The sequence below is a fragment of the Cupressus sempervirens genome, chromosome 7 (genome assembly GCF_028749045.1).
Source record: "Cupressus sempervirens isolate cs-2001-9-10 chromosome 7, ASM2874904v1, whole genome shotgun sequence".
In the NCBI taxonomy this organism is placed as follows: Eukaryota; Viridiplantae; Streptophyta; class Pinopsida; order Cupressales; family Cupressaceae; genus Cupressus; species Cupressus sempervirens.
The window spans coordinates 708,166,925-708,239,013 of record NC_143124.1 but is presented as its reverse complement, the minus strand read 5'-3'; the positions used below and the strand labels follow the sequence as shown (position 1 = coordinate 708,239,013).

The following is a 72,089-nucleotide window of genomic DNA, read 5'->3' as shown; positions in this document are numbered from 1 at the left end:
CTCCTTGTCTTCCTTAGGTTCTTGCACATGACAACCTTTTCTTTTGACCATATCTCTCTATAAATAGAGATTTTAAGATCTTTTGTCATTCAACCTCAATCATCCATTTTAGGGTTAGGTAGGATTAGATAGGATTCAATGAATCTACCCACTTTTCCATTTGGTTCCTCTAGGATCTTTTCCCTCAATCCTCTTTGAATTTGCTTCAAAATAGTTTACCTTGAATTCTATGCCACCAGCTCATCATAGTTATCTATCACACACTTCACATAATTCAAGAAAACAAAATAGTCATCTTAGGTTTTTCAATTCTTCAATTTAACATGAATACTGGCACTCAACATCAATATGTTGTCACTTGGCTTCCATACTATTCTTCCACTGGCCATCCACTAGTTAACTTGGCAAACACTAAAGTTTATTGGTGCTCGGCATCAACTAAAATTTACTCAGCTTATCAACTAAATTTACTTGGCTTAAACTAAGTTCACTCGGCATACATTGAAACTTCACTTTTCTCGGCTCCAAATGATTTTCTTCTTGTCTTGCACTAACTTTTTTTGGCACCTGTTGTCCTCTCGGTCAAGCTTGGAAAACTCAATTATTCTTACTTGTTCTCTAGATTTAATCAGTGTATCCATCCTTTGCAACCTCAAGTAGATAATCAATGCACTATGTCATCACTATCTTAATTGATCTTTTTACTCCATTTACATATCATAACTCAACCTTTCCTCTAGGTGTTCTTGTTATCATATTTGATCAAAACTTCCTCCTTAATCAAACAAATGATAGTACTCAAATAAACTAGGTATTTGTCTTACCAGCAAGTAGCAAGTTTGACATTAGTGACAAAACAATGATTGAAACACTATAATCTCATATCGACAAGTACATCAAGAAATTCATTGTTCTTGATATGAATAAACATACATAGTATATGGAGGAATAGTAGGAGTAATATTCTTTTTAGGAGTAAGCTTATCCTTGGTAGGTCATGGAGAAGAGGTTTTATCTAGGAAATGTCCAACATATAGATCATGAAAAATATTTTGGAGATGATGAAAATGTGAGGATTATGAGGGGTTTGATCTTTAGTATTAGGCATACAATTAGGATGATAGTATTAGGTTAATTAATAATATCCCTTATGTGATCTGGAACATAAAGACCACATGAAATGCTAATAATATACTTGAAATATGCCTTATTGGGAAAGCATGTACTAGTTAAACTCATTATACCAAATACAAGAAATCCATTTAGGGACATTAGCATTAATAAATGAATTAAACTTTCATATAGCTTATAAGTGTGGTAAAGAAAAGTAAGAATAAATATGACCATAGAAATATTGACATACCAAGTCATTTTAGAGAGTTTTGTGTTGATAAAAAAATTAATTTAATATCTAATATTGGATGGAGTAACATATAACTTGATGGTTGGTGGTCTTTTGGATAGGGTTTTTTTTGGTTTTGTGATGGTTGCTAGGGTTTTGGTTATCATATGGAAACTGTTGATGTTGGGTTATTTGTTGAGGTTAGTGGTGTTGTGCCTAGGGTTTATATTCTTGTTGGTACTGGGATAGAGGATGGGGCTATTTTTTTTGCTGATGTTGGGCCATCTTTTGAGACTGTATCATCTACTATTGAGGCTTTAATTTATACTAGCCCCATGTTGTCTTTTTTGTTTGATGGTAATCATAGATTTTTGTTGGTTATTAGTGCTACAATGGGCACAATGGCTAGGGTTTTATTGATTGTTGAAGCTTTGAAGTCCATTGAGGCTTTGTATTCTTCTTAGTCTGGATATCTAGCTAGGGCTTCATTATCTATTATATATATATATTTTTTGGCATTGAGTTTCTTGTTGGGCAAATTTTCTTGGGTTCATAGCTTCTATTGGTACTATAAGGAGCTTTTCATATGCCAGTATAGTCTCATTTGGTGTTATGGCTAGTCTTTTTTGTTGGGGTTGTAATTGGCAGTGGATCGGGTTTGGATACTAAGATATATTTTCCTATTACTATCCTTACTCAAATATATTTGGATAAGGAAGTGATGACAACAATTGAGGAGGCTTCCTCTGAGCTCTCTTCTTGTGGGGTTATATTTTACTTCATGGATCTATGGCCTAGCCTTCCTAACTTGAAAAATAGATCTCATCACATTTGGAACCTCTTATTTTGAGTATTGTTCACATTTTTCCTATGGCTAGGGGTTTTTTTATTGCTAAATTTGAAAATGTGGAAGATAGAAATTTGATTTTGTGTAATTACTCTTTCACTTGAGAAAATTATTTTATGCTAGTTGTGAAACCATGGTCCCCTAATTTTTGATCCTCTTCAGAAATCTTAAACAAGATTTCAATTTGGGTTAGGCTTCCATATCTTCCTCTTCGTCTTTGGGTTGACACCCTTTTGGAAATTGTGGAAAAATATCTTGGAGATATTTTTATGGTGGATGATTTTCCTAATGATATGATGCACTCTACTTATGTGTGTGTTTTGGTAGATGTGGATATTTCAAAGGGGTTACAAGAAATTATTATGTTCGAACACTCTAGGGGGTCTTGGATTCGGTCTCTAGAATATGAAGGGACTACCTTCAAGTGTAGGAATTTCTTTAAAATAGGTCACATAATAGCTCAATATGGGTTAGAGAGGGCTAATAATAAGAATTTTGTCTCTTGGTGGAAGGTTGGTTTTGTTGAATACTATATTGTTTATAAGAAAAATCAAGATTCTGTTGAGGTTAATGGTATTGATCCTAAACATGATTATGTTTTTCCTATATTTGAACCTTTTAAGGTTATGAGTTCTATTCTTATTACTAGTAATTTTAATGTTATACAACCTAGTATGATAACATATGTTAGTAAGTCTACCAATATTTCTATTATTGATGGTATTTATGGACTTGGGATTTTGAAAGCTAGTTATGTCATGTATTCTCTTTCTGATCATTTCCATAATACTCTTGTCAGCTCTATTATTAGTTCTATTGTTGTGGATTTGATTATCACTTCTACTTTTGCAATTATGGATCCTATCAATTCTATAGAAATTGGTTTTGTTACTATTGGTTTTATCACTAGATCAGTTGTTGTCGATGTTGGCTTTGTTTTGGGTTTTGTTGTTGCCTCTACTAGTTTTGTTGCAATAGTTGGTTCTTCTATAATTGCTTCTTCTATTATCTTGGGGTCTCAAGACTTTTCTTCTAAGATTGGCAAAAGAAGGCCTCTATGGTGGAGGAGGGGTGAACCCCTATTATTGGGAAACATCATAAAATGATCCCTCTTCAATTTGATATGATGCTGCACTCCTAGAAGAAAAGATGTAAAGGAAAAGTATAATATTTTCCATGTTTATCTTAGGTTGTGGAAAGAATGGGCTTCATATGATGTACATTCCTTGTTAACATCTTCTTTTTGTTTGATCCATGGGATTTTAGGATCCTTCCAAAACCTATTGATTGTCAAGGATGTGTATTGGTTAGATCCCCATCCCTTATTTTTGACCCATCTTTTCTTGTTCTGGTTTCTTTGGGTAGAGCATATTTAATATCTTTTGACATGGGTTTCAAGTCCCTTTTTTTTAAACCTTCTTTGTTTGGGTTTCAGGGTCCCTTCAAAACCTATTTTATCTTAATAAATTTTTTTAAAAAAATCTTTAAAATGTGTATGTATTAGGATCAATGCACAAAAAGGGTCTAATAATATAATCAAGATTATGAAAAGATATACCATGAATAATATTGAACTACCAATTAGAAGGTATGAAATGTGAGAGACACAAGCTCACCCAAATGTAATATTATTAAAGGTAAACCCAACATATAGAATAATCTAGAAAGAAAGGAAAACTAACACAAAAATTAGAACAGAAATGAAACATATCATGTTCACCAAAATATAATTGTGTAAATGGAGATATACCACTAAAAATGTAGAATGAATACCAACTTTCCAACACAAAGGAAATTTTATCAGTACAAAGAGAAATACCAAAGCATAATCTCCTTAATGTGAAGGTCTCTTAGGTTTTGTTCCTCCTTTCCCTAAGAAAATAAATCTTAATGAAATGATGATGATGTTTAAAGTGATTTGTGAAAGTAAGAGATATGAAATAATAAAGAGGGAAAGAATCTCGCCAATATTCAAATCTAAAAATATATTGTTAGACTATAGAGGAAAATGAAACTAAGTGAGATTTGCAACCTACAGCCATGAATATGAAAATCATGATAATAAGGATCTAGGTAAGGGATGACATGGAGGGTAAGGGATGACTTGGAAGGTGTCGAGGCCAACCTTGATCCAATATGCACAAAATGTTCTAAGATTTGAAGCTTTGACAAAAAAAATAACACTAAAACTCTAAATGTGTTCTAAAAAACTTTTAAATCTACACCTGGACACAAGCAAGGGGAAATGTTATTAGTGGGGGGAGCTTTCCTCGGTCAAGACCCATTTGAGGAATAAATCTTGAATAGAAATAGAAATAAATAAAGGAATGCTAATAGTATAAGTAATTCTAACAATGAAGAATATTATATGAATATTGGTGCGATTATGTTTAATATATGATCAAATATATTAATGCAATAGCCTTGACTCAACACAAAAATCAAAAGAAAATCATATAAGACAAAACCTTTTATATGTTAATTCTTAATTTTTCCTTAATGATGGATTTGAGAACTTGAATACATAAATTTCTTGTTTGCCTTGATGGCAAACTCCACTATCTCCAATGAAGAAAAAAGTTATATATAGGAGAGGAAATACATGATGAATTCTTGGATGGAATAGGTAACATTGACTGCTTGCTTGAAAACTCCTTGAATGCACTTTCTTAATTTATTGAGGGTAGACTTCCTTGAAAATTCTTGGATGAAGGATGGCCTACTGAAAAAACTTGTAAATGATCAAACGAAGTAAGAAGCCCTCCTCTTATAATGATTCTAGGCATCAAAATTGGAAAGGTTGACTGCACAAGGTGGGAAAAGGGTAATATATTGCATCAATTTTTAGAACCAATGTAAATTAACCTCTTGGGTAAGGGGATGCCTTTTACTTTACCCTTGGTAAGGGTCGACCATATCCCCTACCTAAAAGTGCAAAATCCTAGCTAGAAGCCTTGGATCCAATAAATATTAGGGGATCAAGTGAAGCATAATGAAACTTGTGGAAAAATTATTCAAGAATGCATTTAAATAATAACATTAATTCTTAGAGGAATAAATGGGAATCCATTTATAGAAGGAAATTTCAGCTTATGGTTCTGAGAAAGATTGGAAGAAGATAAATGACCTTGATTTAAATAATTAAATAAAACTAGAGATCCTAGCATAAAAAGCATGCTAAGGAGGGATAAAAATGTATTACAAAAGAAAATTTACACTTTTGAAGAAGGTACACATACACATATACATACATCATAAATCCATACATAATTTATATCATATCATATCATGGTATCATTTGTATAGTCATCTTTCTCCATGCAAACTTGCATCAAATGAGTTGGTAAACCCATTACCATAAGCATCATTATAATTATCATATATACATAATATAGTTCCATCTGATAACTCCATATGCACATAAAAATCAAGCATCACAAAGTGTCATTCTCGTAAATACATCGCATAAGAATCATATAGGAATCATAAGCAAGAATCCATGCACATCCTATAGACAACATATTTAGGAAATCAATTGTATCATAAATTATCACATAAATCATCATAAATGTCTATCTACATATTTCATGTCATAATATAAAGTCCATAAAATTTTCTAAACATCTAAATCATGTAGTAATCATAGATTTAATGAAATCAATCATACATATAAGCCACTATATAGGTGTCATCTCAAAAAATTAAAAATGTGTATCTAAGGGTTATTGGTATGTGTTTCTATGGTTATCCAAGGTGGCGATGTCCCTATTCCTCTCTGCATCCCTCCTTGGTGGCCCCATCACCCTCATCTTGGTTGACCCTCCTGATGCAACTAAATCCCCAGTCCTCTGTGACCACCTCCTCTTAGAGAATGAAGTTCTCATAGTCCCTCACGTACTACCCTAGTAATAAAGGGTTTTTCATTAATATACCTCTTCCCCTATCTTGCTACTAACCTATGAGTTGAAAATACATTAGTATCCACCTTTTTCATCCCCCATACTACCAATGCATGTTGGGATATCTTGTATTCAACTTTTTCCTGTGTTGCATGTCTAAATGCCTTGGTAAAATCTATTATCAATTGATCTATTTGATATTGAGCCCTATATGTTCATATCTCTTACTACTCCTCACCGATATTCATATGAACTCTCCCTATATCTTGATTGGTAGCCCCTAAGGATATTTGTAAACCTTTTGCATCTCTCTCATTTTCATAACAATTAATACTACTTACAAAATGGAAACCTTAGTTCTATCTATCTCTTCCAATCCATACAAACTAGCTACGTGTCTATATGTAATCTCTCTCTCTCTCTCTCTCTCTCTCTCTCTCTCTCTCTCTCTCTCTCTCTCTCTCTCTCTCTCTCTCTCTCTCTCTCTCTCTCTCTCTCTCTCTCTCTCTCTCCAATAATATATCTATCCAACTTAGTATAGACACATATTTCATTTTTTCATCTATCTCCTGGATGATCAATTTCAATCCATCCTACAAGAGGCTATATTGTCTCATAAGGTTTATGTTTGTATATATCTAAAATTTTATTCTTGATACTTGTGGCCCATGTGATCCTTATCCTTGTGGTGCCTTTACATATCCCATTAATCTTATGCATGCTTCCTATGGAGCCTATCCATGTGCTCTCCCACTTGAAACAAGTACTTTTTCCTATGTAGGTATCATCCTAACTAGTTCTTGTGGCACTCTGTGGGTCCATGCTTTAATCTCTCTTATTTCCTATAACCATCTCCATAATCTCATCCTCCTCCATCCATGCCATCACATGGTTCCTCATCATTAGCCACATGAGCTAGATCATTTAATTTGGTTGGTAGATGCACTACCCACTAAGTTGCATACATCATTATATTACTTGCATCCTACACATCCATTCTCTTGATCCAACTAGAGTTCACTGATGCAAGATATGTACATCTTCCCTAGACTCTTATTGTGTACATTACATGATGGTGTACTAATCCCTCTCCCAAAATATCCTAAATGGTTTAAATAATGCATTACTCATGTTAATTGATACCTCTTGATATGAAGGGTGGTGGATCTCACTAACCAAAAATTTTATGATACAAATGATAAGTTGTATTTATCCTCTCTCACATTCAATCTGTCCACTACCCATGCCTCACAATCTCTAAAAAGTGTCCATGTGAATACTTCAAGGTTATACAATATCCTTCTCCAAAACTTAGTTGCCCCCATCAATGAGTAGTAGAGTAGTGGTCTGTATAAACATGTATAAGGCTATCCACTCTCTCAATCCTAAATCCTTCCTTCTAAAATCCATTATGGTAATATTTTCATAAGCCCAAACTAATACCAATTTCATCCTTGTTCCTAGTTTTATGGACCCTTGATGTACAAACATATGCATATCATGGTACAACTAATCAAGTATGGTATGCCCCTAGTATAAAATAGTACTCGACTCCATCATATGAACCAAAAATATAGATCATTAAACCAAGAACACATGTCTTGATATATCTAGAAGCATTTTACCCTCAATCACCCCTTCTAGATATAGTGCTAACTATGGTAGTGTCCTATTTATCACTACTTGTCATGAAATATGTGTGAACCTTCATAATCCTCCCCATCAGAAGCTCAAAGGAAAGATGTATGTAGTATTTTGAATCCTCCAACCTATACTCAAGAATCACCCCTATGATAGGTACTTGTTATACCCTCCATACATCTAATAGAGTAATAGTAGCATGCACTAAGGGTAGGTGAAATATTGATGTGTCATTGGGCCACTTCTCTACAAGTTTCATTAGCATCCCATTATTTTCATGCAACCTAGTCCATTGGTGCACATGGTATTACCCTACTACTATAAGCAGCCCCCACTCCCTCACCATCAACTACTACCATAGCGCCATGGTCATCGGGGAGTTCTTGTGTGACTCAAGTGGCATAAAATAAGCATAAATACACCCAACATTTGTTAGTTAACATTTTAGCCTTAATCTTTTCTCCCCATACCAATCTCAATTGGTGCATCATGTACCCAAATTATCCAACCAATCCTTCCAAAATAGTTTTCAACAACCCTATCCTTTTGCCCTTATCCCTTGGCCCTCCATTGGTGAAGATTTTGATTTACATGGGCATAAATCTAGAAATCCTTGTGTGTGTCCACAAAAATGTCCATTTAGGTTTTGAAGTTTATGTGGCCCTTCTCTCACCAATGTATCACAAGTAGAGGTATCAATCATGCAATTAACATCTACGTGAGCTTTGAACCCATGACCAATATTTCTATCCTAAAAATTTTTGGCCTCCATTAATTTTGTGCAACTCCTAATAAATACAATTTCAAAAACATGATCAGAAAGTGTGAAGTATCATTTAAACACTTATTAGAGGGTCATACTTCATTTTTCATTGGTAAAGTTGTACATACTCCTCGTTGGTCCTTCTCTCATCTCTTAACCTTGTTTTTCACCTATAGAGCTTATTTTTGACTTGTAAATGTTAAATATTACCTCTTGCAAGGCCCTTCACATTTACTTATAGCCCCTCTTGGCCCCAAATTTCTTTTTGGACCTTTTTTTCTTGCCATTTTCTTCCACTACCCTGTCGATCATTCAAAATTCATTTTTCTTTTCTTTTTTCATTTTTTCTGCCTCTTTTCCTTTCTTTCAAGGAAAAAAACCCAAAACTAATTTTTTGTGTTATTTCATTGAGAGTATTTACCCTTCCATGCTCATATCTCTAACGTGAGTTTTGTACCTCTATTTCCCTTTAGACATATTCTTTTCTTTTCTTTCATGCAATACTATTTCAAACATCCTATCAAAGAGGGGAAAAATATTGATGTCTTAAGATATCACTTCTAGTTCTATGTTATTTCCATATTTAATTAATTAAATATTAATTAATTGACACTCATTGTATAATTAATTACATTACTCCTTTTCTTATATATAGTTAATCAATATTATTTTATTAATTATATTTTCTTTCTTTTATAGTTCCTATTGTATTTAATTTTAATTAAATACATGTAAACCCCATTCTATACATTCCTATAACTTATATGTCCTCTCAAACCTAAATCCTTGATTTAATCAATTCTTGCTATAACTAAATATAAACCTTTCCTAAATCCATAATCTACATCCATCGCCATCTTCCTTAAACTTATTTCCATATATTAATTAAATTCCTACAATTATTAGTTACTTAATGATGCTTATGCATGTTTGAGAAACCCTTCTTAAGTTGGGTAACCACCCTCATTTAATAACCCACCATACTTTTACATGAATGTCCCCTATTTTTTTTTTTGGATTTTCTCACAAGCATGACACATCTTGAGCCACCTCCTCTCTGTCACTTTCTCTCTCATCTTCAATGATCCATCACTTTCAAATGTTGCTCACATATTTATGAGAAAATCATCCCCTTTGCATGACAAACCATCTCTATTGCATGGAATCCATGTGGCTTCTACTTGGGATCCACCTCATTGATCCTCTTGCACCTTATCCCTTCATCCCATTTTTAATTTCAACTATCCGTTCCCCGAATAATACTATAAATACGAACCTCTCCTCAAGCATATGCTTCATCTTTCAAATGGAGAATCATCATGTTAATTTTTTGAATCACTTGTGTTTTTGTATTTTTTTTATTAGGAAAATAGGTTTTGAAGGGCCCCTAAAACCTTGTACATAGACCCTTAAAGGTATGACATTAAGCCCAAGAGACAAAATAGAGCCAACAACTAAACAAAACCTAGGTAGAAAGGACAACACGCCAACCACTAACCACTTACCAAAAATAGAAAAAACATGCATAAAAAACAAGAGACAGAAGGACAACATATGAGAACTAACCCATTTTCTTTATCATATCTGCATCCTATGCCTCCACCTAGTCCATCTTCTTTACAACTTCCTTAATTTGACTAATATCTAAAGAGGCCCACACTACCATTTTCCCCATACTAGCTCTATTCCTCCTCCCAATCCCTTCCTTTTTGCATATGGTATCACCTTGATCCTTAGAGACAGTGACAATGGTTTTCTCCCTAGGGCTTCCTTCCAACTTACTAACCAGGATTTTGACATGTTCATTGGAGACTTTTAGGATTCTATAGCTTTGATCAACAATACTTTTGAGGGTTCTCTCAATGCTATTAATCTTTTTGTCCATCTCCAACACCTTGGCCTCTAACACGTAGAAATACATCATATCAACCAAGGAACCCACAGTAGGATCCTCCCTTTCAATGTTAGCATGAGTGTTATGTCCATCAATCCTCACCTCCAATGATCCTATTCTATCTTTTAAATCCATGACTTGGGGAAATTTCCATTTAGTGAACCTAAATTTATCCAAAAGACTATTTCCTCACTACTTTAATCACTAAGAATTATCATGGAAGGATCAATTAACTCTTGGAGTTCAACTTTACCTTGTTCCACCTCACCAATGTTGAGGTCAATATTTTCCCTAGCTATCCCCATCCTCATTATATTTATGATCATATTATTCCATGTCAAATTCATCCCCTTGAAAGGGGATGGGGTATCACTAGTAGCTTGTTTTTGAGTAGTTTGGGAGGGAGCTACTTCTAGGTCAGGTTCTGCAATAGGAGAGTCATCCACATATTGGTCCTTGATAATATCCAATGGGAAGTTTGAGTCCTTGATTCCTTTTCCATCACTTTTCTCCACTTTATGGTTTCTCCTAGAAGACATGGTGGCCTTATAGGTACCCTCCTCATCTATGTCAATTTCCATTTCATCTTTGTCATCTTCATAGTCATCAAAAGAGATAATAACTTTGGCCTATTTGTTGGCCACATAAGATTTTCTAAGCTTCAAGGCTAGCATTTTCCTCTTCCTCTTATCTACCCCCTTCACTTGTTTCCTCTTTTTGTAGCCTACATCCTTAGTGTCAGTGACCATTAAATCATCCTCCTCAAATAAGACCTTGTATGAATCCATCATTTTCTTATTCTACTTCCTACTAGGAGGAGCACTAACCTTTTTATTTGGGGTTTTCAAAGAAGCATTCACAAGGGTTTTAGAAACATATCCCTTACCCTTTCCTTTATTTAGGTACATCCACCTTATCCTCTAAGTGCATCCCTTCACTGTCCTCAATTTGAGAGAGACAGTGAGAGTCATCTAAACGTGCTCCTCAACATCCTCCATACCTTACACCTCACAAAATTCCTCCACAAAATGAGCTTTTATATACTCATAGATGAGTAACATTAAACCATCATGGAGAGGAGGGTTAGTAAGAATTTTCTCCCTCACCCCATTGATACTTGCATTCATGGAAGCATAGAGGTAAAAAGAGATGGAGGTATTAATTCATGCCTTAAATGATTCCATAAAACAAAATGATGTGAACAAACCCTAGAAAATTTTCAATCTAGAGTTATATAGTACACAATCACAAGTAGTACAAAGTGCCAAAGCATTTTAATGCAATTAGATTGACAGTAAGTCTTACCTTCTTACTTGACAAGAGCCTCACTCTCACCAAGCTCCTTAGGAAACTCCTTAATGGTGGCATCCAAAAAGTTGTGGTCTATGTAGAATTTCCTTCCAATAATTGGAATTCCTATCACCCTAGAAATAAGCTCCTTTATAATAGTAATGCTCCTTCCTCCAACCTATAGAGTGCCCTCATTCCATCTTAGAAAAAGTGGAGTGGCATTCAAATTTCTACCATGGAGCCTCTCTATGAAAGTGGTAAGACCACCACTCTCCAAAATTTCCCAAACTTTCATGTGTCATTTCCATTTATCACACCTAAAAGATTCATAACATCTACACTAGCCTCCCATGGCTTTTTTAATAGTGCTTAGTGAATAGAGATAAATTGCAGGAAGACTTTATAAGAATTTTCAAATCCAAAATACAAACAAAAGATCTCAAAAAACCCTAGAAAGCATGCAAAAGAACAGACTCATCGATACATATGTCCTACTTTCTCTCTTTATTGTGTCTCAAAATCACTAAACTATCGCCTCTAAGTGTATCCATTCTTGTTAATACTTACTCGCTATTTTCTAGTAATGATATCATAATCAATGCATGATTTCACAACCATTGGTAAGATATTTTTACCCTGCCATGCCATCCTCTCATCACACCTCAATTTCGCATTAGCAATATAATCAACAACCATGTTTGATTCATGATATAAATGAGAAATTAAATAGTTCTCCATTAAATTAAGTATGAACTAATTATCTCCTTAATAATATTTTCATATTCTAAGAGGAGCTAGTGACACTATTTAGGTAATTAACAATATGCATTGAGTGTCCCTCCAACCAGAGATTAGAAACCCCCTGATCCTTAGCAAACTTTTTAATTTGGAGAATGGTCATGGCCTCAATGAAGTGATTGGTCTAGATTCCCAAGGGGAATGCCATCACTGCCAGACAATGACCACAATGATTCATTATTGCTCCCCCACACCCAAGAAACCTAGGGTTACCCTTAGCTTCCCCATCAAAGTTATCTTTGAACCAATTTTTTAGAGGGAAAGTCCATTTTCTTTCTACTCTCCTCTTATTAGTGGAATTCCGAAGAGACATTCTCAATAATCTTCTTCATACTACTTCATGGGCCTTTGATATTGAGATTATCCATAATGATACTCTCAATCTTAGAAAAGACCACCTTAAGAGGAGTCACCTTATCCCTAGAAATTATGTTATTTCTCTCTTTCCAAATTCCCTAAAAGATACAAGGTAAAGAAAGAGACCAAAGCATTTTAAACTCCTTATAAGAATGGGAAGGATATGACCATTGGGAGAAGAAATTAGAGATAACATCAAGGAAGACCCAAGAGATGTTGAGTTTATACATAAATAGGGACCAAAAATCTCTAGAAAAAAGGAAATGGATAAAAAGGTGGTTCACATACTCAGCCTTCAAGTAGTAAATGATACACATGTTAGGAATTTGGAAACTTCTTTTACACAAATTATCAATAGTTAGAATTGTGTTTTGAAGAAGAATCTAAAGGATTATGTTCACTTTAGGAATGAGGGTTGAGTTATGTGCCTTTTTCCAATAGGAAGGATCACCTTGGACTCTTGAAAAGACCTAATATGATGAAGCAACAAATAAATCACCAAAAGTTGTGGCTTCCCAAACCAAACCATCCTCGTTATTATTTAAAAGGATAAAAGACAACAGAGTAATGGGAGGTTGAAGAGCCAAGAAGGCATCCCCTACATTAACCCATCCTCTATCCCCCTAATAGTTAGCTACTCTAGTTTCAAATCTAGCAACACACTAATCCTTCCAAATACTATACACATCTATTTCTCTAGTATCCCAGATTGTAGCCAATTGTCTTCTCAAAAATGAATAAACATATTCTCAATAATATTCTTCATACTACTTCTTGGGCCTTCGTTATTAAAATTTTCTACAATGGAACTCTCAATATTAGAAAAGACCACCTTAGGAGGATCCTCATTATCCCTAAAAAAATTATTTCTCTCTTTCCAAATTCCCCAAAAGATATGAGGTAAAGAAAGAGACCAAAATAGTTTAAAACCCTTAAAAGAATGAGAAGGGTATGACCATTGGGAGAAGAAATCAAAGGTAAAAGTGGGAAATACCCAAGATATATTGAGTTTTTACAAAAATAGGGATCAAATATCAATAGAAAAGGGGCAATGGATAAAGAGGTGGCTCACATACTCAGCCTCTAAGTAGCAAAGGATACATATGTTAGGAAATTGAAAACCTATTTTACATAAATTATCAATAGTTAGAATCCTATTTTGAAGAAGAAACCAAATAAATATGTTCACTTGGGAATGAGGGTCAAGTTCCATGCCTTCGTCCAACATGGAGGATCACCTTGGACTCCTGAAAATACTTGATATGTAGAAGCAATAGAGAAATCACTAGAAGCCATGGATTCCCAAACCAAACCATCTTGATTATTATTTAAAAGGACAGAAGAAAATAGAATCATGAGAGGTTGAAGAGTCGTGAAGGTATCCCCTAAATTAACCCATCCTTTTTCCCTCCAATAATTAGTTACTTTGGTTCCAAATATAGAAAAAAACTATTCCTTCCAAACACTTTATACATCTATGTTCTCTAGGATCTTAGATTAGAGCCATTATCTTCCCAAAAATGAATAGATTCCCCATTTTTGGGCTTCCATCTAATTCTCATTTTAGCAACTTGACTAGCCTTTAAAATACCATTCCATAAGATTCAACCTTTAGGGATATCCTCAGATACCAAAAAATCTTGAAAGCTTGGGTGATTATACAAATAATTGGAGAGAAAAACTTTGCTCCAGTCACCTATACTTTGGAACACTCTCCAGACATGTTTTTCCAGCAAAGCTTGGTTGAACACTCTGATAATTTTTGGTCCTAGACCTCCCATTCTCTTAGGAAGTTACACCTTATTCTAGGAAATCATAGGAATCCTTTTGTGATCTTTTGTTCCTAGCCATAAGAATCTTTTTTGAATCCTTTCAATAGCCTGAGCAAATTTAGCAAGGATCTAAAAAAGACTAAGGGCATACTTGGGAAGATTTTGAAGTGTAGATTTAAGAAGTTGAACCTTACCCACTTGACTGAGAATGACCCCTTTCCAACCCACCATCTTTCTATTAAAATTTATCTACATGTCCATTCTAGAAAGAGTCGGGTGGTTTAAGTCCAAGAGGAAGGCCCAAATAGATAGAAGGAAAGTCAACAATTCCACAACACAAGATGCCAAAAATCCTTCTCTACCTCTTGTCAGGTGTGTTTATGAAAAATAAAGAACTTTTATTCCAATTAATAAATTGGCTAGTGGCTTGATAATAATAGTTCAAGACTTCATTTATTTTTCTTTCCTCCTTAATGGTCACTACTCTCCCAAGATTTTATCATCCACAAATTGTTGATGGAGAAAGTTTCATCATTCAAAGTCAAGTTGATGCCTTCAAGAATCCTTTATGTTAAAGGCCAATTGAAATGAGCCTACCTAGACATTCCAAAGCAATGAAAAAAATATAGGAGATAGGAGATCTCCTTGCCTCAAACCCCAAGATGACTTGAAGAATGAGGATGATGCACCATTTACCATAATTTCCATAGAAGCAGTAGAAACCAACTGAGAAATAAGTTTACAAACCTTATTGTCAAAATCAAAATTTGAAAGAATATTCAAAAGGATATCCCAATCCACTCTATCATATGCTTTAGAAAGATCTATTTTGAGAAGGAACCCTTTCTTATTAGCTGCTTCCAAAGAATGGATGGCTTCATGCACTAGAATGGTTGAATCAAGATTTTTTCTATTGGGAGTAAAGCCCAATTTTTGAGGAGCTATAATCCTTGGTAGAAACTCTAACATCCTTAGAGTAAGGACCTTTGAAATAATTTTCTAAAAGAATTTTTAAAGGCTAATAGGTTGAAATTGATCCATCATTTTTTCTTTAGCCACCTTTGGAATAAGAACCAGGAAAGTAGCATTTATCTCCTTCAAAAGATTCTTAGACCCAAAGAATTCTTGAAAAAAATTCACCACATCATTTTTGACAATTTTCCAAAAGTGCAAGAAGAAGAACACAGGGAAGTTGTCTAGGCCTTGGGCTTTATCAACTTCAAAGGAAAAAATAGAAATTTTTACCTCTTTCTCATTAGGGATTGCACTCAATTTCTTGTTCATTTATGCCCCTATGACTGAAGGAATACAACTCATGATTCCACCTTGATTCTCCTTAGAGAGGGAAGGATCTAAAAATAGAATATTTGCAAAAAAATTTCTTCGCTTCTAAAATAATACTCACTTCCTCCCTGATAACTTTTTCATCTTTAACCAATCTAGATATTTTGTTTAGATCCGTATGCTTAAGAGTTGTAAGGTAAAATAACCTAGTATTTATATCTCCCTCACACAGCTAGATAAACCTAGATCTTTTTTGCTAATAGAAATAATATCATGATAAGAAGTAAGAAATGTTTTTAATTTAGTTATGGAATCTTGCTTATATCCTTGATTATGAATAGTTTCCTAAATCTGAGAAATCTCCATAAGGATGTCAACTTTCGCTTCAAAAATATTGCCAAAATCAAATTTATTCCAGGACTTGGTTTTCTCTTTGACATTACTAAGTTTCTTGGAAACCATGAAAATGGTCATTCCATCAATATTAATATACCACCACTCTTGAATCTTGTCCTAGATACTTGGATGACCTACCCACAATTTTTCAAATCTAAAAGGATATCTTTTTTTTTGGTCCAAAGGGTCCAAATTCAAGGATATTAGAGAATGGTCTGGGCCAATTCTAGCCAGAGCTAATAGGGTATAGGAAAACACAAACAACCAATAAAATAAGATCAAATATCTATCTAATCTAACATGTATTCCAAGTCTCTTATTCAACTAGGTAAACCTAGCTCCTTGAAGGTCCACATCAATGAGAGCCATATCATTGATAAGATTCATGAGATCCATTCTACTATCTAGATCTATCTCTGACCCTCCCTTTTTTTCATGGACTTTTAGGAGAGTGCTAAAATCCACTGTTATGATCCCCTTCTATTCAAAACTCCAACTAAAAGGTTCCTATTTTTCCCAATATCTAAATCTTCCTCTTTTTGAATTGGGGGCATAACCATCAAGGACATACCAAATATCATGATTTCTAGTGTTAACAAATTTAATAAGTAGAAGGTTCTCTCCTTCAAAAATAACCTCACCTCTAAACTTGAAGGAATTCCATAAGATAGTAAGCCCACCCAAGGCCCCCTTAGAGCTAGAACTCGCCACTGTAATTTTTTTACAAAATTTAATAGACTCCACTCTATCCTTGAGCATTTTTGTTTCTAGGATCAAAACAATGTCTAGCTTATGATCCTTCATTAGGTTCCTCAAACTATCATGTTTGTGTGACCCATTCAAGCCATGAACGTTCTATGATATGATCTCCATTTCTTTTTGGGAGAACAAGCCTCCTGGATGGTCAATTGGGTCCCATCCACAATGGTCTTACATGCTTCTTCCTCTTGGACCATGCTATCCCTTTTCCTACCTGGAGTCTTCGACTTAGCTTCTACATTTGGCTTAATTTTACTTCTAATCTCAACTAGAGAAACTAGAGACGGATCCCTATTGTTCTTCTTTCTTTGTCTCTTATAGATCATATTCCAACCCTCTTCATTAGATATTTCTCCCCTACACATTGATAAAATAGAGGTTCCATATTCTTGACTATGGAGTCCTTGTCTCCCGTGTCTTGGCTCTCCAACCCACCCAAAACACTGCAAGGTTGATCATCTTTGTAAGGCTCCTTAGATTTTATACTTTGCCTAGATTCCCTATTATTCTAAAACTCCTTGCCTTCCTGAGGGAAGCCCCAATCAAGTCAAGGACAATTGAGATGTTCTCTAGATCTTCTTGAAAAGAACTAGAGGACCTTCCATCTTCCATATTTTCTATGTTCCTTAAATTATTTTGGTTTTCTATTTGGGGGTTGATCTTTTTGTAGGTAAAAATTTAATTTTCATCCTTTTTGTGCTCAAGTTCATCCTCCAAGGGCTAGTCAATTTTTTAATTATATTCCCCCACCCTTGAATCATGGGAAGAAATTATTCGATTATCCTTCTTTCCTTCATTCGTTGAAGCCTTTTCCTTCTTTCTTCATTTATTTTTCAAGGTTTTTCTAACTTTCTCTTTTGCAATAAAGGAAGGGCACATCTTCGTAATGTGACCTGCTTTCTTGCAATGAAAGTAGCAAAAGGGGACACTTTCAAAATCTAACTTTTGAATACATTTTCCTAGCTTTGAAAGGATTTCAATGACTTCTAGGATATATTTATCTTGCTCCACCCCACATGAATTCTGGCATAGGAAACCCTCCTATGAGATGTTGTCACAGGGTCAATTGACAACAACTCCCTGAAAGAGCTAGTTTTACCCTTTCAAATATCTTTATACTAGAAATCAAAGCTAAGTTTTGGCATCTTAACCCATAGAGGGGTTTGAACAAAAAAGGATCCATTCAAGTCTAGGTTGGAAGACCATTTCTAGAGAGCCAAGATAACCATACCAATAACCCAGGGGCCTCCACAAAAAAATCTTTGCGAAATCCTCTTGATAGGAAAATGAGAAAGATAAGAAACCTTTCATCATCATTGTGATTTCCACACTTCCCTTAAGATCCCATTTCTTCTTAGAAAAAATTCTAACACCATCAATATTAGGATGAGACCAAAAAACTTACTAACCAAGGTGGTCAACATCAGGCCAATATTATGATCAAAAATCTCGTCAGGAATGACAATAGAAAATTCTCATTTCTCCTAGTTTGAGATATCTTTAAATTCTAGGGAACTTGACTTACTTGTCAATTTAACTCCAAAAAGAGATGACCAAGGTTTCGAGCAAGCCCGTTCATCTTAGGATCTTAGAGGATCCTAGGAATTACCCTCTTTTCTGACAGTCTAAATTGCCTTTTGGGGAATCACCAGAATGATATATGTCTTCTAAAAAGCCTCCTTACTTAGATCTTTTTGAAAACCCTGTGGGTCCTCATCCACCTAGCATTCATCTTCCTAGCTTGAAACTCCATCGATATGAGCTCCAACATCCCCTAAAATTCTTGCTTCCTTACCTGCACAATTTTTCCCATGCTCAAATTCAAATTTTGCCCTCCTCCAGTGTCTGCCATCATCTGCTCATTTTTTTTTAGATTCCCTCTTCATATGCATTATTATTGTATTAGTTTATTGCTATAATATATACCTCATAATGCATAGTTATCTTGTTGAATACATATTAGTATATTCATCATCTCATCTTGATAGTTTAAAATCATCTTAGTTTAGCTTAGCATGTATATCATCATTAACATTAGTTTGAACATATTGATTGCATTTTCTTCATCCTTTTCTCCATTTAGCTTCATATTAGAGATACATTTCATCCATAAAGAGCTTAGAAATCACCTTTAGAATCTATTATTTTTGTTTGGAGAGACTATACACATTTATTCATCAAAGAGAAACTCAACACGATGATATGACTTCCATTCAAGCTCAATTAGAGATATGTGCTAATCTAAGTTAGCTTCTTTTTTTGCTCATTTTATGGTGTTTTTATGTAAGACCCCTCCTCTTATGCACTTGAAAAAACTATGAATTTACAAATGTGTCCCTTGTTAAATATATAAGATGGAATGATTGAGAATATTGTGGTGAATCCTTTCATAGTTTCTTCATGTGGAAACTTGATGTCATTGAATTCTATGTAGGAATATTATTAAGAGAGTTCCTAGGATTCAGGATATTCTCCCCTTCAATGATTGAACCATTGTGAGAACCTTTAAAGGGAAGATATAAATTTTTATTTATCTCCATAATTAGCTCTCCTATTTGGTAATAGTAGGTTGATGTGTTTAGACTTTATTGGACCACGAATTGATATGTCATTAGAGAAAAACCTGAGTTGATAGCTACATGATATTTCATACTTTATCAAGGATGATTATCTTAGATGGTTTTTTTTTTATGTATACCTTCATAAGGATCATTATAAATTTTAGATGAAAATTTTATTAGGATAAGAAGTGCTTACTTGGTAAAATTTATGTATGATGGTAAATCTGTCGATTGAATCATTGTACTAGTAATGTTATGAGGACATACAGAGTGGGATGTTAAATTACTATGTTAATGATTTATGATTCAAACTAAAATGAAAAGGAATGGTAGCATAGGATGTAATATTTTTACTTTATAATTGGACTGGCCTTATATTGACATAATCATCCACATATCCTAATTAGATGACATATTTGATGTTATGATTATCTACCTTATCTTTTCATGTCTATCTCAAGATGATATTGTTGGGGATTTCATTATGGTTAATTTAATTGAAATGATATGAATTGTGAATATGATTTCCATATTAGATTTTTTGACAAATGGTGAATTTAGTTAATATGATGTGATTAAAGGATTTTAATGTAATTATGTATGTTGTATATCTTATATTACAAAACATTCAATTGGTTGAATGGTGAATTGGATTTTGTGAATGTTGTGAACATGTGTGTGTGTGTGTGTGTGTGTGTGTGTGTGCGTGTGTGTGCATGTTTGTGTGTGCATGCATGTGTGTGTGTGTGCATATGTGTGTGTGTGTGTGTGTGTGTGTGTGTGTGTGTGTGTGTGTGTGTGAGAGAGAGAGAGAGAGAGAGAGATTTCTAGGCTACTGATATTTAAATTGAGATGTGCAAGAAAGTTCATGGAAATTAATTTGGAGAACTAGGACCAAATGTTTGTGAAATAGATAGCTAATGTTATGTCTATTGAAGAGATAAAATATTGTTTGTAATAGTGTTTTATTCGTAAATGTGTTTCTTGAATGTATGTGTAATTATTATTTGTTATTTGTAAATTTTAATTTCTTGTGTAAATGTGATATGTATATGTGGCAATGATAAGTCCACTTATAAACATGTGAAGCCTACTTTTACCTTAGTACCCTTTTGAAATCCCCATGTGTCCCACTTGTTTAGAGAGCCTTAGTTGGGACAAAAAACTTGGAACCCATATGTAAATTTTAGGTGGATTGTTTAGGGGTCAAATGAGAACCTAGGGTTGAGTTTAGGATACTTTTAGCAAGCCACTTGATATGGGTAAGGGTCATTTTTAACCCTGGGACAACCCATAGTTGACCTAGGAGGCCTTCCAAAAATTGGTTTTCCAAGATGGATGAATATCAATTTTTGTAAGCATGGCCTTGGATGAGAAACCCTCCATTTTGATGCAAGAGACCCTTTTCCATTTTAAAGCTACCTTTTTAGTTTCCAAACATATTAACTTGTAAGGGTTGGGAAGAGGGACCCATGAGAGCTCATTCTTTCCCCAAAAGAGTTGTGGGAAATGAATAGATCCATTTTAGTGGGTTCCTCCATTTTTGGCTAGGTGTTCACCCACTCTCCTACTTTAGAGACATTCTAGAAGTTAGTGATTTTTTTTTGGAGGATTTGGAAGGAGGCTCTTCATCAACCTTCTTTACATAGCTTGGATCAAGTTTGGCCTTTCCCTCACCTTATGTATTTTATGTTCTTGTTGAGAAATGGTATTTGTAAGATATTGTTTTGTGTCTTGTTGTCTTGAGAAGATGTTGTGTTAAAATAATTTGTTGTGAATTATCTTTTGTTGTAGTGATTTTTCCCTTTTGTATTTTTTGTTGTTTGTGTTAGCATGAATTTTGATGATACTACATTGGGGGAGTATCCTAAGCATTGGAGAGTATTGACATGTTGCATTCATGATTGTGTTTGTCATTGATGTCAACATAGCAGTAAGTTTGTGAAGACTGACTAAGTAACATAGAGAGATCATAGTTGTATGGGAAAGGTCTTTCTTTTCTGGTGATGCACAGTCATGGACATGTTCAATACAGTTTCCTAATGATGTGGTTCAATGCACTACACACAAGTTGAAGATGTATAGAAGTTGTACCTGATTTATAGAGAGTGGTTCAAAGACAGAGTCCTTGGAAAGTAGTTTCTAATGTTTGTATTATATCTTTTATCTAAGATGTAATTAGGAGATGTGTGGTCAAACAATGACATACAACATTCAGATGGTGATGTCAGAGGATGTGCAAGTCCTAGTATTGCATGTGCAAATTTTTTTATAGAGCATGAGTCGACAATGCTATTATAATTGTAATTAATTAATTTTCTTATTATAATTAATTGGGAAAGCCTCATGGCTGAATCAAGGAATTATTTTGATGATATGGTATAAAGGAAAGATGTTTTCCTTATTTGTAAAGTGTATCAAGTGTTGTGATCATTGTATGAAGTGTGAAGTGAAAAAAGGAGCAGAGTGTTTACTAAATGTGAGTAAGCGATCCAAGGGATTATTAGATACAAGATTTGTGATCTGGTTACAAGATCACAAGGAGTAGAGGTTTAGATAGAGGAAGGAAGTACTATTCATCTCTATTATTTTTCAAGCTATAATACAGAGATCATTTGGATAGTGGGTTCATTGGTCTTAACCTTGAAGTTGTTTGGGCAGTGGGTCCAGTTGTCTTCTACAACTCCTAATATGGACTAATATGTACTGAATGTTTTTATAAACTCCTAGTAGGGCCCATCCTTTAACAAAGAATATTTATATTAGTACATCATCTTGTGGGTACCATCCCCACCGAGGTTTTCCCTTTGATTAAGGGTTTTCCTAGTTAACATATCTAGTGTTATTGTGTATGAGTATCTTGTTGTGGTTTCTAATTATATTACTTGTATGGTTAAAGTTTAAAAAGGTTGATAATAGTGATATTAGTTGGATAATTGATTCACACCCAACCCCACCCCCCCCCCCCCCCACCCCCCTCTCAGTTATATTGGTGGATTATATATTCTAACAATTGGTATTAGAGCATCAGGTCCTTGACGGATAAGCTTAACAGCTTTGGGAGATCGATGGTGAATCTTTTTAGAAAGATAGTCCTAGATTTAATGGGGAAAACTATGATAGTTGGAAGGAGAAGATGAAGACTCTTCTATTTTACATGGGTTCAGGTTATTGGATCTTGACAAAGAGTTAGAAGACAATTGTGAAAGAAGAGAAGATTTAAGAATGCAGTGAAGTAGAGAGAGATATGTTCATGTGCAACATGAGAGCTAGAGAAGATCTACCATCATCTCTTCTAGAGAATGAACATAGTTAGGTAAAGAAATTTCAAACATCTCATGAAATTTTAAAAGCATTAGAATATATTTTTGAAGTTGATACGCATACAAAGAGAGTAAGATTGCAAAATTGGATATGTCCATTTCAAGATGCTAAAATGATGGAAGATGAATTTGTAAGAAACTATATTGGTAGGATATCAAAAATTGTTGTAGGAATCAAGACACGTGGTTCAACCGAGGAAGACGATGAAGTTGTGTGGAAGATCTTGAAAACTTTGAAACCACCATTCAAGCAAGTTGCTCAGATGATTCAACTACTAATACCCTACATTAAGGAGTTTACCAGGGAAATGTTACTTGGAAGATTGGAAGTAGCTAAAGTAGATCTGAGGCAATTAGAAGAACTGACAAGAGTTGAGACTTGAAGTTTGACCAGTCCTATCTAGAAGCACAAGCACAAATGGAGATTTTTCTAGTAGAAGCAGAACCATATCTGATGAAAACAAGAATGTTGAGGAAGGTATAGAACTTCTTATTAGAAGTGAAGAAGATGGTAAGAATATCTTTAAATTTTGGACATGTAATGAGTTTGGTCATTATGCATCTAAATGTCCTAAAAGAGAGAAAAAAGTATAAAGGAAATTTTAAGCCTAAAAGAGACAAATTGTTTGTATGCTAATGAAGATGAGGAATTTGATGAAAGAGTTCAAAGTGAAAGTGATGATGAGCTAGGATTTGTATTTATTAAAGAAGATAATCTTGATAGAGAAATTAGAGAAGAAAAGGCTCTAGTTTCCCAAGTTGAAAAGAAATAGGATTATATAATAGGCATTGGTTGTTCACATCACATGACTGGAGATATGAATAATTTTGTTAAATTTGGGAACTATGATGGAGGTATTGTTAGAGTTGGTAGCAATGCAACCTGTCATATTATAGGGATTGGATCTAGTACTTTAGATGGAAGAACCAACACTAATGATGTTTATTTTGTTGATGGATTGAAGAATAATTTGTTGAGTGTCGGACAACTAGTGGACAAGGGATATCAATTGCAATTCACAGAAAAGACTTGCACTAACAAGGATAAGGATGGTAAGATGATTGGAAGTAAAACTAGGTCCAGAGGTAATGTATTTCAGTTGAATCCCACTGAAATGACTTGTTTGGTTGCTAAAGTGGATACAAATTAGTTATGGCATAGGAGACTTTTTCATATAAACTTTGATAATATTGTAAAGCTAAGTAGCGCGTTTGCAGTCAAAGATCTGCCTAAGATAATTAAGCCTACTAATGTGGTTTGCAAAGAATGCATTTTGACTAAATAGAAGAAGGTATCTTTTCCCAACAAGAAGTTCACTACAATAGAGAAGCTAGATATTTTTCGCACAAATCTGAGTGGTCCCTCAAGAACAAGAGGATTCTATGGTGAAATTTATTTCATGATTTTCGTTGATGATTTCACTAGAATGATGTGGGTAGCATTTCTTAAAGAGAAGTGTCAAGCTTTTGAGAAGTTTAAGATATTTAAGAATAGAGTTGAGAATGAATCTGGTGTCAAGATAAAATGTTTGAGATCAAATAGAGGAGGAGGATTCACCTCTAGAGAGATATCTATTAAGTATCATGTGTTGAGAGAGAAAGCAGTAGAAAAGGGGATCAAGTTAGAGTATGTGAGTACTAAAGATCATATTGCAGATATATTTACGAAGCCTTTACCTAAAGATACATTTGAGTATTTGAGAGGTATGCTTAGGGTGATGCCCTTGCCTACTTCTGAGTAGATGATGCAGCAAGTGCATCAGTCTAGTGGAACAAAGCACTATTGTTAGATTGGACTTAATGTTGATGCTTCCTATATGGGGGAGTTATATGTGATGAGATGAGTCATTTAGGACTCTTGGTATTTGGTCTTGAATAGTGTCTTCAATGCATAGTACCAAGTTGAAGACGTACAAATGTTGTTCCTAATTTATAGAGAGCAGTTCAGAGATAAGGTGCTTGGAAAGCAATTTTTGATGTTTGTATTATATGTGTTATCTAAGATGTAATTAGGAGGTGTGCAGTTAGACAATGACAGATGATAGTCGGATGGTGATGTCAGTGGATGCAAAAGCCCTAGTATCTCATGTGTGAAGTTTTGCAAAGACTGTGAGTCGATCGTGTTAGTATAATTGTAATTAATTACTTATCTTATTATGATTAATTAGGAAAGCCTCAAGGTGGACTCAAGGAATTATTTTGAAGATATGGTATAAAGGAAAGACTTTTTCCTTAAATTTTTTAAGTGTATCAAGTGTTGTGATCATTGTATGAAGTGAAAAGTGTGAAAAGGAGCAGAGTGTATACTGAATGCAAGTGATCCAAGGGATTATTAGATGCAAGAATTGTTAGCCGGTTACAAGATCAGAAGGATCAGAGGTGTGGTTGATAGGATAGAGGAAGGAAGTACTATTCATTTCTATTATTCTACAAGGAATAATACAGATATCATTTGGATAGTGAGTTCATTGGTCTTAACCTTGAAGCTATTTGGGCAGTGGGTCTAGTTGTCTTCCACAACTCCTAATAGGGTTGGCACAACTCTTAATAGGGTTGGAATCTCCTAACAGGGATTCATAGTCTCCTCTTAATAGGATCCATCCTAAAATAAGGAATATTTATATTAGTACATCATCTTGTGGGTACCATCCCCACTGGGGTTTTCCCTCTCATCAAGAGTTTCCCTAGTTAACATATCTAGTGTTATTGTGTATGAGTATCTTGTTGTGGTTTCTAATTATATTAATCATATGGTTAAAGTTTAATAAAGTTGATAATAGTGATATTAGTTGGATAAATGATTCACCCTCCTCCCTCTTGCACTCCCCTCTCAGTTATATTGGTGGACTATATATTCTAATAGTTAATGGGAGTATCAAGGCTTATTTACTTGGGAGGTAGAAATTACCTTGGGGTTGAAGAGATGTGACTCCATTAGAGTGTAGAGTCTTTCCTCAAGTCGGAGGAGAGAGATATAGAAAGGATGGTATGGGCTCCTTGTGCCACTTTGAAATTGAGGGTGGCTAGCAAGTCTTATTGGGGGTCATGATAGTTTTGGGGATTGTTATGAGATAACAATGTAATATTTGTGCCTTGTGAAGGCATGTTTCTTATTGGTATTTTTTGGCATTCTCCTCAATGAGATGTCCACCTTCACCCCATATGTTGACCATTGAAGATCATTGTGAAGCTTGGGAAAGAAATGGGTGTTTCTATGTTATGTGTTTGCAGATTTGCGAGTTCTCATATTTTTAGTGATATGTGTGGGTAACCTAGTTTGGTAGCTAGTTCTCCTAGCTTGGGGGTGGCCTTCTAATGGCCTAGGTTGGGAGGTGAGCTCTCCATGACATAGTATTTCTTGTTTTATTGCAGATTTTATGTGAAGATTGTTGAAGCTTGGAGTGTAGATTTGTTGTTATTAATATTTCCCCTTGTTCAATTGTGAATACCTTATTGTAACATAATGTAGGAGAGTCTCCCATCAATTTGTACTTTCAATTTTACTTTATGTTATTCGTGAAAGGAAAAATTCAATTTTAAAAAGTTATAGCAAAAAGAAAGAGAAATGTAGTGTTTAATATTTTGTTTTATGATAAGTATTTCAAAGAAAATTTGGATGTAAGTTGTAACAGAAAGAAAGACAAATATAGGGCTTAATTTTGTTCTATAGTTATATAAATGAAATCAATATGTAGTTCTGTTTCTATGAGTATGGGCTTGTAAATCTTTTGTATAAAATGAAAAGAAGTAGTTCTTTTTAGTTGACTAATATTGTTGTTGTATTTCATTGAAATTTGTTAACAATTTTTTGTTAATGAGAAAGGAAAGGTTCAAGATTTTGTTATTATACTAGTTATATTTCATAGGGGGGGAAATGTGTGTACTTTTTTTAATGTTTTTTCATGTTGAAATCAGAGATTGAAATGATAATTACTGAATTTTTGCTAAACAAAGTGAAACTTATTTTAAAAAGATAGGTGTGTCTATGGCTTGAAAATTTGATGCATGACATATCATTTGACTAACATGATAGATTTTTATGTGTGCACATATTTCATGTTTCTCACTTTGTAGTTAAGGTTTCATGGTTTTAGGCTCTAAGCTTTGGAGGGTTGCTCCTATAAACCCTAACTTCGACCAAAGTTCAAGAGGCTACTCTTGCAAACCCTTACTCAAGTTACAAAATCAAAACTAGAGATAGGTTCTCTAGTAATGATCATATCTCTCAAAGTTGAAGTAGATTCAAACAATGATTAGATCACTAACAACCAATCCATTCAATCGCCAATGATAAATATTATACAAAACATTTAAACTCAAAAGTAGGTACCACTTTCTTTTTCATTTGGATTTCCTTTTAATTTTATTTTTATGTATGTACTTTATTATAAAATAAATATATAGACATGTAATTTTTAATTTTTACAAACCAAAAGAGTGTCTAGGCATGGAAAAACTTGGGATTTACCATGTCTAAGTTTCTTTCAAATGTCTATATCAAAGCTTGTTTGAAATGGGTGTTTATCCTCAAGGGAAATGGACCAAATCTAATTTTTTTTGTCTAGGATTCTACTACTACTATTGTCAAACCTTCTTGTTCATTCTTGTATCAAAAATTGGAATGACTGCCTCTAGATGTCTCTTAGTATGCTACATCTTTCTCTTCATCAACTTTCATTGGAATTGTTTTTTTATCACAAACTCTTTGTACAAACCTTTGAGGAGAAATAAGCATGAAGTACATAATTAGCCTATAACTTTCATGGTCCTAAAATTCAAGTGTCCTCATCACATTGCTTGAATTTTTTCATTCAAATTTGTTTCATTGTTTGCTAGATTTTTTCTCTCTAATTTCTTTTTTATTGTGTAATTTAAGTTATGACATGAAAATTGGATTTCGCTCAATAAAAATTGGAGGCTTAAATTTATATAACATAAAATTAACTTGGTTTGCTTCATTTAACTAAATAATTAATTGCCACCTAAGTTTTTGACACCACATCTAGAAGAAAGAGGCAAAACTTGTATTCCGTACAACATTGTAGCAGCCTCACACACCACAAAAGGGTTGTCACAATCTACAATCATTCATATGAAATGAAATTCTGTTCACAAAATATTAATAAATATGTTTTAGATCTTTTATTTTCTAGAATTTATAAAAATATTCAAATTTAATTTATTTTTTAATTATTGTATATTTTGTCTTTTAATTTAAAAGTTGACATATTACTATCAAATTTAATAATGAGATATAGATGTGTGTGTGTGTGTGTGTGTGTGTGTGTGTGTGTGTGTGTATACATATATAATTTGATGAACAAAAAATGCTAGCTATAACTATATTTATCAACCCTTCCATTTCTTGATGCATATGGGTTGGCCACTCTAATCTAAAATATTCTTTAGGTTTTCCTATTTAATAAGAACTTGATAGGTCCAAAGGTAGGCTAAATAAGAGTGGCATGCATTACTGTAGATTTCCAATAAGCCAAAGAAGGGGAGAACAAGTTGTATAGGGGAGAACAAAATCTTTAGACAATACACACATGGTGCTAAAACAAAAAGAAATATGAATGTGAACTCTTGTGGTGGAAAAGATCAAGGAGAAGCCCAACTAACTAAATTGAGGAGGTTGCAAAGTTGAAAGATAAGTTGAGAATACTATGCCTTCATCAAGGAGGAAATAGTTGCATGTAGGCAAATTTTTTTTAAAAATATCATAACACCCTCCAAAAGGAAGCATGGAAAATCTGAAATCTTAAAGCAATTCAAAATTTTTGAAAATAATAAAATTATAAAATAAATGCAAAAATATATCCTACAAGCCTAGAGAGTGAAGTGTATCAAGAACAACCCACCCATCAACAACAAGATATATATGATTTGATGTTGTTTAGCTTCAATGCTAGCTTCACAAAAGTACTAAAAATATTTAGACAACAAATACACATATCATCTAGTTTTCCTACACACATAATATACATAGAAAATTACTCGAGATTGCCTCTTTAATCAACATATTCTAATCCTACTTGCAAAAGATGCTTCTATTGGAAATGGAAAGGAGTGATTGAGAGGGGAGGGGTGAATCAGTTACCACAAAACAAATCAAAAAATCCTTTAAGATGTCAGCACAATATAAAACCAATAACTTGTTGTAACTTGGTTAACACTGAATATTTTGTTGTAGCTCGATTACATTGAATATGCAGATCTTAAGAGATCAAATGTGATTAACCTTACTTAACTTAGTTGCAGAAACATAAAGCAAATAACATGAACACAATACACACCAAGATTTAACGTGGAAACCTAATTTGAGAAAACTACCAATTGTAACTAGTTATTATTTTTCACTATTCTGAAGTGAGCCCTGTTAGGAGCCAACCCGGTTAAAAGGTTACAAAACACATTGTTTGTTAGAGGATTTAATTCACCTTGTTAGGAGTGGCCTTGTTAGAGCTCTTCAGACACTTCAATCTAAAAATGCCACCTTGTTAAAGGATTTGGCAAATATTTGTTAGGCCAACTCTATTAGGAGATTTGATTTACTGCTACAATTATTAGAGAGTAACAATGACTTGACCTGATTGTTGATGCAACTATCTTTGCTGATTTTAGATCTCTATTCTGGCTTGAATACTTATCCTCCTTGATCATAATGTTCTTTGTAGCTCAGTTAACTTGGATACTCTGATATCCTTCCAAATTGCTTCCTTAATTTATCTTCTTCAATCTCATGCTTCACCAATTCAATCCTCAACTTGACCTAATACTTATATGAATAAACTTGTCAAGTCGGGTTGAATATGCTTTTAATCAAACAATTTTCATCCCTTAAGTCAGCTAGGATTAACCAATAAATCAATCAAACTCAATATGTTGTCAGTTGGCTAATATAGAATTGAGTACTCAATCTACTTAGAGAACTCTTCGTTAACTGACCCAACTCAGTCAATATTAATTCTGAACTGACTTTCCTTTGGTAATCAAATGAACTCGGTCAATACAGGATCCATGCCTACTTTCTTTTGGTAACTAAATAAACTCGTTTAACACAAGATTTGCTTTCAATGCTTGAGTGAGCTTGGTATGAACTAACTCTAAACTTGGTTATAACTGGAATGCTCAGCATACACAGAAAACTGTCTTCAATGCCCAAGTGAGCTCAACAAACACTGACTTGCTCGGTAAGGCTTGACATTTTGTGTAACATCAAAGATAAAATACAATTGCAAAATTTTTTTCAATGGCTTCAACAAGAGAGACATGCATTGGTTCTTATTAGTAAAAATTGACTCTTCTCCAATAAATTTAAACAATATTGAGTATTTTCTTGATGACATTTCTCACTCTCTTTCGTATAATACATGTAAAAGTGCAAATACATGAGTTTGCATTAGACTTGATGAGGTTTCATGACCATAGATTTCAAAGGCGTTGTTGGTTTCAATATTTTACCTTCAATCTCATGTTGTGCAATAATAGCCAAGGTCTTGCAATTGTATTTGTCCATAGAAATGCATAAGAGAACATGCTAGCCAATATTGAAAATCTTTATGCATAGCTAAAAAATATCTGAGAAACAGTTTGTGGAGGAGCTCCTATACAGTTGATCTTCAATCAAAGCTACAAAGACATATTGGAACAAGTGCCATGCAAAGTTTACAAACAAGATCAACCAAATAGGATTGCCCCACTCTAGTATTGTTCACATTAAGTGCAACAAACATGAAGCAGTTATAATAGGAATATTTTCTGTCAAATGATATACTCATTAAAATGCAATCAAACAAGTAATATTTGGAAAATGTAATCAACCACAGCTATAACACAACATTGTACTTACATCAATGATTCATGATATTTACATGAACTTGCAATATATTTTGTAAATGGAAAAAAACATGTGAGCAGGATGATAACATGATGTATCTTTGACATACCAAGTTATACATTGTCACCAAAGAAAGAGGTGGCACTAACAATAACTACAAACCACTACTAATGTCTCTCTACTAGACATCTAGTACAAGAAAACCCCACTTGATAGCTTGCAGCATAATAAATGCACTCAAGAGTAAGGTACTGCAACAAATAACCCAAATGCTCACATTAGCTCCAATAAGAGTCACTACATATGACATGCTTGGATTGAATATACATATAGTGCTTGGGACTCTTGTTAAATAGATGCATCCCTTGTAGGTAAGTATTAACAACATTCCAAGAGGAAAAAGGGGAAATAAGGTGCACACTTATTAATGGAAAGAGCTTCATAAGCCCAAAGCTACTATTAGAAATACAAATATTACATCAAGTGTTTCAACAAAATCAACATTTGCATTTAGCAAAGTCTTCATAATGCTTGGCAACATCAGACAATTATTGCTTACAATGGATAAGCCTATCTACCATCAAATTCACGTGCCATAACATTGTAGGATCACTTCACGAAAGTTGTCACCTTGCAAACAATGTTTCAACAGCAAGGTGAATATGTCAAGATTACTTAGACATAGAATAGCAATTACATGCAAATATAACCAATAACACAAAAGAATAAAACACACATAAATGGAATAGAAGACACAAAGATTTAACATGGTTCACCCAAGCCTAGGCTAGGTCCACCAAACTGAGAGTCCAATATTAGCATCAACTTGGACCTGTTACAATATTCAACCTCCCTTACAACTCAATACCACTACAAGAAGCTATATTTTCTTCTTTGAGAACCCTTACCCTAAACCAATATTACATGACTTTTGTTGACTTAACAAGTTAACCGTAAACATACTTGATGAGTCAACCTTAGGAAGTGATAGACTCAAAAATGCTTAACCCCGTGGCTTGTGAAAAGTGTGCAGTACTTTCCCAATCAATCACCACAAATCAACAAAAAATACAACATATACACAATTTTGTCAATTATTACAAAATATTCGAAATGTAGAACCAAGGCAAGAAAATTGGCAACTCTTGATGAATTGCACAAATAAACATGTTACAACAAATGAAAATGAAGAATTTAGCAACTTGCCTATTTTCTATTGATGATTTAGTCAAGCTACCCAAATGAAGAATGTTGAAATTGTTAAACAATTCAATTGCATTGTGACAACCACAAAAAAGCATAGTAGACAATGGTGTTAATGATAAATTGGATACAAACAAGGATTGTAATGAAACTCTTGACAAAGTAATTGACAATGTTTATCGTCTTGACCCCAAACCACCTAATGTTCAAATATATGTTGCAGCAAGGATAGAAAACTATAAGGGGCCGCCATGGAACCAAAATGACCCCAAAATTATACCGATAACTTCCATGCACTAGGAAATTGAAGGTAAATACCACTCACAATGGCATGAAATATAATCATACATAACAAAAAACAACAACCAATATTGGCAAAATAGAGGCAAGATGTGTCATGCCCAGAATACGAAGAAAAAACACACATAATAATTTTTAATTTTTTTAAAAACAATAATAATTAAATCCACTACGTTCAATATGTTTGTTTCACTGTTAAAGTATAGTTCATTGTTCTCCAAGCAATACCTTGACATTTCATCTTAAGTTTATAATCCTCATACATGAACAAATCGTTAATTTAACTTTCATCATTAAATCAATTAATTAAATTAAACAATCCAATTTTCAATTAATTAAAAGATTTAACACATTATCACTTTTATGTACTTTTAAAAATATTAATGAACAATACATTTAAATTATTCAGATAACAATAAAAATAGATCTAAATATTTCAAACTAATAAAATCATAGAACTAACTCTAATTATTCTTGAAAAGTTCAAAATAAAAAGAGCTTACTAACTTAAGCTTTTAATACGATCTAATAAATTTATTTCACTAATTTAAACATTAAATCAAAAATTTTAACTAAACTAATTTAAATTTTATTTTTTTTAAACTAACTAAACAATGCATATTAAATGCTTAAAATTTAACTAACGAAAACAAACTTAAACTAAAACTATATTATACTAATTAGCTTTTAACTAATACTAACATAGCTATAATTATTAACATTACTAACTACAACTAATATTCTATTAAATCCAAATTTACTCATATTTAAAACTTATTAATTAAATTTCTTAAAAATAAAACTAACTAATTCTTATTAATTAACTTTACAAAAAAAATTACTAATTAAAAACATACTCAACTAATACTAATACTATAAAAACAAAAACTAACATTTACTTCTTGCCAATTTACTAATATCTAACACAATACTAATATTTACTTATACTAATTAATTAACATTTAAAAATGTAAAAATTAAATTTCCAAAACATAAAACTAACTAAATTTTTAAAAGAACTTTATAAAAAAAAAATACTAATTTATAACTTAACAAAACTAACTACAAACTTTCTAATACTAAATTTAACCACCCTAAACTAACCTTACACTCTACCCTACATGTCTTATTTCCTAAAACTACTCACGCCAACCAACGCTGAAAAAACAAGAGCTCTTTGCGAGCAGGAGTCCTTGCCTTTGACATTATAATATGGATTGTACCTGAGTTACTCTTTAAAATTTTGGAAAAAGATTAAAAGATTCATTTTTAAAATAATTTTTTGATAAAATGAAAACAAAGTAATTTGTAAATAGAAATAATTTGAAGTAACTATATATATATATATATATATATATATATATATATATATTACATTTTGACTTTTGAAAATAATTTTTTATATTAAGAATTATAATATTATTTTCATTTTTCAATTCTGCAGTGTTAAAAATGACATTTATAGAAAATGAATGTAAAAAAATTGGTTAAAATAAGTCTACATTCATAAATGTTTAAAGTCATAAATTACTTTTTTTTTTAATATAAATATATTTAAATAAAAATATATATTGTTGAATGATAATAATATGATATTTTTAGTTGAACTTGTGCAATTAGCAGAAAATAAAATAAAAAGCACACTTTTTGGTGCGGCCAAAGATCAAAGCTATAAATTACCACTCAAAAATATTGCACAAAAACTTAAGAGTCCTAATTTTAATATTATTCTATTGATTATCAAAATATGACTACTTTAAAATATGACTACTTTAATAACGTAAAGGTTTTATAATTTTACTAATTTGATTATTCTATTGTTCTAATTATTTTATTTTATAACATTCATAATAAATAGATTATCTATAAAATATTTGTTTCTAAAAACATATAATAGTAAATCAAATTAAAAATATAAAAATTATGCTTTTACCATCACAAATGAATTGTAGGTATCAAATTATTTTCATTAAGACATGATGCCTTTAATTGAGGCAACTCAATAGGCTGCCCGCCATAAATTCTTTCCTGATGACAATAATTTCCTAGGTATAAATATAACTTATTGTTCGACCCACCAAAGTCCATTATTAATTTTCAACCATACACTTTTAAAGTAGACAATCCACGTGACAAAATCTTAGCCACTTGGGGACGTCAATATTAATGTTAACCTAAAATAACAAAAAAGAAATGATTTTTTTATTCCATTGCCTTTCATGTGTTACGGATGAGTGCATTTATCGAAAGAGTCAGTGTAATTAATGCATGGTTGTCTTTTCATTTTTTAAAATAATTTTTGGTAGTGAAAAATAAAATTAAACCCAGGAAAATAGTCCTGGTCCAATTAGAAAAAAGTTTTTTTGTTTTGATAAATGAGATTAAAAATATACAATCTAAAAACCTTAGAATATGTTGTTTCTTAGAAAATAAAGAAATAGGCAGGGGATGAACAAAAACATTAGTACCCTGCCTTTTATATAGGTAGAGACTAATAAAAATGCAGCAAAAGTAATTGCATTTATAACATTGACTTTAGTTTTGTTTTTCAAAAATCTTCATTCTCCCCATGTATTCCAATGATGACTTGACTGACGCCAAGGTACGAACAGGGTGAGGAATATAATTTAAAATTTAAATCTAACCCATTTAAAATTTCCCATTGCTAGAAACATGGAACTAAGTGTAAAAAGGGCTAGGCGAAAATTTAGAAAAAAGGGAAAAGGAGTATTTGGTGTTTAAAGTTTAGTTGTTGGGTCTCTTTAGGATATGATATTTATGATTTTTCTTAAAGCATTTTCTATTTTATTTTATTTTTGTATTAATTTATATTTTCAATAAGTATAAAGGGAGGCACTTAAATTTTTATCTCATACAGATTCTAGAGCATAATTGCTCTTGAGAATTTATTTATTTTTGGGTCATTTTTTTGACTAAGTGTGAAATTTCTAAGCAATTACTTTTTTGAATGCAATTTTTTTTTAAATTGTTATTTTTTTTTCTAACTTATATACTTTGTCAAGAGCAATATATTTTTATAACAAGAAGGTTTATATATATATATATATATATATATAATTTTTTTAATTTTTTTTTTCTAATTAAACTTGCTAAATATCTAGTTAAACCAAGGGATTGAATAATTCGTTTTAACAACAATGTAAGATTATTTTGTTTCCCAGTAATCAAAAAAATGAATCAAAGTTCCAAACATAACATAACTCCTTTCCTTAACATATTTGAACTTGAAATTTGCAAAATTGAACATCACCATTTTATCTACTTTTCAATACACATACATATAACTGAAAATATGGAATCTTATAAGCAAGGATTACTCAATCATTTTTATTTTTCTATTAAACCACCTGATTCAAAGCTCTGTCGGGAAAGAACCAGTAAGAAAACCCGACATCCTTGTCACTTCAACAATAAGTTTAAAATATGTTTTTACATAGGATTCTAATCCCGAGGAGAAAACTCCCAACATAACTGAGTTTCAATAACAATTTGAATTTTCTTCTTGGTCCTTAACAAGGGATTCGTTTCAATTTCTACAATACATCACGGTGATTGTGGAGAGAACGAAAACTGACCAGGTAATAAACAAACATATCAAGAAGACTGATGGGGACACAACCCAAGCACAAAGTGGACACAACAGGAAAGGAAAATTTTATTAACTTTTTAAATATGCTAATACATTCAGTACAGAGAAAATAGACTTCAAAACATGCCCTACGGGCTTACAATAGCATAAATCTGGAGATAAATTCTTCTCCCAGTACCTTCTCTCAAACTCCACTCCGAACTTCCTTTTACAATGCCAGAAATGTTCTTAAATAGACCTCGGAGGGTTAAAGATTAGGAATACATTCTAAAAAGTGCTAGTAGGCATCCACCGACCAAATAGAAGGCTCTAGAAGTCGCATTAGAAGTCGGCACAAATTTAGAAGAATCCAAAAATGGTAACCGAACTTCCGGAAGGCATAACTTTTGAACCATAGCTCCAATTGACGAACCGTTTATATTTTCGAAAAGCTCTCGAAGCGCTCTATAGCTCTATGGACAGCTTCGCTCGTCCCCCATTTTTTAGCCCTATTCGAGGTCATTTAATGCCCCTAACCTGACTTTGAAGCATTCTTAGGAGGTCTCCAGAAATCAAAAAACTGCGATAACTTTCAAACTGTGGGGCCTTTTGACCTAATTCTTTTTCTGGAATGCTCTAAATTACAATTATAATCATCCGACCAATTTAAACCTTCTAGGTCACCAAAATGATGGCTCAACTACATACTCCTATTTTTTTGGCATTTACACGTATCCCAAGGTGTTCAAATACTCTATCCTAGAACACTGATAGTGGAACTGTGAGAGTTGGAACCTTTATTTGATTCAAATGGGTATCCAGAAATGAAAACACATGAAACAGAAACTAAGTCTAAGTACTTTTTTTGGGTGACACAGGATTGCCCTTATACCTCTGGATGCTCCTGCATCAAAGACAAAATCAGACATTCACTCCCATCCCGAGTTTGCACAACAGGTTTGACATTGAACCAAACTAGGGAGAAGGTAGATTTTTCCAACAGGAGACGTCGGCCACAACACCATAACATATGCCCAATCGGGGCTAAAATCTCAATAACTTTTGTTCTTTCCACAAATGCCCTTTTGAGGCTAATATCACAAGGACTTTCATTCTTTCACTTTTCAAATTTCAAAACTCAAAACATGGTTTGTGCTAACGAGTAGGGGCCTATAACACCCTACCCTCTCTCCCTCTTCTCGTCCCGAAAAGAGACTCTACACTGTTGGAGTCCAACTAAAAACCTCCTCCCGTACATGGCCACTTTTGCCCTATCCAAGGGTGAGTAATGCCAATACACCCATACAATCCCTTAAAAAAAAGCAAAAAAAGAGAGAAACCATTCAAGAGAACCTATTTCAATCCCTCCCAAACATATTCAACACACGCACAAACATACATAAAATTGCAAACACAATATCTTAAGCATGAACAAAACATAAACAACATGAGATGAAGTAGCCCTACTTTCAAAATCGGGTTATGGAAAATGAACAAGTTTGAGATGAGCGTTCCCTCCCTTCTCCTTCTCCTTCAATCCTGAACTTCACTCTAAAACTAGAGGTTGGGTGAACACTCAAACCCTCCAAAAAAATGTCTCTAAATAAGATCATAACTCAACCACCTCTAAAAAGCAATAACTCCCCCACTTGCCTAGAAGTTCTAGAGGCTTCTAACTCAACTAGACCTAAGGTTAACCTCAAGGTGGAGTTAAAGTATTTCAACCCATGATGAAATCATTCAATTTTCGCAATAAAGCAAAAATGAGGTTTTTGAGACCATAAAAGTCAACAAAAAGGGCTAGGGTGGTGGAAAATGCCCCCAATCCATACCCATACCCTTTGGGTAGTTAGATTTCATGTTTTTAGGCTTTTAGGATTAATTAGAGACCTATCATAAGTTAGGAATTTTTAGGACTTTCTAACACTTAAAAAATGCAGATTACTCACTAATCCTGATTAGGGTAATTAACCTCAATTACTAAGTGATTAGAAAATAGGTCACTAACCTAGTCTAACTTAGATCTTTAGGTTACTCTGTTAACCCTAACTATCATGTTGGAATGCATATACAATTCACGAGTGTCAAACAACACTATAAAAACACTGTAGCAACACTATAAAAACACTGTTACAAAACATTAACATTTAGAGATTACAAAATGATACATTCATTCAATCCACGAAACAAATTAAACATGAACAACGGGGTTTGCATCCTTTGTTAGATTCAACCCTGGTTTCCACAATCTGTACATAAGGTTCAGTTTCGTTTCTCCGTTAGATTTCTTGGCTAAAATATCTTGCACACATCAATAGCACAAGAAAATCACATGCATATATGTATATAACGTATTAGGAAAATTACATAGATTAAAACATCCATCTTTCAAATAAGTTAACTATTTAATTCATTTATACTCACATTTAATCATCAGAAATCACAAAATCAAGATAACTTATCCATTAATTAAAATTAAAATACAAGAATAATCATCATTAGGCATGCATATACCTATCATCATAAACATCACCAATTAAAGAATACTGAACTATCTGAAAGCATAAAACCTAATCCTCGAGGTACCAAAATCAACACCCTTATTATTAGGTGAAAATGCCTCGTATGTTTGTTAGTGAAATTTAGTGTTTAAGCAGTTGAGATAATGTAGTAGTTCTCAAATCACTAAGTAAGTATTAAAATGTATAGATGTATCCACTGATCTCAAATTCATTAAGACATTCACAACATAAACCATTGCTTCATATATGTTCTAATCTCCTACAATAGATTTAACAAAGAAGTTCATATTTAATAAGTACATGCGAGGAGGGACCTTACAAGATGTGACGTTCACAATCATGTCTTGAGTCATTGTTAAACAACCTTCGCATTAAGTGGTATTCTCCTTTGAAAGACTCCAAAATGAAAATATGTACAAGATTATAAGAAGAAAAAGGAAGCTCAATTGCAACAACTCTTGCTGAGAGGTTGGTGCCTTTGTCCCCTATAGATGAAGGTATCATTCAGCATGAACCAATGGATTTGTGATGTGTGCTTAATCGCCTCATGTGGATCCTTGTTTCTAGTTGTAATATTCATTAATAGATGGAGTTTTTGGTAATAATAGTGATTCCAACAAGTGGTATTAGTGTTGGATTACAAGTTCAAATACCTCAGGTTATGTTGAGGATGGAATTGTTGGGAGGTTATCCCCTCTAAGTGAAGGTACCATTCAACATAGACCAATAGATTTTTGACATATAATATCTCTGGTTGTGACATTCATTAATAACTAAAGCTTTTGGTGTAACAACAAGTGAAACCAACAACTCTCCCTAACAAATCAAGGTACAAAACTCTCACCCATATCTCTTTCACATCAATGTTTGAATTCCCCCTAATGTTCTTTATATATAATTTAGTACTTAGTTCATCAAGTCTAATAATTACTCCCAATGTTTTACACCCCATCTTAACTTCTAATAAATTTGTCATTTTTGTTTTACAAGATTTGAAGACACATCAAACATTACAAAGACATTTTCAAATATAAATAACAAAATAACAAATCTATTTTAAATTTGGAGACTCAATTTAAATTGTAACTAGCATTCATTCAAATTCGTAGATTTCATATCTTTTCCCATTAAATCAACTATATTGAAAATAATTATTCTTATCAAAAACAATTTTTATTTCAACTGTTCAAACCTTTTTTCCATCACATAATAGATAACACATAGCATATCTAACTACTGATGTTACCAATCCACCTAATTAACAAGTGCTAATTTAATTGCTTTTATCCATGAACCTAATTCTAATTCAAATGAAGATTCAACAAAATAAATTGTTATTCAATCTTATTCACAGCTACATCCTCCAAAAACTTATATATATATATATATATATATATATATATAAAACTTCTAAGATTGTTGTCTAACAAATCGCAACTTGCAATTCAGTTAATGACATCCATGGATATATGAGAATCATATATATATAACTTCTAAGATTGTTGTCTGACAAATCGCAACTCACAATTCAGTTAATGACATCCATGGATATATGAGAATCATATATATATAACTTCTAAGATTGTTGTCTAACAAATCGCAACTCGCAATTCAGTTAATGACGTTCATGGATATATGAGAATCATATATATATAAGTTCTAAGATTGTTGTCTAACAAATCGCAACTCGCAATTCAGTTAATGACATCCATGGATATATGAGAATCATTTTCTTCCCTGACTTCAAATTTAAGCACCTTCTGCATAATCTATTCAATTCCTATATTGATTACAATAGTATTACATTATTTAATATAAATTTACCCCTTATCCTATTTAGGTTTGTTATAAAATCGGCTTTTCTTGTCTCTGCCACTCGTTTGTTTAAAACTTTGATTTAAATAACCTACATAGGATATTCATGTAAAGGGGATTTTATTCCACACAAATATTAGCTTGATTAATAATACACACTAATCAAGCGACATCTTTACAAAATTAAAAATGTATAAAAATGAAATGCAATAAAATAAAAAGGGGCATCAGATTTTAGTCAAAACATAAGTTCCTGAATCAAAATTGAATCCAATGAGGCAGCTTCAAAGGTAGGACTAGTCAATACATATAACCGCATTCCAACTCAATTAAAATGAGAAATCATTAAGGCTGAAATGCCCATTCCCCTCCGACTGCAATGAAATTGCTTACTACTATTAAAAAACTAAAGCACCAAAATGACACCCAGAAAAGGTTGAGATTTGGGTTGAAATTTTAAAAGCGGAACATGTTATGCAGGCTCAATTACCGTTTATGGATATTTCCACAGGGTACATGTAATTTAAAATGCTCTTTTCTAGCCATTGGTAGAATGTCTGCCCACTAAAAAAATCATGCATAAATGGTGTACATAAAAATCCCAACTAATACCTCTGGCACTAAATGTCATCAACCTGCGTATCATCTAGTCTTGTTATATATTAAGAAGCACAATGCATGATAATAGCAGTTTTTATATGTAAACATTTAACAAACAAACCACCAAATGTGATTCAGAACACACCATAAAACAATCTCATTTGTGTCAGAATATTTAGACTCAGACCCACATTCCACATTGCAATACGATAGCTAGAAACGACTTCCCAGTGGGGTAGTACGTTCCACAAACCTTGTTTTACGCGTATCTCCTGTACAGTTGTAACAAATGAAAACATGTAGCTCTTATAAAACCAAACAACAGAAGTCTCTGACTCTACAAGAAAGCTGATTCATGATGGGTCACTTCTTTCCACCACGCAATTTTACCCCAAGCACCCGTTCCAGTTTTACAATGACCTGCTGATTGGGAATTGCTTTTCCTGACTCGTATTCTTGAATGATCTGTGGTTTTTCATTGATTTGCTGTGCAAGAAAGTTTGATGTATTATCATCCCAACAAATTTAAAATCTGAATAGAAAACAAAGAAGCAAATCAAACATATAAACAAGAAAAATGAGGTACCTGTGCCAGCTGGGCTTGTGTAAGCTTTTTGTCCAAACGGGCTTGCATAATATTTTTTCTCAATTCTGATGGAACTCGTTCATCTGATTATACAAGGTACAAATTATCCTTTAAATCGAAGAAAATGTATATGAAATGCTTCAGTGGCAAAGCAAAAACATAGACAATTATACCATTTTTTATCAAACTCTGGAAGTATCTTTCCTCAAAGCTAAGAAAACACAATCAAAATTTTGAAATTATTCATTTCCATAACAAAAGGAAGGGAGAAATGCTTGTTCAACATAAGCCATGTCTTCAATATGACAATGACAAAAAACTGAATCCCCATCAAACGAGAGACTATAGTTCAGAGAATTAATCTTCCCTGATTGTCAGCTTCAAGGGTGTTCAAGTTAATAACTTAATTGTGATCAAAGGCTCGCAAAATTGGACTTAAAGCAGCAAACCAAAAACTTCAACTACAAGAATAATTGGCAAATCATGAAAAATAACTAAGTATAAATTTTATATAAATAATTTTATATAAAACATAGCTAAAAGAAAACTAATTTATTATATGGGTTTGGTGGGAGCCTTTGGCCCATGACTTAAAGCAGCAAACCAAAAACTTCAACTATAAGAATAATTGGCAACTCTTGAAAAATCACTAAGTACAAATTTTATATAAAACATAACTAAAAGACAATTAATTTATTATATGGGTTTGGTGGGAGCCTATGGACCATGACTTAAAGCAGCAAACCAAAAACTTCAACTATAAGAATAATTGGCAACTCTTGAAAAATCACCAAGTATAAATTTTATATAAATAATTTTATATAAAACATAGCTAAAAGAAAATTAATTTATTATATGGGTTTGGTGGGAGCCTTTGGACCATGCTCCTAACGGGGTTGAGGAAAAGTACTCTTGACAAGGATTTAGGGCAGCACAGTCATGGCACACACTATTTCCATATATTTTTAAAAGGCAAAATTTGAAGTGCAACCAACATTCTTTACCTAAATTTTGACATCATGCCGTTGCCACAATCTGAACGGGAAAAAAATATTGATTTTTGGCAAATCCTGGCAAATACGCACCAAAAAATTTGGCTAGTTCTTAAAAAACACTCAGTAACCCTTACATAATGTGTGCTCGTACTATAGTACAACCAAAGCAAACAGCAATTCCCTGCCTTTTAAAACTGTATGTAATTATGTTGCTCTTAATATACTGGTTTGCTTAATATACTGGTTGATGAGAACCTCTACAATCTATATTTATAATGCTTCTAGAAAACATTAATCCACTTTTTTCATTTAGTAGTTTTAGAAGGTTGTCAATAATTCTATTTACATGATCTGATAAATGACTATCCCTTCAAAAAATTAAGGATAATGAAATAGCCCTAAATTTATGATATTCAAATTTCTTCTCCTAAAGTTGATGTGCATATTATACAAATGTGGTAAATCAAATAGTTCCAACTTCTAGCTCAATGTATTTAATATATCACTAAAAAACTATGTACCTGTATAGAAAAGAAAGAAACAAATATGTGATAAAACACACTTAAAGAGGTATTCTCTCAGAGTCAATACTAATGACACTGAAATGAATTGGGGATGCTAAAAAGGATGGCAGTGAAACATAGAAGTGATAAAAGCTTCAACCAGCATAATGAAAATCTTAGCTAAACTGTGACTAATCAAAAAAATTAGTCATATCTGCAATATTCAAAATATACTTCTCAGATGACTGGTTGATGAGAACCAGTCAGTTTATTGTTTCAAATGTTTCTTCACAACACTATTTTGCATCTAAATACTTGTCATTTTTGCTTGCCTGATTCGATTATTACAAATTACTTCAAGATATGAAACTCATTTGTCAGTCCTTGCTTTGTTCCTTTAGCCTGAGTACACAAGTATTTAAAACTCTTCAATGCAGTTAACGCAAGAAAATAACCCTCAAGATCACGGTTAAAGGATATCATTTTTTAAATTTGGAAACTAGTGGCTTGCTTAAAATTAAATCACCTATATATTTCATCTATTGATTTGAGACTAAAAGCTCTGATGCCACTGAAATGAATTAAGGATGCTATAAACACGATAGTGTCAACTGCTTTTAAGATAAAATTCAAATCTGCTGCAATGAAAATTCTACTCAAATTTAAGCAACCTAAATATAGCAATCATATATGCAACACACAAAACAATCCAACTCTATGGTGAACAACTCCAAGTTCATGGAACAATACCAATCTTCAGTGGGTAGAAGCACTAGTACAGCTATAGAAAACAGCCATGCACTTCGAGAAATATTTTGCCAAAACAAGGCAAGACAAAAATACCAATCACATGTCCACATAACAGAACAAGTAGATTCCCATTTTACAAATACTCTGGGGTACAATGTAGCATCCCCGAGTTGGAATTAACCTGTTTGTGCACAAAAACAACAATTCCAATAATAACCTAGTAAAGTGAGCTTAATTGATCATTAATAATTTAACTAAAAGTTAATCAACAAGCAGAGTGTCATAAGCATTTTGACTAGCTATCTAGCTTATAGCCAATCATAGCTTAGTTCAGTAAAAAGCTCAAAAGGGCAACAGTAAAGTGCCCAAGCAAGCCAAGGAGCATGCAATCATCCAATCATGGGAACTCACCTCATATCCCACAAGCAGCAGGAACGCCCAACTATGATCAGTTCCATTCTTTGGTGTAATCAACTTGCCTCTCAGCTCACAAAAATCAGGAACATCCGACCATAACTAGTTCCATCCCTTGGGGTTGTCTACATAGTTTAGGGGAGCCAGTAAACTGCATCTCCCTAACTAATTTCCTCCAACTCCCATTTGATTGATTGTTGGTATTTGGTAATCCATTTTTTTCACTTGTGTCCATTATACATGTGTTATGTGCCAAATATATATCATCCTATGTTAACATGAAAAGATAATATTACTGCTTTAATCAGACATACACATTAAATATATAAAAACCATACACAGTAAGCTGTCGAAGAGAAATGCTATTGCCTGCAATAAAAGTAATTCTTTGTTTGATCCATCTATGTGCCTGATTGCCAGTGTCTGATGACATGAATTGCTCTATATTTGCACTGATGCCTCATTATTATATATATATATATATAGAGAGAGAGAGAGAGAGAGGGGTCTGATGAATATATAGATAGATAGAGGTCTGATGAAGTGTTGCACCTCTTGGGCGCTGCACTTTTGTTTAATTTTAATACTGTTTAATAATTGAACTCAGTTGACCTCTAAAATAAATTGCTGTCATTTTAATTTTTTAATTCAGGTCAGTTTCCTAAATAAATAATTGGAACTTCAATTCAGGTAGGCTTCTTTATTTACTCACTTTTCTATGACCCTGAGTTGGCCCTATCATTGAATATTTTATATCGCCCAAGAATCACACAAACAAAATTTTCCACTAAACTCTCAGGCATTCTCATTAACATAGGATGAAAGTTTTATGCTTATATTATTCCAACGTTAAATCTATGAGTCAACTGTTATGAATCTCAAGACCACTGCTTCCATAGAAATCCAAACATGTATGACAAAAAGATTGTTGTATGTATGCAGCATAGCATGATGGTGCTTGATCCCATCAAAGAACTTCCTGCTTTCACATACATTGACAGTTGAAACTACCTCGCAGACAACTAAGATTAACCAATCCAATCTCATAAGAGGTGTTTTTGGTGCAGCCATGATTATGTTGCAGATAAGTAAAGCTAGGCCTAGTTCTCTTAATAACAGTTTTTCTTCATATTATAATTGTGCAAAAAATATTCACAAATTTTGGTTATGGCCAAGTGACATATTAAAAAACTGATACAAACTAAAAGCAACTGAAATTTAAAAGATAGAAGCAATGTCCTATTTGCAATGACAGTCTGCCTTCTTAGCTTTTAAGATTTGTAGCATCACTTCTCTTAAAAAATTAAAAAGTTGTCTCTTCTGTTTTTATGCACCAAATAGAGCAGGGTGTCCACTGCTGAAAATTGGAGATCACCTCAAAGTCCTCAACTCCCCGGGACATCAAGAACATCACTTAGACTCTCCAGGACACATTCCCATGGAACATTACTTAATAATATTACACATTTGCCCTAGTGCTAGAAACTTTAAAGACTTACAGAGATGCTGAAAATTCCAATATTTTATAGCATAATCATACTCAGTATCAGTATAGTGTTTTCACAAAATGTATAACACATTTAAACATGTTATTATTTAAGTTGTAATGATATCCAAAAACCTGTTTCTCAATTAATATTCCAATATAATATATACATTTTTTGGTTTCTGACTTTCTCCATTTAACCAGATTTTTCTTAAAATGATTCCTAATGAAAACTAAAAGCATGCTTTAACCTGGACAGGAGCATTTCAATTTGTGCAGTCTCTTACAAATCCTAATGCTCTATAATTCCTAACGTAAATTACAAATGTGTTACAATCTACATGGGACAAATCTGTTCCAAGTACCAACCAACAGATACCTTTCACATATTTCCTCAGGTATCAATGATAACTCACTTCATAGAAGAGTAAGGTCCTCCACTAAAAGGAACAGTAGTCGTGAGAAAGAAATTCAGCCATAGGTGGCAATGCTCCCTTCTGAGAGAAAATTTCTCTTATGCTAATGAGTGCAGGGGAGGTGCTCAAATGAGAAACAGACACACTGGGGTCATGAAGCAATGGCAGCATGAAATATTACCTGAAATGATAGAATGTTGAAGAATCTTACAAGCCTTCTTCCAGAAACACAACTGCATGTTGATGAACTTGAGAAGTGATACTAATTATTTATCTTATTACTTAAGTCTACTACATAGATGCAATTCCCCTTGTTCACTTGAGGGGAACCTTTGATAAAGTCTACATAAGAAGATTACCATTTTTTACTAGCTCTAATGTCTTTCCAGATTTCAATTGTTTCTGTTCAAAGTTAATTTTGCACTACTTACAATCTGTTACATGATTGTCGACATCAATCTTCAAACCATTCCCCTTGTAGGTCTTCACGCTTTGTGCAGAAGATTGAAGAACCCAAGATTTCTAACCACAACAAAAAAGAGCGGCTTTCAATAATTACCTTGACCTTAAACTTTTCTCTAGGCCACAAAACAGCTCTTTGATTATGGTTCATACAGAGTACAAAAACACTGATATCTGATATATTCTTTCGAAGCTTTCAATCTTATTTGGGACTTGGAAACAACCTTTTCATGTCCCTACATATGATAAATTAGTCCAGAAAGGCTCGCCTATTGTCCTTGGCCAAAGCTACTCCAAAAGATACCAGAACCTACGTCATGAGAAGATGCTTTACTAGAATACGGAAGCGAGTCTTGTAGAATTTGACGCCCATGAGGATTTGTGGGGTAAGAGGAGGGTGTCCATGGAAGGATGCCAAAAACTGGCTCTTGATGAATGTGATTACAATGCACCCTAGAGGGGCAATGTTTTTTATATTGAACAACAAACATACCATGACATTTGAATTTCATTAATTAACAATGAAGTATTATTTTTCATTTTTATGGTGACTTTATTTATTATAATATACGGTGCTATGTGGTATTTTGAACTTAGATCCCACTTCTAAGCTGCAAGTACGTATATATTTATGATTTTCATAAGTTTCTGTATGGATGAATGCAGCCTCCCCTTCCAAAAACAAAAAATGCTTAATTAGCCAACTGAGCCCATTGAACCAAACTGAACTTCAGTACTTAGATCAAACCTATAAGTAAAACAACCTAGAGAGCCTTTGGTAAACAATATCTTGGATCTCATCTTCAGTCCTGAATGTTAGTCTTATGTGTACCTCCAAAATTCATCTTGGTCAAATAACACCCAAATCTTATGTTACCTTTGGGTAAAAACAATGTACTCCATGCAGCTTATCCACTCCAAGAACATGAATCAGTTATATATAGACTTCATGTTGGAGGCATGATAATCAATCTGCATGCCAAGAAAATAAAAGTTCCTCACCAATATAATTAATGTATCAAGTGGGATTTTGCTTGGTGTAACATGTCACATGTCAAGTTGATGTACTACATTTATCTTCAAACAACAATTGGACTCAATATAGAGAAGAAATATTATGTCAATTAAGGACCTCAATCTTAGGACCATCCAAGAGATCCAAATTAGTATGCAAATTTGTGAAAACGTAGCACACAAAATAAAATTCCATATCACCCATTAGCATTGCATTAAAATAAACATTATGTTTGTAAAATCCATGCCAGAAGTTTTGATCCTCCCCAAACCCAATCACTCTTTCAAATCATTTAGACCAAGATTAAAATACCATTTTTAACTCATTTGGATGCTTGTTCCTTATGGCGAACATCCAGTATTTCTTCTCTTTTCATTGTATGTTTTATAATTCATTATTGTAATTCTGTTCAAAACCTAAGTTGCACAGGTAAACCTAACTTGTAACTGGGTTCAAACTCGGGTGAACCAGCACCAAAAAGTTCGAATCCGCAGTGAACTAGGCCCCACGGACTGCTGGAAAGTGCTTTTTTGGGTAAAAATTAAATGTTTTTTGGGATCCACAACCCTAAAAGTTGTTATGAATTGCTTTTGGTGGCCTCTCATTGTCATTTTATGTTTCCAAACAGGGTATTTTGTCAAATGTTTTGAATCTTTGATGTTAAAGTTGATTGAACTATATGATGGTATGTTCACTATGATTACAAGTTAAACTATTTATGGTGTTTTTGTTGTTTAAATGTGTTTGTGCTACTATGCTACATTCTAATTTTAACTCATGCTTCATATATAAATTTTTTAGTGTTTTTGTACTATCGAAACCAAATGAACCCAAACCCCTTTCCAAAGTTTTGACGAACTTGCGAACCAGTTCTCGAACTTCAAACTTGGAACCGAACCCAAACCGGCAACTTAGTTTAAAACTAGGTTACTGATTCATCCCACCTATTCACAAATCGGGGTCCAGTTTGTACCCAGTCCATATCCGGAGCCACTTCATCAGGGTTTCTTTTGGTGTGCATAAAATCAACTGCAGATTTGTCATGAACAAATTTTCTTAGACCCATGAAGAATCTAGGACTGGATACCCTACACTGAATCTATTGTACTCAGTTATCCAATGGCTATGCCTAGCTAAGTAACTTTCTATTCCCAACAGATAAAGCCATACTTGAATTGGCTTCTTCAACATCACCACTGAACGTAAGTATTATGAATACTGTTTCTGATGGACATGAAGTTAGAACAACTGCATGATATGGGGATTTTGCTTCGTCTTCTTTACCCATAGCTAATCTTCAATTCTCTATGTTTGGTGAAAGAAACTGAACCTCTCCCTATGTTAAGTACCATAAGATAGTACAGCCAGTTCTTTGGTACTTCAACCATTACTAATTAATCTGTCTCTGTTGTGCACATGCACCTTAACTAGCATTTAATCATCAATTAAAAAAAGCATACCAGCCCCATACCATCTCACCAAGGCACACAATAGGCTTTAGAAACTTCACATCAAACAGAAAGGATTGAAATAATTCAAAACAGATTGTACCATCAACTAGAATAGACTTATTGCCTTGCATAAATTTGATCAACCATTTCCACTCAATGAAAAAAATTCAAACAGCTGCACAGAATACATACATTAGAGAACAATGATATGGTTTGCAACATGATTCAATATTGTAGCAATTATGTATCATATCAAATCTCTCTCAATCTGTCTACAGATACGAACATAGCACAAAACTATTGTTTATTAAGGGTTATACCAGGCTCAACTAGCAGATGTGCACCATCAAGGTTCTTCCACTTCCTAGATGGCATTTGGGCTGCTGAAGATATATACTCTTTATAAACTAGGCATGCATCATTCTTGCAATAGCTTTTATTAGTCATATATTGAATACATGACTATGAATTATTAAAAAGCATAGCTACACCATGATAGGGGACAGGGTGACGGCAGAATGGGGGAACAAGTTTCCGGGACCAGGGGACAGAGGGGCCTTAATTTGGGGATGGCGGCGGGGGACAAGGGGGTGTATATACCATACATATTGTACTTAAAATGTTAGTTATGAAAGGATGTATTGCAATATAAAATATAAAGATGTAAAAGAGTAAATACTTGAACATTGCATTGAATTGGAACATCAAACATTGAACATAAATAGTCAATTCAGCAAATAGTCAACACCAAGACATCCCCCGATCCTTGGCGGAGGTAGCAGAATCTGGTGGGGCCACTGGGGATGGGGGGCAGAGTCTCCAAGTCCTCGGTGCATCCCTGTCTCCGAGACCTGGGGCAAAACATGAGGGATGTGTCTCTGTGTTACTATGTTAACAAGTGTCCATTATAAAAAAAATATAACACTGTAACATGGGCACTGGGGGATGTCAGGATGAGGGGAAAAGGGCTTCAATTTGGGGACAGTGAAGGGTGCTGTAATATACTGCACATGTAGTACTTGAAATGCTAGTTATGAAATGATTTGTAATAGTATAACTGTATAAGAACTAATAATAGCAAAAAATCGGACATAGCAAAATTGCAACACACCCAATATAGAGTACAGTATAATTGAACACTGAAAAATTAAGTTTTCATTCTGAACATTGAATATCAAATTACCAATTACTACTAAAAAAATAAAATTTAAAAATTCGAAGTATCAGCAAACAGAAGATTCTGATTTATTTTACATCAAAATCAGACCCCCAGGATGCCTGAGCGTCCCGGGAACATCTGGACATCCCAGCAGCAAGATGGCAGCGAGATGGTGGTGGGAAGGCAGTCGCGGGGGGACTTGGGAACACCAAGTCCCCATCCCAGAGACATCCCTGTGTTACACTGAAAAAAGCTAGCCAGACAGATGCAAGTAGATACCAATCTTTCATTGATTGTAATTCTCATTCTGTACACCAAAAGTGTTTGGTAAAGAAGAAAAGCGTAGATATTTTTGTCAAGTTTTCTCCAATATTTTTAGAATATTAGTTAACAAAAAGTATAAGCTTTATTTATTCTACATGGCAAACACCATTTAAGTTCAATACACTGCATACTTCAATTGTAGGAATAAAGCATAAGAATATGGACATATAATTTGAAAACAAAACAGAACTGTATTACCAATACTTTCTACAAGAAAACAAAAATATAAACAACTCCATTCAGATATTAGAAGGAAACTTACGAGAGAGAACTTCTGTCTCATCGTCAAGCTTCTTTGTATTCAAGCTGGTGCTGCTTGAGGCTGCCTTGTTTGATCCCGCATTGACTACAGAAAATAAATCATCAATCAGAATTCTCACAAACTGAACCACAACATACATGACATTGACAATAAGTTCATTCAAAATTTTACAGGATTGTTTATGGGTGCAAGGTTAATTCCGAATCCTCACAAACTGAAGCATGAAATACACATCGGGCAATTGATTTCTACCATTTTCAGAATTATTTCTGAGTGAAAACATTCTTACCAAACAGACTTCCTCTTCAACAAAAGCATATTTTACTATGGTGTGCCCTTAATTTAGCTGTTCTATTAACAATTATGCCTAGAGTAGTCCTTCTGAGATGGACTGACCAGGTTATCATTAATGTCAAATGAAAACAAAAAATAAAACTTCCCAAAATCCGCAAATGTAACCTAGACAGAACAGAACACTACTACTAAAGAGAAAAGGGGAAAAACTCCTAATTTACTTCCCAGACATTAGGTTCCTATTGTGAACCTCCAACCCTGAATAATCCCTAAAAAAATCATAATATCAAAGAGAATAAGGCGTGCATTTTGAAATAACCAGTCTTGAGCTTGCATTTAATTTCTCTCCAAATTTTTATTAGTGCCAATATGATTCAATCACAATAAGAAAGGTGTGGCCATTGCCAAGTAAACCGAGAAATTTGCCGCCAACCTTCGAACTTATTCAACAAATATGACTTGCATACTTGATAACATTTAGTAAGAAGAAGTATGAAGAAAATTGCTAAAATAGTTTTAGTAGAGCCTTCTACACTGGGAAAGGACAATAAACATGGAAATCAAATCCCCCAAACCTTTATATTTACATTTTAACATGTTCCCAACACACAAAACTGTCTTGGAAACCACTATACATATAGATGGGGCAGCTTTTGGTAACTTCCATGCAAAATTGCAAAACCATCAACAAATTGTTAAGCAAGCCAAGAAAATCGATAGCAACTTCAAATTTAGCAACATGAGCATATATAACTACTAAGTATACTCGCTTCCAAGAAAGGTTGCTGCGATGCCTAGACCATTATAATCCCAACACTGGCAAACTGAGCACAACTTTCCTATCTCTGACCGTTAAACTAATAATTGATATTTACAGTTATTGATGGCTGCCGATCACAAGTAGGCAAGTATGCTTTACAAGTCACTGGTCACAGATTCGGACCCCAATGGTGACTTCCCAATAAATTCGACACCGGGATAGCCATAATCATTTTTAACAAATGAGTAGTATTAACAATACGATTTTTAGGGTTTTCAGGGTTTGTAATGAAAAGAGAAAGAAAGTAAACACGTTCGACGAACGATTCGGCTAAAAGGCACTTCAAATAGAGGGTTTTTAGGGCAAGTATGACTTATAAAGAAAAAAGAACAGAACACGCAATATAAAAGCAAGCATCACCTACAAGAAATCCAAGAGTAATCGGAGGAATAACAGATACATGTTCATATATAGTACAGTAGATTCGTTTACCGACTGATCCACAAAAGAATAATCCCTACGGCTACAAAAATGCAACCTGATCTGTCTAAATACAAATAGCAATCAAAGAAACAGTTTTTCTCCGTTGAAATAAAAACAAGGAGTTAAGAGCAATACATTTTCTAATAGTTTCAATGGGCGCTCCAGTTCGTCGTGCGGCATTGACAGCCTTTTCGTCTTTCTTGGCGGCTGAATTGGGTGCCTTTTTTCTGATTACGACGGGTTCCCAGTCCTGACTGATTGGTCCGACTCCTGCCATTTTCTCTCTGTAGTTGCTGCTTCGGCTTCTGCTCTTCCACCCACGTCTTTCGAACAGGAATGATTGACGATAGCACTTAGGTTGATAAGATCAATACAAAATTAGTTTGGCTTGCACAGCGTTATCAGATCCACTCGATGGCAATCTATTAAAGGCGTCGGCAACTCAAATAAGCAAGCAAATATTTGACTCAGGTTCGAAAAGGCACGATTCCGATAAGCATCTGGTCGGTGTACCTATTGGGCAAAAGTAAAGATAATTTTATGATGTGAAATGTTCTCTTTGGGAAGTTATGGGTTCAAAGAGACGATGTTTTTAAATTTAAATAAACTAAAATATGTTTAATAGGTAGGGGAAGAGACTCAGTAGATGTTTGGGGATCATTACACGATCTTTATATAGATATTTCTAATTATCGCTTTTAAAAAGCTTCAAAAAAGATAACATATGTACTAATAGTCAATAACGCATGTACTAATAGTCAATGATAAATGTACTAATAGTTGATTATTTTTTAACTTTCTTGCTTGTTGATTGGTCAATTTGTGCCAAAAGTACTATTTTTTTTAATGAGTGATTTGGGGGTGAACATAACGGGTATTAGCCGAACATTTTGAAATGATACTCTTCGACCACTTTGAACTCCACGACCTCTACAAAGAGCTATGTAAATGCAGAAACACTTAAACCTTGGCTTTAAGCTCTCTAGTCACTTATAGAGGTTCACTGAAAAAATTGGCAAATTTTGACGTACAGATTAGGAGTTCTAGGTATGTGAAGTTAGCTTGGGTGGCTACTAGGTCTCTTCCCCTATTTATGTAAATGTTAATCATTGATTATGTTCAATTTGTTTGAAATAAGATTTTATATATATTGTTTCGTACCAAAATATTTCGATACAATTTTTGAGGTTAAAAAACAACATTGTAAATATTTAATATGTTACTTTGTTGTCAATTTATTTTTTTACTTTTGCTTTTACAATTTGAAACATCAATAATTCCTCTTATTTCTTTTAGATATCTCTCCCTTTAGAAAAGGAGCAAGGAGTTATTATTAATAAACTTTCAATTTCTAACCTGTTCAAGCAGTTAGAGGGGATAATCTTGCAATCGGTATGGTGTTGGCATTATAATGGACAAACCCGAAAAATGGTTAGATGAAGATTAATTTTGATGGTGCATGTAAGGACAACCCTGGGATGTGTGGTGTTGGTTACATAAGTAGAGATTGGAGTGGAAACATATTGGTAATATGGATGATTAGATGGGAGAGGAGACTGACAATGAGGTGGAAGTGTAGGCAACTTTGATACAAATCCAAAAGGCCAAACGATTTGAGATTAGGAAGTTGATTTGGAGGGGGGCTCTATGGTAACAATAATGGCTTTATCTAATGGATTGTGTCAAGTATGGTGTCTCAATAAGTTTGTGAAACTTTTTATAGCAATGTTGATTGAGTTTGAAGACTTTATGATAACACATGTTAGGAGGGAAGGTAACTTAGAAGTTGATGTGATAAAAAAATTGGGGGTAAAGATTGAAAGAGATAGTAAATGAATAAATGATCGAGAATTTCAAGTCAATCAAGGGAGAATGGTTGGATTGGGAGTATTAGGTTGGAGTTATGGAGTAGCATTTATTTTTTGACTTATGGCCTCAATCAAAATATATAATAAATAGTTCATATGTGAATTTAAATTTTAAAATGGCCCACGTGAACCATTTCACACCTTCACCTTCTAATGGAAATAGGGGCATATAGCTGGCATTGAAGGACAGAAGTGGCATTAATGTCAATTAAGGGAAGTGGTCAAGGCATGATTGGTGTTTTCAAGGAAATGATTTGAGTTGGGAGTGTTTTAGAGAGTCAAGGGTAAATAAATTATGCCTCATTTCTCCTTTTTGGGTGTTCTTGTTACCAAATAGTGGAGACTAGGGTGAGGAATCAGAAGAAAATGATAATACAGGAAAATTTTACTTTGAAAACCATGCATCAACAAAGGCCATTATGTGGTAAGGTGTCTTGAAAGAGGCTAAAAGGGATATTTGAGTTCAATGAGTCAAAATTCATACAAGTTTTGGACATCCTTTTGAGAAAGGAGTTTATGGGTACTAACTAACAATATATAATCAATATAAACATTTCATTTCCACCTTTCACATAGGCTCTCCAACTAGGTATAAGGGAGGAAGCCCTTTGGATGGTGGTTGTAAAACCTAAATGGATGGGTAGAATAGTGAAAATAATGGCTTATGTAGAGTTTGAATATGGGTTTTGTTTGCAAAAGGAGGGATAGCAATTGGTGGATGGCTCAAGGGATTCATATCAACCATTTTTGGTTTGTGATGTCACTCCTAGGAAGGATGTGAGGATTGATGAGGCCATGAATGGGTAGGGGCTCCTAATGTACTTTATACAAGAGAATGAGGGAATGGAAAGGGAAAGTAAAGCACAAGGAAGACCAAGGGAGTTACTCCCCAAGAACATTGTAGAGGAAGATCATTCACATTTTTTTCCCAAAGGGACCATCACTAGGTGATGTGATTTGTAAGTCCAAGAAGCAAAAGTCCTCGGTAGAGTATGTTATAGGGTTTGTAGGAATAATTTCCCAATTGGGCATGGTAAAGGGTTTTAATATTTTGTATAATGAATTTTAGAAGGGTGTCTGCAATAAGTATGAGTAGTAAACATTTTGATTGTAGTCCATTATATATTAGAAGGAATCCAATGTATCTCTCCAATATGTTATTTATAGTGTTTGTGTTAGTCTGATGGGAGCACTGTATATGAGCATATTATAGTAGGATGATTTTTTATGTAAATCCTTTGATATCTAATAAAACCATATATTATCAAGGAAAATTCTAATTTCTCATTGGTCAACATTTATTATGGCATTCAACTTTAAAGCTTTATCAATTTGTAATTAATTAGGATTTCTATGTCACAATTATAAATTAGTGAAACCAACCTGTGACGACCTACTAATGGACTTTATGGGGATAATCCTAATCCAATGGTAAATAAGGAAGTGAAATGGAAATTTTTAGAGGGTGGAATAAAATCAATTTTGACAAGACTTCAAATGTGAGCCTGGGTCCCTTTGGCGTAGGCGTAGTGGCAAGAGATTTCAAAGGCAACATTATTGTGATTAGCACAGAAAATTTATAGTATTCAAGTCAAAGAATATGCTAGAAGCTTGAGCAACTTATGAAGGAGTCTTATCAAGATAAATTAGTGCTGAAAATATTTAGTTAGAGGGTTGTTTGGTGGTTATTATGAATGTGCTTACACAAGGTAGAACCTAACATGGAATATTAATAAATTTATATTAGTTGATTGTATTTTATTGCAATCTTTTCAAGATTTGAAAACCACACATGTGTACTACTCTAGGAATCATATGGTAAACAAACTCTCCAAGTAGGTTATATCATTAAATGCTAATAATTTAATGTCTTTATTATTGGAATAAATACATCACTAAGAGGGGGAGTGAACCAATGGTACTTCAAACTTGTTATTTACAACTCTAAAATTTTGACTCTTATAATTATAACATATAGTTATAAAAAATGAACAAGATATGCATGAAGAACAAGGTACACAATATATATAGTGGAAAATCCCTTATGGTAAGAAAAACCACCTTGAATCTAAAATTGTATTGGCATCTTGAGTAAATATTTAGAGCTACAACTTTGGGAAGCACCGACACCCTGGATTAGCAACACCAATTTCAAGGAATACCAATCCCTTACTCCAAAGGCACCAAATCCAAGAATGAAAGAAGCACCACATTCTAAAATAAGTAAATGTAGCACAAAATAAAAGGATCATCTTTGTTATAATACAAATAATGAGTCCTAAATTCAACTCCAAGTTGAATACAATTTGCAAGATAGACTTATTTTCTTGTTTACAACATAATTCTTCTTACATTAACAACATATACATGTTCAAGGATCATGAGGCCAGAGGTAGTAAAGGCCAGGTGGGCAGCTAGGAAAAAGACAGAAGCCAGGACCCCAAAGACAATCAGGAGGACAAAATCACCCGGCTCGAGCAAAAGGTCCAAAGGCTGGATTCTGTCCACCAGATTGTGACTAAACAGATTGTGGATACCCTCCATACCTTGAATGAAAACATTGTTAATCTGGGGGACTATCTGACCAAGGCCGACCTTGTGGGGAACGTGAAGCAGAGTACAGAGCACGGAACCGGCCGGGAAGATCCTCAGGAAGAGACTGGAATCCAGGAAAGTCAGGGGGACCAAATGCATTTCCTCCCCACGATCCAGGAGGAAGAGGCCAACCAAAAGGAAAGTGACCCTGCAGAAACCCTGCAGGCAATTGAAAAGAAGGGACACTAGTCTGCCCGCCAAGCTTTGTTCCTGGCCTTTGTTTCTCAGGCTTCGGGCCTTTTTGTTTCTAGCCTTTTGAGGCAGCTTTTGTTTTTTCTGTCTTTTCTGCTTTAAGTTGTTTTATGCTGTAAAACTTTGGGTTTCAGGATCCCTGTAAAACCTGTTTTCCTAATCAAAAACATATACATGTTCAAATCTTCCTTTACATCTAATCTTTATAAAAATAAGAAACTTGAAATCTGATATGAATCCCTTAATATGATAACATGATCATAAATTTTAATGCAAGAATATAACTTAATTAAATTATCTCCAAACTATTAGCCTTCTTCAGAAATCAACAACCAATTTCCTCTCAAAAGATTAAGGATTCAAATGTGTATTTGCACACCATTAGATTATCTAATTATTACTAACTAAAACCACTAATAAACTATATTATAAGACCTTTTTAGCATATGATCGAACCCTACAAACATCAATCATTCAACTCAAATAAAATTTGAAAGAAAAATGGTCACCATGCACAAATTATAGCTTGTTGACTTGCAAATTTCATTCTGGTCTACTTTGTATATCTTTTCAAAAACTATATATTTTTCCAAACCATCTATTGGACATTTTAGAGGAATAAATAATATACTTATAAACTAAGGAGGTTGACATTTTTGAGACTATTACATACCCCAAACTGTAATTAGATTAAAACCTATCAAAAGTGACAAAACTATCATAATAGTTTTGTAATTACTTTTGGTCGATAGAGTTTTTATTTGTCCATACACATGGTTTGAAGAAGCTAACAAAAGTGCATTTTATTGTGCTCAAGGACCTTTCCAAAAACATATAATTATTGCGGTATTGCATTAAACTAAGTATGGTCAATTTTAAATTGACCAAAACTAATTAGTTAAGAAATCATAACAGTTTTGGCATACAATCTTAAGATTAAGAGTTAACTTCATAATGTTAGTGTAGTTTTTTTATTTTTCCTATTTTGCTAGGTTTTTCCTACAGTTTTAATAATCTTGCTTAGGTTAATAAAGCATGTCTTATTAGGTGAATGGTTGTGAGGTGTCACCTTCCTACATGTGAGCATCAATTAGCTATCTTGGGAAGATACTTTGCTATCTTTAGTCCGATAGATGGTTGCTCCTGATTGGTTGGTGTTGCCACCTCCTCCCTCTTCCTAGCCTATATAAGCATGCTACCTGGCTTGTATTTGTATCTCTTGTTTTTGCACCCTCTTAATGCTATTTTGCTTCCAGCATTTGCATTACTCTCTTGGAGACTAACTCTATGATGCTATTTTGATTTTGTATCATTTGCATTCATAATTTAGATATTTACTCTTTGCACTAGTTTTCTGGGTTATTAATCTTATCAGATTCTAACATGGTATCAGAGCTTTTCTAAGTGCAAGAGTAGATTTTAGTTTCCAAATAAACTTTATTGTAGTTTTTTGAAAAATGAAGTATGCTCTTCTCTTGCATCTTTGGATGATCCCGAGAATCAGAAAAGTTTTGACAAAAACGGTTTTTCTCTAAGGTTTCAATCTCAAATCTGACAACCAACTTGCATATTTGGAGTTTTCAATCAATTTTGCAGGTTCCAGCATGCCATTAATGGACTTAGGAAGCTGATCCAGCATTTGCATGTCATATTTTGGTTGCTAGGGTCGTTTCTTGATTTTTGGAGCCGTTTTTTACTGTTAAAGGCGTCTGATTTACACTATAGTAGCATCTTTTGTACATCAACAAGAAAAACGCTTTCTGGGTTTTGTTCGCAGCCCCAAAAAACCATTTGGGTATCTTTTAGATTTTGCATGCAAGCTGTATATTTTGCAGAATCGAGCATGCAAAGCTACAGCCATACCCCTCTCCGTTGGCAGTCGCAAATTTGAATGCAGTTTTCAAATGTCTCGTTCTTGCTCATATGGACTCCGATTTTGATGATTCTTGTTATGAACTTGGCTATTTTTTTGTGCTCTATCCACTAGTGGAGTTTTTTTTTAATTTTCATGCATGAATTCTTCAAAAATTGCAGATTCTCAGTTGTGACTGTGCACAGTTCTCGTTTTGGAAACTTCGGAGGATCATAACTTTCTCATACGACCTCGTATCGAGGTGATTCTTTTTTTTAAAGTGCATGATTTTTTGAGTAGATCGCAGTGGTGCTATTTGTTTCCTTGATTATTGTGCCCAAGTTTCACTTTAGCATATGCTCTTCATGAGGAGGCCTTGTTGGTTTTTTTGTCGTAACTTGAGCATACAGACGTATTTTTTTGATCTAAAAAATGCATTGGAAAGCTGGTTTCGAGACGGAGATGATGGTATAGGTGTTTTTGATTTTTGTTGTAGTCTGGTTACCTGTTTTGGAAGTCAAAGCTAGATGTTCTATTTTTCCTTCCGAGAGCCATATCTCGCTCATTCAAACTCTTTTATGGGCTCGCCAAATATCGTTGGAAAGCTGGTTCTATGAGTTATTTAGTTGCAGAGGTCTTTTATCCAGATTCTGCTCCAGGTTCTTTCTCCTTCGAGTTTTGCACTTTCGCACTCTGGCGGATTACTTGGATTCTACAAGTCTTGGAATCTCTTCTTTTGTTCTTTTGGCTCACTCTTCTTTCTAAATTCTGAGCATTGTATGCTTCTATTCTATTGCATTCCTTTTTTTTGTAAACACACTGAGATAAAGTGCCTGCTTTTGCATATCTGGGATCTTGTACACCTTGTGTTTGTTTGTACTCGCACTCAATTATAAAGTGCCATGGGGGGTCATGATGTTTTGCCATTTTGTGCTCATCCACCTTTGTCAAGTGATTTTTTCTTCCATGACATTAGCCCATGCAGTGTGTCGGTGACACCGCCCTTTATCCTATGCTTGTACTTCTATTGCACTATTGGTGTTCCTAATTCTTCTTCTTGCAGATGTTTTTGGCATTGCATTTCAGTGTTCCTGTCACCCCTCTCCCTGTTTAGCATTATGGGGGGGTTCACTTGTTGTTCTATGCTTCTTTCGTTGATGGTTTGTGCCTTCTATTTCCATGGAGGTTCTACAGATCAGCATTTTGACAGAGTTTGCAGCTTCATGCTTCAGAGATGGTTCATGCTTTTTGTTCCTCTCTTTGGGACATTTCCTAGATTGGAGGCTTAGTTTCCTTCATCTAGTTCTTTTTCTTATATTGGGTACCTGATCAGGCCTTGTTGCCGAGACCCATTTTCTTGCTTTCATAGCTTTGCTAGGTTAGCATCCACCTAAGCTTCACTTATGGGGGGGTGTTAGTGTAGTTTTTTTATTTTTCCTATTTTGCTAAGTTTTTCCTACAGTTTCAATAATCTCGCTTAGGTTAATAAAGCATGTCTTATTAGGTGAATGGTTGTGAGGTATCACCTTCCTACATGTGAGCATCAATTAGCTATCTTGGGAAGATACTTTGCTATCTTTAGTTCGATAGATGGTTGATCCTTATTGGTTGGTGTTGCCACCTCCTCCCTCTTCCTAGCCTATATAAGCATGCTACCTGGCTTGTATTTGTATCTCTTGTTTTTGCACCCTCTTAATGCTATTTTGCTTCCAGCATTTGCATTACTCTCTTGGAGACTAACTCTATGATGCTATTTTGATTTTGTATCATTTGCATTCATAATTTAGATATTTACTCTTTGCACTAGTTTTTTGGGTTATTAATCTTATCAGATTCTAACACATAACACATTAACAGATCTCTTGAATATGTTTAGGACAATGTACATAGGCATTAAATAAGATTATTACATAATACAAACCACATCATATCACTTTACAAATAACCACATTTTATGTACTAACTAATCGAGAGATCTGATTCTGCATTTTATGTATGAATATCACAATTTCCTTAGAGATCACATTTATGTCTTATTGACATAAATGGCAACAATCAAAGACCAAATACTAAGGATTCAAAATACTCCCCCTTTGGCATTGATGCTAATACCAACCTTTGCATGTACTTGTGTCACATATATATCATGTACCTGTATATAATCCATAAACATATCATATAAACATTATCAACATTACAACTTCGTTAAGGGCTGACCCCCTTGCTTTTGGTCGCTTTTAATTTCAAAAACATTACAACTTCATTAATCATACTTTTTCTACCCTTTGACATTAATTACAAAGGACACATTCAGTGAAAAAAAATCATAAATACTCCTCATGTAACCTATGACACATTTATTAACTCATGCAAGAGAAGAAAGGGATAGAACCCCCAAAGTCATTCTTAACCCTTTACAAAAAAACATTCTTTGGCTTACTAATACATGTCATACCTCTTACCTTTTAATTATTACAAACTTTTACCAGGTTATCAAAGTTCAAATGCTTAAGAATTTTATGCCATAACCAAATTTAATTCATTTGTCCCTAAAGATAAGCATATTCATGATTATTAGCTTTTGTGACATTATTTAAGTTGTATATGTTCCCTTTAGGTCTTTACCTGATGCAACCAATTGTCCATGTTTAAATTTGATTTGACAACCATTATTATCAAACACAATTGCATATCTATTATCATAAATTTGACCAACACTTAAATAGTTTACTTTGACCCTTCAACATAAAACACATCATGAATATACATTTTGTCACTAAGCATAAAAGAACTTGATCCTTCAATTTTGCTTGAAGAATCATCACCAAAACTTCTATTGTGAAATTGTGTCTTATCACTTGCCATGTATTTAGAAGAATCACAATCAATTACCTATAAGTCCTTTGTTTTAAAACATAAATTCATTTGATCATATATGGATTTATTAATCTTAGGCCTCCATTTATTAGTTGCTTTAGTATCAAATTCTTTATCTATTTGTAGACTAGTATAAGATTGATCATTTCAAAATCACTTAGCTTTGCAATTATGCATAACATTACCAAAGAGGTTGCATGCGTAACATCTTACATCATTCATTTTAAGAAATAACTAAAATAAGACTTTGAAAACCTCCTTGACATATATCTGCAATCACTTATTCAATGTTCATATTGATGACACGTGAAATAATAACCCATCAAAGAAAGCAGTGAACTTGTCAGAAGATCTTTTACCCATGAATGAAGAGCTTGATATGACCTACATTTTATCATTATAAATTGATTAAAATCTACAATTTTACCTGCATTTGAAGTTGTAATATATTGATCTATGTCCTTACTTTCATATTTGAATATCTCAAATAAAGATTTATCTATCATGTCAATAGAACATTGTCCATGTTCAAAACTAATCCCAATTAGATTATTAGTTTTTCTTTGATTTTTTAATATTTCATCCAAAGTAGCATTCTCATATTTTTATAACTTTCTTTTATATATGATACTACTTCATCCATTATCCCTGTGCATTCCTGATCTTTAGAACTCAACTCTTCCTTAGTGACAAAAACAATTCTCTTTTGTTCCTCAACTTGTAATTTCAAATATGTAACTTGTTGAGTTAATTCCTTAATTTCTTTTTCAAAATTATGTTTTTCCTTTATGAATTGATTTTCATGAACACTTAAATTCCTTTTTAATTCTTTTATCTTTCTAAGTGCATAAACAAATTCACATTCCAAATAAACTTCAACAAGTTCAACAACATTATCACTATCTTATTCTTGACAAGTAGTTTCTATAAACATGAATAAAACTTCTTTTTCATCATATTCAAAGCAACTAGATTATGCATCTAACATATCAACAATTAAACTCTTCTTCTTCTTCTTGAATATTTTATTCTTGTTATGAAGTTTCTTTTTACTTGATTTTTCTTTCTGGTCAACAACTTCATCGTAATCATAATAAGGAAATTTACATGCAACGTGTCCTATCTTGCCACAATTAAATAATTTGAAAGGAAGTTTACCTTTGTATTTAAATACCCCTTTCTTTAATTTCCTTGAGAAATGTGTGTCAAGAACATCAATATCTTCTAATGTTGAAGTGAATTGTTTTTCTTTCTTTTTCCCTTTGAATGTTGCTTATTAACTCGTAGATTCCTACTTGTCAAACTTTTTCATATCACAAGCTACAAGTGTTACATGAATATTTTTCCATTGTATATTTGTCAATATCTCCACTTTCTTCTATGGAACATATCTTAGAAGCAAAATTATCAAGATGATACCTCAAAATTTTTGTTACAACATATATACCATCAATTTCTTCATGAAGTTCTCTTACATCATTTACAATTTCATCTATCTTAAGGAGAGAGTCATCCAACTTTCCATCATCATCCATATTAAGATCTTCAAACCTTGCTTTGAAGCATTGTATCTTGTATTCTTTAACTCTACATTACCATGATAAGTGTTTTTAAATTTGTTCCATACTTCTTTAAAAGATCTAAAATGCGTTACTTTAGCAAAAACATATTTAGATAAGTTGTTAAATATAGAAAATTTAGCTTCCAAATCAAATCTCCTACTTCCTCTTTTCATCATGATTTATAGATGAATCATTAGGAACTTTATAACTAGTAACAATTGAAGCCCAAACATTAAAATCAATTGACAAAAAGTATATATGCATCATTTATTCCCTAATATCATAATTTGAGCTATCAAAAATAGGTGTTTTTGAAGAATTATACTAAGCCATTGCAAATAAGTATTCCAAATAACCAAAATCTACCCAGAGTTTTAAAACTTAAATTACGGAGTCTTGCTCTAATACTACTTGTTTGAATACAAACACCACTAGGGGAATCGTTGGTTACTTAAAACTTTTTACAATTTTACAATTTTAACTTTGATAAGTTTAATACGAAGATATAAAAAATGAGCAAGATATGTAAGAAGAACAAGGTACACAATATTTATAGTGAAAAACCCCTTACGGTAAAATATCACTTTGAATTTGAAATTTCATTGGCCTCTTGAGAAAACATTTTAGAGCTACAACTTTGGGAAGCACCAAAACCCTATTTTTGAAACACCAATTTCAAGGAACACCAATCCCTTGCACTTGAAGCACTAATTACAAGAATGAAGAAATTCCAAAATGAAGAAATGTAATACAAAATGAAAGGATCATATTTATACAATATAAACCATGAATCAAGAGTTTAACTACAAGTTGAATGCACTTTGTGGGATAAACGTACTTTCTTGTTTACAACTCAATTATTTTTATATCAACAACAAATATATGTTCGAATCCTCCTTTGCATATGATATTTATCAAAAAATGAAACTTACAATATGGTATGAATCCCTTAATCTAATAAAGTTATAATAAAATTTAATGAAAGAAGATAAGTTAATTAAATGATCTCCAAACTATTAGCCTTCTTGAGAAATCAACAACTAGTTTCCTCTCAAAACACCAAGGATTCAAATTATGTGTATTTGTGCACCATTAAAGTATTTGATTATTGCTGATTCAAACCACTAAAAAACTAGATTATAAAACATTTTCAATGTATGGTCAAGCCCTTCAACCATCAATCATTTAAATCAAATCAAATTTGAAAAATTATGGTTATCATGCACAAATTTGTCTTGTTGACCTGAAACTTTCCTTCTGGTCTACTTCATATATGTTTTCAAAACCTACATATCTTTCCAAACCACCTATTGTACATTTTAGAAGAATGTATCATCTGTTTATAAACTAATGATGTCTACATTTTTTTGACTATTACATACTCCAAAGTGTAAGTAGATTGAAACCTATCAAAATTGCTAAAATTGTCATAACAATTTTGTAACTACTTCTAGTTGATAGAGTTTTAGTTTGTAGAAAATAACAAAGACCCATTTCAGGATACTCAAAGGCTTTCCAAAATCATATAATTAATGTGGTGTTGTAGTAAATTGAGTGTGTTCAAATTTTAATCTAACAAAACTGATTAGTTAAGATTTTTGAAGTTGATGAAAGATCAACCCCACAACTCCCAAGAATCACCTACATGCAAACACTTGTCACAGAAAGATAGAAGCAAAGCTATGGAGGTTGGAATTCCTAGATCCATAGTTGAGACATTCTTGATGAGAAAAAAAGAGATTGCTAATATAAAAAGTGAATTAATAAATTACAAAGAGATCAATCCTTATAAAAGGAGATCAAAACCCTAATAGGTAACTAACCTAGGTTGCATGATAATAATTAATAAAAGAATTAATTATTATGTGCCCAAAGTTTAGCTTAAGTAAACTAGAGATAATAAGTGACTTAATAATTAAATCAATATGATTTAATTAATAGGAAAATACTTTATTACTCTAACAATCCCCCCCCCCCCAACTTAAGATTAACTTAGTGAGTAGCTAAAAACCTAGAAACTACTACTGAAAGAAGAATTGGGTCCTAGAAACAAGGCCTGATGAGGTACCCAAGCACAACCAAATCTTTGAAAAATGAGAAATAAAGAAAACTACATGGGAAAAACCATACTCCAAAAAGAGATGGAAAGAATGTTCCAAAAGATAGGAACAAAAGGATGATCATGAAGAACACCATTGAAGTATGAAGTTGCAAACACTATCAAACTATTGATCTGAAGAACCTCCATTATATAGAACACAACTAGGTAGAGAAGATTGATTCTGAAGACTTGATTAATTGAATATGGAAGGTATCTTTGTGGCCTCCAAAAATAAGAATGAAAGAATGTCTATATGGTAAATAATCCATCTCACCAAAATCCATAAGTATCCAGACACTACAATCGCTTAGTACAAAGGATCAAATATTCAATACATAGCTCACTCCATCGAACCAAGAAATCAATAGAACCAACATAACCCCCCTATAATGCTGAGAGGTAGGACATGAACACTGAAACTGATTACTAGATCTCCTGTAGAAAGAAGAACTAGGAACATCAAGAGTGCAAAAGAAGTACAACCACATATAATGGCACATGTCATTGACACATCACAAGACTAATGTTGTAGAAGGAACACTCACTTGAAAAAGGAAGATGGTGAATATGGACAACATGAAACCCCCCAAGCCACTTTATAATGTAGTGTGAGTACAACAAAATACAAAGATGTGCAAGATCCCAAAATGCAATAGAGTGACACTTCATCTCAATGCATTTGCAAAAATACTACAATAGATGTCAACAAAGATCAAAAGAGACATGAAGCTGATATAAGAGATAGTACAACCCATGAATAATCATCTAAAGAAACAAAATCGATCTCTAGACTTGGAATAACCAAGATATCCACTAGAATGCAAAAAAGTAAAAAACTGAATGGGATGTGTCTGGAGCAGAATCTGGAAAATAGAATGTCTCAAGATATGTCTCCTAAAGTGTAAAATAGAACATCTAATTTTGACTACATGAACTAGAAACCAAATAGCACCAAAACCTTAAATAAACTCTACCATCACGATGGTTTTTGAACTGGCTTTCTAGCGATATCTCATTTGCGAAAAATGGAGTCTAGATGAGCAAGTTACGACCAAAAAACTACTTGTAGGTCAAAAAATAGTTGGAAGGGCAAAATAAAATAAAATATACTATCTCGAGATCCATGCTAAATGCATGTAATGCCTATCCCTACTTGAATTTTTCAGATTTGTTTTGACTAGATTCTTTTAGGCCTATTCTATTATTATGTTTTATGATTAGCGGTGTTGGATTGCCGAAATTGATTAGTTGTATTTCATATTTAGTTGATATATATATATATATGTTGAGGTACTTAGTGCCAATTATTTCAGTTATTGAATGATGTTAGTTAGACGAATGATTTTTATGCAATTTCTAGGGATACTTGCCGCATACTTGCATGTGTATGGTGTGCATGTATGTTTTCTTTATGTTTGACATTTTTGATGTGGTTGAGGAAGGGAGTCGTAGTCACTTGCTAGTCGAGATCTACATGATGCACCACTTTTTGCCATTGCTTGTTTAGTTTAGAATATTGAGTTTGTACATGCGTGGATTTTATGCAAATTGCAAATACCGAGTATCAACTTCCCTGAATCACCAAGATGAGCATACCCTATCATAGTATTTCAATGGTATAAGTGGGGAGATAACTCTTGAGTCCAAATCCTAACCTAAGCCAATTGTCCTAGAAAATAGGACAAGTATTTGAGTTAGCTTCACCTTTCTGAATTCATCAACTGACATGAATTTGTGACTTTGACCCTGAAGTTTGACTTTGTTCTTTAACTTTCAGTTGAGTTGTCATATTTGGTTTTGTGGGTTTGTTGTGATTTCCTATTTTAATTAAATCAAATTAAAAGATAATTTAACAATTTAATTTAATGGAAATTTTATAAAGAAATTTGATATTTAATTATATTTAATTAATTAAGAAATTAATTAAATTTAAAGATTTTATTAAAGTTCTATTTTGATGTATTTATATTTATTTAATTTAATAAAAATTATTTAAGGGTTTTATTTTAATAATAGCCTCTAAATAATTATTATTTTTATGATTATTAGTGATTTTTCTCTTGGAGGAGTGGCAGAAATCTTTTATGATGAAGGAGGATGGCGAGCATTTGATCTGCTAGGGCATGCAGGCCCGACCTGCATCCATTCTTGGTCCCTAAGGCAAGTTCTTCTTCTATTTTGGGGGCCGCTGCTTGCTATAGTTTGGGTGCACGCTACTGCACTGAGTGTTTGTTCTTCTTTTGGTCGTGGGTGAACGCCTGTAGCTTTTTTGGCCCCAGTCACGTCTTTGGTGAGGGTCGGTGGTGGTGTGGGGTTGAGGGGCTTCTACCTTGTCTTTCCCTCTTCTTTTTCTAAATTGGGGTTCAAGGTGAATGGGGGATCTTGGTGTCGCCTTTCCCTTGTCTTCTGGTGGAGATTTGGAGATGGGTGAGCCGACTTTGGTGGTGCATGCCGGTAGTAAGGCTTTCAATGGTAAACCCCAATTGGGGGAAGGAGAATCCTCCTCAAATGGGAAGTTTCAATTACAAAAAATTAATGGATGTTTGTAGAAAGTCGAGGTCCGACCAATCTCGGTTATTCAACCTGAACAGGTTTCAAAGGATGTCGAGTACTGGAGCAATCATGCTCTTATTTGCAAATTTCTAGGCCTTTGCCTTTCATTGCCTGTGTTGGATTCTTGGGCTCATCGGGTGTGGAACCCAAAGGGAGATATGGAGATTCTGTTAGCAGCTAACAATTATTTTATGGTCATCTTCTCATGCATGTTGGATAGGAATAAGGCCTTTGAAGGTGTCCCTTATTTCTTTAACTAGGTGGGGCTATTCATCAAGCCTTGGCACACAGGCTTTAACTCTGCTGAGGAAATCCCCTCTTGGGTTCTGGTGTGGGTTCACTTGCTGAGACTTCCTTTGGAATTCTGGAGGGAAGATAATCTTCACTCAATTTGTATGCTTTTGGGAAGACCTATGGGATTGGCTACACAGACTCAAGATCGAAAGGTAATTTCTTTTGCTCGTATTTGTGTAGAAGTTGATTTAAATAATTTGTTGCCAGATTCTATGGAGATTTGTATGGGCTCTATTTCCTAGATTCAATAATTGGATTACGAGACCCTACCACTTAGATGCAAAATCTACCATGAATATGGGCATCTTCTTCGCAGATGTCCCAGGTATAAGAACCCTTCCTTGGATGCTCCAGGTCCCCCCTAGGGAGGACAAGGGAAAGGCCACGATATCTAATGGACCTATTAACAGTGAGGGATTTACTTAGGTTAAATCTCGTAATAAGGGAAAAGGTAAGAAGAGAACTTGGATGGATAGGTGGACTGACAACACCTTTAATAGGTTTGAGGCTCTTGGAGATACGGTCCAAGAGGAAGGCATCTTGGTCGAGCCCTCTTCTGAGGCCAAAAGTTAGGATGAGATTCAAGAAGAAGATATGCAGAGAGGGGATCAGATTCTAGTTACAGGGGACCTACAAGCTAGGCAGTTGGATATTGATTTGCTCCCTCCTATTTATGAAGTCGGGGATCTTTGTAGATCACAAGGTTCACAAGGGCCTAGTCTTGGTGGTCATTGACCCCCTTAGGTCTAAGGGGACATCTGATTCTGCAAAAAGTAATAAGGCTCCTATTGTTTTAGGCATTCAACAAAAACCCTTCAAAAAGGGCCTTTAGATAAACTGACAAAAAGTGGTAGGAAGATTGATCATGAGAAAGTGAAGATTGATCATTGATTCTCATTTTTCTCACCTCCATAAATGATTGTGCTATCATGGAATGTAAGGGGGTTGAACAACATCCCTAGAAAAAAGGTTGTTCGTAGATTAATTGAGTCCTAGTCTCTTGATATGGTCTTTATTCAAGAAACTAAACTTTCATTGGATGGATTGGCTAATTGTGCTGTGTATATTTGGCCCTAGGGCTCTTGGTAGGGGGTGGGTGCGTTGAATAGTTTGGGAGGGGTGGATTGCTTATGGGACCCAAGGAAAGTCTCCCCATTATGGTGGATCTCCAGTTGGTCATCCATTTCTTTGATTACCACTAGCTTTGAGAATGGAGAAAGATGCTTCTTATCCAATATTTATGCTCCTATGAAATTTCCAAGTAAATCCCAGTTATGGACCCATATTAGATTCATTAGATCCTTGGAACCTTATCTCCCATGGATTATGGTGGGAGATTTTAATGCAATTATTAGCCTGGAGGAAAAAAGAGGAGGGTTAGCTAGGCTGGACCAATCCTCAAATCTTCTAAGAGATATGATTGGTTCATTGTTTCTCATTGATGTGAAGCCGATTAATGGTGTCTTTACTTGGAATAATCGGAGATGTGGTGGTGAGGCTATCTCAGAAAGGCTTGATGGATTTTTGGTTTCCTATTATTGGATGGACAATAGGTGGATCACCAGTTTTGAAATTCTTGACTAGAGGGGATCGGATCATTGGCTCGTTAAGCTTTCCATCACTTCATATAGAGTCACCAAGAATCCCTCTTTCAAATTCCAGTTGATGTGGTTTAGAGACCTGTCTTTACCTGATCTTATGGTGGATTGGTGGTATGAGGGGATGCCTGATCATGGTATGGCCATGTATACTTTCAGTAAGAGGCTACAACATGTGAAGTACAGGCTTAAGAGATGGAATAAACAGTGCTTCGGGTATCTACAGGTTTAGAAGACTACTACTCAAACCAAGCTAGATAATATTACTCACCAAATTTGAGACCATGGGTTGAACTTTGAGATGAGTGAAGTTGAGTCCCTAGCTCTTAAGGAGCTGGAAGAATGGGAGCTTCGGGAGGAGATTTTCTGGAAGTAGAAATCTTGTATTGAGTGGCTTCAGGAGGGGGATAGGAACACTGCCTTTTTCCACAACTCGGTTAAGGCACAAAGGCATGGGAACTCTCTCACCTCTCTTGTCTTAGTAGATGGAATTCAAATCTTTTCTTGTGAAGATATTTCTAGGGAAGCAGTCAATTACTTCTCTGATCTCTTTTCTAGGGAGGATCCTTGTGCTAGGTTTGAGGAGCGTGATATATTAGATTGTATCCCTCACCTAGTCTCTACAAAGATGAATGCTGACCTATTAAGCCCTATCTTGCTTCTAGAATTGGAGAAAATTGTGTTTAATATGAAGAAAGGTAAGGCCCCTGGTCTAGACAGGTTTCTGATTGAGTTTTTCCAAGAATTCTGGGAGATAATAAAGTATGATCTCCTAGATGTGGTCCAGGAATCATACAGGAATAAATAGATACTAAAGTCTTTAAATTCTACCTTCTTGGCTCTCATACCTAAGAAGGATGGGGCTAATCGCTTGGATCAATTCAGGCCTATAGCATTATGTAATGTTGTCTACAAGATCATCACCAAATTGATTGTAGAGAGACTCAAGCCATTCCTTGGTTTTTTTATGTCTATTGAATAGGGTGACTTTGTTGATGGAAGACAAATTTTGGATGGAATTGTGATAGCAATGGAGGCAGTCCACTCTATGTCTACTTCTACGGAGAAAGCTATGTTCATTAAACTAGACATGGCCAAGGCTTATGATCGGGTGAGTTGGGAGTTCTTACAGAAAATTCTTTTGACTTTTGGGTTTTCTATGGAGTAGGTTGAATGGGTTCTTAGCTGTGTGACATCGCCCTCCTTCTCAGTTCTTATTAATGGAGAGCCTTTAGAGTTGTTTGGTGCCTCTCGGGGACTTCGACAAGGTGACCCTCTTTCTACCTACTTGTTCATTATCATGGTAGAGGATCTTGGTAGATTTTTAAAAGCTTAGGTGCGACAGGGTTTTATCTAAGGCTAGAGTTGGAATAATAACCTTCCTTCCTATTCTCATCTTCAGTTTGTGGATGATATCAGATTGATGGGCATGGCTAGAATCAAGGAGGCAGTAAATATCAGGAAAGCTTTAGATATCTATTTGAAAGCCTCAGGATAGAGAATTAATGATGACAAGTCTTCTATTTATTTCTTTAACAATCCTTGGCTTATACAGAACAGGATTGCTAGAATTCTTAGATTCCAAATTGGCTTCCTTCCTCTGATGTATCTTGGGGTCCCTTTTTTCTTGGGTGCTCAGTAAAAGGATTATTGGCAGGGGATTTTGGATAAATTTAGGAGTAAGGTTAGTCACTGGACCTGCAGATGGTTATCTTCTGTTGGGAGAGTGGTTCTACTAAAGACTATGGTGTAGTCTCTTCCCATTTACAGATGTTGTGTTCAGGTTCCCCCTTCTAATTTTGTGAGGGACTTTGATGCTTTATCTTGAAAATTCCTTTGGTTTGGTAGTCTTCTATCCTCAAAGTGGAGCCTAGTCAAGTGGGAGTATGTGTGTAGGCCAAAACATGCGGGTGGCCTTGGGCTTCGCTCGATGGCTCTTGTTGTCGCAACCTTGGTTGCCAAATTATACTGGCAATGGTGTAATAATCAAGATCAAGAGTGGGCTAAGATTCTTACCCATAAACTTTCCTGGTGCAGATTTCTCTAAGGTGCCACATCTTCCTTTGGTGGGTAAAGGCCCCTATATTTGGGATACTCTTAAGAAGGGAGCCTACTTAGTTAAGGAGGGGCTCTTCTGGATTTGTAACAGAGGCTCAGATACTTTTTTTTGGCTGGACTCATGGGATGGCCATCGTCCCATTCTTTCTAGTTATCCCCAGCTTCTTCTCCTTTCCCAAACTTTCACTAATGCAGGTTGGCTTAAGGTGGAGCATTTTAAGACCGTCACGTGCCTAGGGTAGGTTGAGATGACTTAATGGAAGGATTATCAGGAGTGGCCGATGGGTGGCTCTGATGAGGATTTGGCCCTTCTCTCTAGAGTTATAGAGGATAGGTTTTGCAACTGGAGGGACAACTTGGCTTGGAGTCCTAGTCCAAAAGGTA

At 34.0% G+C, this 72,089-nt stretch overlaps 1 protein-coding gene and 1 long non-coding RNA gene across 2 annotated transcripts; both read right to left on the bottom strand.

The window, feature by feature from the left end:
* Positions 1-40,822: 40,822 nt before the first annotated feature.
* Positions 40,823-52,574, bottom strand: LOC149549182 (multiprotein-bridging factor 1b-like). Its single transcript, XM_089792591.1, has 4 exons — positions 52,291-52,574; positions 50,619-50,702; positions 41,382-41,464; positions 40,823-41,281 (listed from the first exon to the last, which is right to left on the bottom strand). The coding sequence occupies exons 1-4, from the start codon at positions 52,430-52,432 to the stop codon at positions 41,159-41,161; spliced, it is 432 nt and encodes a 143-aa protein (XP_089648717.1). The 5' UTR covers positions 52,433-52,574; the 3' UTR covers positions 40,823-41,158.
* Positions 41,382-50,584, bottom strand: LOC149549183 (uncharacterized). Its single transcript, XR_016354055.1, has 2 exons — positions 49,622-50,584; positions 41,382-43,281 (listed from the first exon to the last, which is right to left on the bottom strand). It is a non-coding gene; the product is annotated as an uncharacterized LOC149549183 (long non-coding RNA).
* Positions 52,575-72,089: the final 19,515 nt, after the last annotated feature.

Coding starts and splice junctions, on each gene's coding strand:
- LOC149549182 (XM_089792591.1), bottom strand. CDS start 52,432: ATGGCAGGAGTCGGACCAATCAGTCAGGACTGGGAACCCGTCGTAATC. Junction 50,703..52,290: donor CATTGAAACTATTAGAAAAT/GTATTGCTCTTA, acceptor TATTTTCTGTAG/TCAATGCGGGATCAAACAAG. Junction 41,465..50,618: donor TGAGACAGAAGTTCTCTCTC/GTAAGTTTCCTT, acceptor TTGTATAATCAG/ATGAACGAGTTCCATCAGAA.